Below are 72,089 nucleotides of genomic sequence, written 5' to 3'. Positions count from 1 at the left end.
GCAAAAAACTTCTTCACAAAATGCAAAATGGGCAGCAGCATAAAATCCTCCCATCTAGCCCTTATTCCTAAAGACCCCAATCCTCAAACATTTGATCGATTCCGCCCTATATCCCTGTGAAATGTCTCCTATAAAATCATCACTAAGATCTTAGCAAACAGGCTAAAAAAACTCCTTCCTTCCCTCATCTCCGAGAACCAAGGAGGCTTCATCCCTAGGAGACAAATAACAGATAATGTCATTCTTATTCAGGAGGCAATTCACAGCAGCATATCTAGAAAGGAAAGGGGCATGATCATCAAGCTCGATATGGCAAACGCCTTTGACCGGGTTAACCATTCATTCCTCCAGGCAGTTCTAAAGAAATTTGGCATCTCTGAGTTCTTCATCAGCAGGGTCATGGAATGTATTTCCTACAATTGGACAGCTCCCCTCATTAATGGCAGGCCCAACAATGCTTTCAAAAGTTCAAGAGGCTTGAGGCAAGGATGCCCGCTATCCCCCTTCCTCTACATCATCATGGCTGAAACTCTAAGCTTGCACCTGGAGAATATGCGCAAGTTAAAGGAAATAACAGGGGTAGATATAGTTCGAGGAACCAAGGGGATTAATCACTCCCTTTTCGCCGATGACACACTGTTAATTGGAGGTGCCTCAAGCCTTATGGCCCGGAGGTTCAAGAAAACATTGGATCTATTCCTTCAAGCCTCTGGAGGTAGGCTAAACAACAACAAGTGCATGATCTACACATGGAATGTCCCCAGGCACATAATTCAGAGAATCTCTATAATCATGGAAATCCCTGCTCAAAGGAACTGGACTCATTTTATGTACTTGGGGCTACCCTTAGCCAAGGAATCAATTAAAACTGAGATTTGGGCCAAGCTAATCGAGAAATTGAGAGGGAAGCTACAGAGCTGGGGAGTGTATTGGCTTAACTTAGCGGGCAGAACAATTCTCATCAAGGCCATCCTTTCAACTCTTCCAATATATCAATTTGCCATTACTCTTGCCCCGGCCAGCATCCATAAGCACATGGAGCTGATAATTAGAAGCTTTTTGTGGCAGGGAGGAAAGCAAGACACAAAAAAGTTCAGCTTGGTAAAGTGGGACAAGGTCATTCTTCCCTTAGAGAAAGGAGGGCTCGAAATCAGAATACCAAGATTAGCAAACATGGCTATGGGCTACAAATTGACCTGGAGAATTCTCAATGAGAGAGGAGCCTGGTGGACAGAAGTCATCAAGAAGAAATACCTGAACGGGGTCAACAGCAATATCCTCTCAGAAACCATCATCGACAGGCAGTGTACACCCATTTGGAAGCTTATCAAAAAAACTCTCCCCCAATTCAAATCCTGTATCTCAAGAGTTCCGGGCAATGGCAGAGATATCAGCATCTGGGAGGACAGAATAATGGGATCGGAGGCTAGGGAAGCGCTTCCTAAATTCAGGCCCCTGCAACGGTGGATGTCAGAGGCAAATCTCAAGACTCTTTATGACATCTCTCTTTGGGAACACAACTGTTGGATAGGCTGGAGGTCTATCACTTTTCCTAATGATCTCAAGAACCTCTGGGCTGATCTTAAGACTTCACTCATAGGCTCAGCTCCCACGCACAGAATGTCAGATGATAAATTTGTTTGGGACCCTAATGGTGGTAGCTACACGGTCAAAGAGGGCTATAAAACACTCCAAAATGCCTCAGCAATAAACAACTGGCCTCTTCACAAAGCAGCTTGGAGAACTGAATGCCTGCCAAAGGTAAAACTTTTCAATTGGACCCTTCTCCACGGTAAAATTCTCACTGCGGAAAATCTCAGGAAGAAGGGCATTCATGGGCCCTCAATCTGCTGCATGTGCAGGGCAGCGGAGGAAAGTAGCAACCATCTTTTTATAGAGTGCCCTTTCGCAAGATCCTGTTGGAAACTCATCACCAGCCCTCTAATCACAGGTGATCTTCCCAACCAGATTACTCTCCTTCAGAAAAATTGGGAAAAAAGTTTCCCCCAAAACAAAAAAGGTAAGAACCTAGCTACAAGGTCGTGGAATAGTATACCCCCAAATCTATGCTGGCAGATATGGATCGCCAGGAACAAGTGCATATTCAATAACAAGAAACCAAGCATCTCTAGCACCTTGGCTAAAGCGATCGCACTCATATCAGAGACCATTGAAGCTAATGGAATAACCCAGATAGACTCGGAATCGACAGATGCAAGAGTAAAAGAGTGGGTGAGTAAATTCAATTATGAAACAAGAATTAAAAAAAATGTAAACACAGGAAAAGGAAACTTGGACTGGAAGTTGAGAGGGACCAAGGAAGAAGTCAGAAATTGGATACAAAAACAAAGGAGACCCGCCCTCCAATTTGATGGGGCATCAAAAAATAATCCGGGCCAAGCTGGAGCTGGTGGAATCATCAGAGATCCTCAAGGAAAAACCATAGTGACATATGAATGGGGATTAGGCTCCATGTCAAACAATAAGGCAGAGGCATATAGCCTCCTCCTGGGGACCTCTATCGCTAGAAAACTCGGCCTCCAAAACCTTCTTATTATGGGAGATTCTGCTATTATCATAGCGGCCATGACCTCAGGGAAAGATTTCAAGCAAATGGCCTTGAACAGCATCAAAAGCAGGATAATGGAAAACATCAGGAAATTAAGCGGAGTCACCTTCAAGCATGTGCTAAGAGGAAACAACACGGAGGCTGATGAACAAGCTAACAAAGCTACAAGCAGACAAACAGGCCAGGTTAGAGAGAATGATGCAGTTTATGAAAAAGATATACCCTAAGCAGCCCTTCCCCATCCCCTCATTCCAGAACATCAGTCACCTCAGGCACCATTTCCATCATATCAGGCTCTTCCCCAAATCTCCCTTCCCTTCCCCAAATCTCCTCGACTGCACAAATTGGTACCAAAGAAGACAAAACCGCCCCCATGACTTGGTACTCATCATTATGTTTTATCTCATCATGAATTATCTTTTGTCCAGCGCAGTCATTCTCTGGCTGCGTGATCGAGCCCATCCCCTTCGCACGCTCCTTGACAGTAGCAGAATCATTTCAGAGGATCTCAATCCTCCCAAGATCAGATCCTCTCAGCACTGGATTAAGCTTCTGAGGAGCTTCTCTCCTTCTATATATTGCAGTTTGTACCTCAGAGACTCCACAGTTCGCGGCGCAGCAAGGCATTTTCTATGCGCTCTCACCAAGCGATGGCATCATTCTGAAGCTCCCAACTCTCATTGGGATCTAGAGCTCCGCTCCTTGTTCTTGGTAACTGCTGGTATATGTTCTGTTGTTTTAATTATTGCTGACATTTTGTTTCTTGACCACTGCAGAGCTTCCCGTATTCCATTGCTGCCCATCCACCTCAATCCCCAGCGCTCTACGCTCCTCTCATATCTGATCCACCTGCTCTGTAATACCGCCTCCCCTCCCGCTATCTCCCTTCTCCCCGATTTCCACCTGTTTTCTCATATTACAAACTCTCTCATCCTGTCCAGCAACATGGCGAATCAACAAGAACAGCCAAACACTCAGGAGCCAGCAATCAATCCAATAGACAGGATCTTCAACAAGGAGTGCACTATGTGCAAAACACATACAATCATGATTCATAGATTTGTCAAGAACTTCAACGATCTAAAAGACGATTATGAAGCTGATAGCAGATCGAAGCGGAAGAAGTTGGAGAAGCAAAAAGAAGAAATAGAAAATCTGAAAGGAAGGTGCAGCCATCTGGAGGAAGCCATTGAGCAGATCAGAGCCCTTACCCAGAGCTATCAAGCTGAAGCCTCAACTAAAGCCAGCGCCAGGAAAGATCCCCTCCCCGATGATTCGGTCACCCAGAAACTTCCCCAGAAACTATGGACTGTAAATTCTGTTGGTTAGGTGGTGCTTTTGTTCGGCAATATAGCCGTTTCCTTTTCACTTTCAGTTATCATAGAGGTAGCAATGAGGAAAATGGGTCTGCGCACCCGGTTTTGATCCTCTTCGCCCAAACTTTCAATATCTATGTACTAGAACTATGCTTCTGAGTTTTTATAATACAAAAGTAACCGATTCTGTTAAAAAAAAAAAAAATGATGAGTATTCTCGAGAAAATCTTATGCTTGTGGATGTCTCCTCCCTGGTTGAGAGGGAGTGAGGGTGGACACCATATTATCCATTTGTCATGTACTATGGCTAAGACTAATAGTCATAAGCCTAGTAAAGACACCAGTAGAGAGAATGGTAGATTGGATAAACATATGGGACCAATATTCTTTGAGAATTTTTACTTTGACTAGGAATAACCGCCATAAGTCAAGTACATTAATCCAAGATAAGAATAGTCATGAGGATCATCATTTCATGGTGTCAAATATTATGACAGTGGATTAGGAAATGATCATGTGAGGACATACCTGGTGAACATCCTGGTGGAGTAAGTTCCTAGAGAGGTAGTGGTGTCCAAATTTATGCCTTCCAACATTGTGCTCTGATATAATGGAGAGATAGAACTTGTTAGTCAAGGCCTTGCTATTTTGACAATGTTTTCTATTACGATGTAAATCATCGTTGATGCTTATCAATCTAGAGCCCTTCTTATATGAATATTTCAACTTGAGAGTACTTTTTTGTCTCATTATGAGTACCTCGCTAGTTTAGAGGGAGTGTTGAAAAATGTAACTAGTGTCGATCTTCATATGCAATAAAATGTAATTTTTAACATTAATGCTTATTATTATATTCATTATTATTATTTTTTCATTTTGGTCAAAGAATTTTCTTCATGCTTATAGAGTCAGAAAGTAAATTATTTTGAATCAAGATAAATGTATTTAAGTTAAGTCCCATTTGGAATTTTGAAAGAAAAAGAGAAGGGGATTTTTTTTGAGTCAAAGAATCAACACAAGACCAAGTCGGCCCTCCTTGAACAAGTCGGCCTGAGAGGCATCTATTCGACCCTCTTGGATAGGTATATATATCAGTCAAATCAATCACTTGGAATACCAATCACTTATCATCACAAAACATTGTTTCTTGTGCCAAACAAGAATAAAAGACAATTAGAATTAAAGGATAGATAAACTATGATTTTTCCAGCCTGTTTCTGCACACACGTGTGAATATTTTGTGGCTTCTCTACAAAAATTACAAGTCTGAACTTCATCCTTCACTACAGGTCCAAAAATTCTATTATTTGACCTTATTTTAGAGTGTTTAATCAACGCTGAATTTCGTTGACTTTGACTTGGTTGGAGGAGACTTGGAGTAGGGTTGACTTGGATATTTGTGGCAATATTGGTCTTGGTCTTGGGTCTTGTATATCTCATTTTGATCTAATTTTATAAGAGAAGTATTTTTGGGTTTTCCCCCTTATGGGGTTTTTCCCTAGATCAGAGCCTAATTCTTGGTGTTCTTTGTTTCCTTGTGATCTTTATGTTTTGCATTTTTGTGTAATTACTTGATGAAGAAGACAATCTAAGTAATAAGAAGCCAAAAATCATTCACAAGTAATTATCAAGTTAAGATAAATCAATCATTTTCTTCTAACACTTGGTTTCTCAACATGAAGTAGGGTAATAGGTCCTATTACATCCAACCTGCAATCTATGATGGGAAATCCTCAATAGTCTCTCTGAAGAAAGATGTCCTATTGAGGGGGTCAAGAAGAGGTATGAGGCATCACCAATTTTATAGTTGAAGAAGTTTAAATCTTGGTTTTTTAATTTTGGCCCTATGTAGGAAAGAAAACATGGAAGGAGGTGATCCCCTTGGAAGAGTTGAAAAGGGGAAGGCCACATAAGGCCTTATATAAATATCTAAATCCAAGGACCTCCCTCATAAATAGAGTTAGACATGTATTGAAAGAGAGTAAAAAATGATCCTTCCAAGTATTGATAAAGACAATAAAACATCCCTTGAATCTCATAATAAATGGGGCATCTACAGATGAGGTGACCCTCTAACTCTATCTCATGTATATGGAAAAGATAATAGATATTATTGGGAAGAGGAAAATATCCCAAGGAAGACATAAAATGTAAAAAGTCTGATAGTAATACGTATGCAAAAGATGATCTTGAAACTCGTAAGTTCATTAATCCATGACTGTAAGGTCATTAGCATCATCATAATCATTGTCATCATCTTCATTATCATCATCATCGCCACCATCATTGTCATCATTATTGTCATCATTGCATTATCATCATAATCACCATTCATGTCCTGCTCCTCCTCCTCCTCATCATCATCATGATTATGGACATTGTCGTTAATTATTCATAATTATAGGTTTCGTAAGAAATATCATCAACCCAAAAAATGTTATGATTTCTAGAAAAGGGTTGTTAGGACACATGATATATGCAAGAGAAATAACAACTCTATTTTTGAGAGATGATCGATGATTATCATCATCACTACCATTATCATCGTCATTATAATTTTCATCATCCCCATCATCATAATTAATGTAATTTCTATCATCATTATTGTCATCGCCGTCATGGACATTATCATCATCATTCATGCCATTATTGTTGTTGATGATTACCAAGATGAAAATAATGATAATCATGATCAGATGATGATGACTTGGAAGACGACACCAAAGATAATGATTATGATTATGTCCATGACAACATTTAAAAATTGGGAAGATTGGAAAAGGTCATTAGCATCGTCATCATCATTGTCGTAATTATCATTGTCATTGTAACCCCCATCATCTTTATCATCACTGTCATTATCACCATAATCAAAATTCATGTCATCGCCATCATCATTGTCGTTGTAACCCCCATTGTCTTTATCATGATTGTCATTATCACCATAATCACAATCCATGTCATCGTCATCATCTTCATTATCATCGTCATCATAATTATTGACATTGTCATCAGTTGTTCATAATTGTCATTGTCATAAGAAATATCATCAATGCAAAAAATATGATGAGTGTTGGAAAAGGGATGCAAAAGTGAAGAAAACAAATGGGGCCAACAATAGACGTAAAATTGGATGAAGAGTGGAAACAACATAAGTAGATGCAAAACAAGACAAAGAAACTAACACAAAAGTGGACGAACAAGTAGATGCAATAGTTGATGCAAACTTGGACACAAAATAGGATGCAAACGTGGATGAAAAAGTGGGATAAAACATGGGTGCAGTAGTAGGCATAAAATTTTAACATGAATTGTGGTGAAACAAATGTGGATACAACAACGAATGCAAAAAAGGACACAAACTTGGAGGTAAAAAGGAGGTAAACTTGGATGCAAAAAGGGATGTAAACATGGACCAAACATGGGTGCAACAATGCACACAAAATTAGATGCAAAATTGGACACATCAGAAGTGGATGTAAAAGTAGATGCAAAATGGGATGCAAAAAACATAAACAATATTTGATGCAAACTTGGACACAAAAGAGGATGCAAATTTGGATGCAAAAGTGGAAATAAAATGGGGGTTACAACTATAAGCACAAGATATGGAACAAAAAAAGTGGATGAGAAAGTGGATGTAATAACAGACACAACAAAAGATGCAAACTTAGATGCAAGACAAGATGCAATAAGGGATGTAAAAGTAGATGAAAACATGGGTGCAACAGGAGAAACAAAATTGGATGCAAAATATGGATGCAATGGAAGTAGATGCAAAATAAGATAAAAAAAGAGACGCAAAACCCAACACAAAAGTGGATGCAAAAATAAATGCAATATTTGATGCAAAAGAGGATGCGAAGATGGATGCAAAATTGGAAGAAAACGTGGGTACAATAGTGAGTGCAAAACATGTCACAAATTGTGGAACAACAAAAGTGGATGTAATGATAGATGCAAAAAAAGAAGCAAATGAAGATGCAAAAGAAGATGAAAAAAGGGATGAAAAAGTGGATGTAAACATGGGTGCAACAATGGATGAAAAATAGGATGCAAAAGTTTATGCAACAAAATTCGATGCAAAAGTAGATACAATATGAGACACAAAACTTGATGCAAATCTTGAAACAAAAGTGGATACAAAAAGGGATGCAAAAATAGATATAAAAGTCGATGAAAACCTAGATGTATATGAGGATGTAATCATGGATGAAAAATTAGAAGCAAAAATGGGTGCAAAGGGAGGTGCCAAACTAGGTGCAAATTATGGCACAAGAAAATTGGATGCAATAGTGGACACAATAATAGATGAAAAAGAGGATGTAAATATGGATGAAAAACCAGATGAAAAAGTGGATGCAACAAAAGTATATGCAAAACTAGACACAAACCTTGATGCAAAACTTGGCGCAAAGGGGATGCAAAAAATGATGCAAAAGAGGATGCAAGAGATGATGAAAAATTTGATGCAAGCATAGGCACAAAAAGTGGATGCAAAAGTTGGTGAAATAAAATTAGGTGCCAAACTTGATGCAAAACATGGTGAAAATGATGGCACAAAACTTGGCATAAAACCCGATGTAAAACCTGGTGTAAAACCTGGTGCAAATCCTATTACAATACCTGGTGCTAAACTTGGTGTAAGACTTGGTGCAAAACTTAGTGCAAAATTTGCATCAAGTTTTGCACCATATTTGATAAATGGACACAAATAACACCAAAAATGGGCTCCATAGGCAAAAAAGGAAGCGAAAAGGGATGCTTATCACAGGATTTTGTTGTAGTGTTGATGTGTTCATGAGTAGGTAAGCCTATGGACACTTGATCGACTACATCCCCAAGCATGCTATGATCGGTATCTTCGTATCTGCTCTCTTGGAAACCATTGTACCTGTACTACTGAGAAGCAGATTAACACTTGTGATACCTAGAGACATGGAAACACTCATAGAAAAAAATCTGTCAGTCGAAAACCAAAATGAACATGAGAACTGACTTGCAACATACCTGGGTGAATGATCATGAAGGTTGCAAAATTTCGGCTGGGAGGTCGGGAGACTGACTGCCAAGACTACACAAGGCATAGTCCGAGCTGCTAGGAGACTAACTGTCTGTTGGAACTGCAAAATACGCAATCCAATTGGGCAGTTGGCTGCTGGGATTGTAGAATGCGTGATTCAAGTTGGGAAAGACTACTATCCCAGGGATATATTTGCACAAATTATTGGGCCAAGTAGCCACTGACCTCCAGAAATACGCAATTCAGTCCAGGAGGCCAGTGCTGGGCCATAATGCGCAAATCTGGAGGGGAAGGTGAGCCTTCCTTATCCAGATTGTGCAATGTAGCCTTGATGAAGGCAGAGACCGAATCAAGGTTTGCTCGACTCGCTGACAGGAAACTGAAAGCAAGTAAGTTGATGAAATGCATGGTGACACTCAGTGATAGTAGAAGTGATAAATAGTGCATACAAAACATGAATGGAAGATTGAGCAAATAGATCAACATGCATGTGGGTGAGGCCGTTTGCTGGTTGGGCGAACGTCCATGCAAAACAGTTTCATGCATGTGATAGCAACGAAAATTGAAACATAGCCAGGATAAGCTAGAATATCTATAAACGATAGCAGGCATTCAAAGAAATCAAGAAAACAACACTCACACAAGCAAATACACAAAAAGCGACAAAAATGCTGAAAAAGACAAGTTGAGGCCACTTACTTGTGAATAGCTGAGCCAGATGTGTCGAAGAGTCCTGGATGTGATGTAGGATGTTAGAGCTCTGAGATCAATGTGAATGAATGAGATATGATGCGTCGAATAGATAAGTTTGGTCTTAGGACGCACATGCCACAAATCTAGGAAAAAGAGACACTTGGAGGGAAACTCCTAAAACAACTTTGCATGTAACCCTCGGTTGCTAAAAATAGCTCCCTAAATCATGGGATGCCTTTTGCATGTTGTCTCTTGCTATTCCAAGAATATCAAGTCATGCATGCATGCAAGTCAAGTTTCCTCGGTTGTGGGTGGAGCTAGTCAACTGGATTGTCCAGTGTCCATGCATGTCAGTGCTCAACTGCTTGGGGGAAATGCACATTCCCGACTATAAGCTAGGCTGACTTCTCAAGGGGATTGCGCAATTTCTAGGCCCAACAGCTGAATGTTGCCCAAATTTGCGCAAATCCTAGGCTAAAATGCCTGTTGATGGGAAAAATTGCACAATTCCTGCTGGGAGGGTTGGCTGGCAATATTGCGCAATCCTGAAGCCCAAAAGGCTTTTAGAGGGAATTGCGCAATTCCTAGAGGGAATGACTGGTTTCCCTCTAGAAATGTGCAAATTTCACTACGAAGTTGCTCAACTTGCAGCTGGACCAAGTTCAATTGAGCATCCCATGAAGGGAAAAGATCAAACTATGATCGACATGCTACCTTTGAGCAAGAAAGACACTGAAGCTTGAGGACTTGATGAAGCAAGGCAAGCTACTGTGAAGGTTGGTAGGGAGGCTCCAAAAAATGCTAAGGAAAAATTTTGGAGGGTGGTTGTAGGCGCTACAACACTTGGAGACACACTAGTAGAACTCCAGCTCTCTCAATGGACCTTGTTTGTGAAAAGCAAGTCTAACACCTCCGGAAGTATTGTTCATTTCTTAGCTCATCTTGGTTTCACACTAACTTGATTGTAAGATGTAGAATTTGACAGACTCTTGGTCGATTGACACACATTCCAAGCCAAGGAAACACAGTTGTTTTGATTAGGGTTGAGGGGCATATAGGTGCACAAGCAGTATAGTCGTTAGAGTCTTAGTTTCATCTCTGGTGTTGCTCCATTGCCAACAAGCTTGGACAATACCCCGGCGGAGTCACATAGGAACACAAGAATGGCTCCACTGTCAGCGAGCCTAGTCAGTACCCCAGTAGAGTTACTTGCATCAACTCCCTGTGCAAGAATCCTTTCTCTTCTTTCACCTTATATATTTTGAATTTTGAATTTTTTGACTTCTGAATTTTTCATTTTTACTGTGCATAGCACTTATTCATTTCAAAGGTGGAAGAGGGATCCCGACTTATTGAGAGCATAGGAGGTTGTTCCAACAGAGAAGTATTTTATTATATCTCTGACGTGCCTATTAAAGTTCCCCCCCCCACCTTACTCTACTTGACTGAGTTGACAAGGGTTAACCCAAAAATAATCGATTAGAGAAGGTGACACTAATTAGCGTACAAACGTTGTGTTTACACCAAGGTTCACTTCGAAGAGTACATATTTTCCTTTGATGTATCATGGACTAAGAGTAACAAGTTCATCATACAGAGATAAGATGACAGATAACCAAGTAGTGATAGTTGTACAAACCCTCTTGTACTTTACCCAGCTTGTTTCATGAGTCACACATGGTTTCATGCAAACTAACCTATAAACGAATGAAACAAACAACAAAGCAAAGCAAGAGAAAAATAAAAGTGAAAGCAGAATGAGTAAGCAAACAAGCAAGCAAACAAACAAGCAATCAAAGCATGAAAGAATACAAGCATGCAAGTAAACAACTGAAAGAAAACACTACTCCTACTCCTACACTAACGGTGCATGGGCCTGATAAAGTGAAGTGATATTTCCAATGTAGCCATCGACGCATTGGTAGACCCATGTTGGTGAAGGCTTGGTCCACGAGTAACCTAGTTGTGCAGACCAGCATACAAGATATATATGATAGTGAAGACAACCACACTTCATGTTTCAAAGTGCCCACATGACGTAAGTGAGTGCATGTGCATGACGGACAATCCGGGGATTTATCATGGTGCTGTGTGACACTACGTGCAACTTTGAAGCAAAAACACACTCTTGACTGAGACATGCAAGAAAACAAAAGAAACAAAGATAATTTTCATCGCGCACGAGTGCTTGCAATGTAAGACTCCTCCAATGCATGAGAAATGGGATCGTGCAGTTCGAGTGGAGGAAGTGTGACCTGTATGTGAGATGGATCTTCAATGCATATAGATGAGTGATGAGGAGCCTTGGGTGGTTGAACAATTTCATGATCGGAAGTGAGACTAACCCCAAGAGAACAAGGACCTGACATAACGATAAGCTTAGGCTAAAGTGCCTCGACAGTCTTGGGTGTCTCAATTTCATCATCAGGTAGATCATCATAAACTGGCTTCGAAAGATCAATTGCGATAGACTCATGATCGTGATAAAAAACGGAAGCAAATGAATCACGACCACCACAATCAGAAGGATCAATGAATTCTTCGGCATCCTCATGATCAGATGAATGAAACAGAGGGGTAGACGAAAAGCGAACGAACTCATCCTCTGTTTTTCCGGAAAAGAAAGATGAAGGATCAAGTGGATCTTCAATGAATAACTTATCCTCTCCATTGTCGAATGATGGATTCGCATCCAATGAGTCCTGCATGAAGACACATACAAAATCATGGATGGCAGGTTCACCAAAGAAGCTAGGAAGGAATGGAGGGGGATTGGATGGAAGGGAGTCTTTCTTCACCGAGTGTTGATGCTCAAGCTCCCACTCATACTCTTCATGAATGACAACACATGTTGGTTGTGCAACATCAACTCTGTTAGTGGGTTTTTCCTCATTCACAACAAGTGAAGAGTCTGGAATGGACCAACACAAGACAACAACATCCAGAGGAACACCTGGGTGAGAAGATGGAGGTTGAAGAAAAGAATGCATATGGGATCTCGAAGGACTAACAACCAACTTTGCGCGAAAATTAAGTGGAGTGATGTTGGGAGGGTGTGAAGGATGAACATATGTGCGAACATGATCCTTGTAAGGGCCATTAAAGCAGATTCATGAACCTGTAACTAATTTCTTGAATTTTTTGCAGAATTAACTAATAGAATTAATGAAGGTACTTACCTGTGCACTTGCGGTTGCTGATGTCTCTAGCTACTCTGCTACGGTTACCAAAAGACTGAATCCACCCAGCCAAACCGAGCAGAACCTGGCTACTCAGTCCAGTAAGCTTCTGAGTTGAAGCAGACTATTCCCCCATGCCTAGAACCTCAAAACAATCCTCGCTCTTCCTGTGGATAATTTCAGTTTATGATCTTCTTCCTCCTTCAGTTCTTACATTCTTTACATTCCTCTCGGCTCCCTTCTAAACTTCTGTTCGGTGGTTTTATCTGATTTCTTGGCGGTGGCCGCTCTTCCACCAGCAGACCACCGCTCAGCCTTCTGGTGACACCTCCCATGTCACGTATCACATATATCTGTTATGGTCACATATATGTTTATTTCATTTATAATTTAATTAATTATTTTTCTTTATGATTTATTAAAGTACTTTTTAATATTAAGATTATAACATTATACTAAGTGCCCTTTTAATTAATTTCTTATATATATATATATATATATATATATATATATATATATATATATATATATATATATATATATATATAGATATATATACATATATACATATATACATATATACATATATACATATATATATATATATATATTTCATTTTATTAATTTATTAATATAATTTTTTTATTAATAATCTGAAATATATAATTTATATAGCCCTCTTTTAGTTTTTATCCATTAATCAGTATACATTAAGCAATATGGGTGTTGATGGATAAGTAGAATCTCTATTCGAAGAAGTGTCATGATATTTACTACTTATAGTTAATTTAGTATATAAATACTAGTGCAGGGTACGCGACACATGCATATGTAGCTATCATATGCATGCATCGTATGCCTGCTATTATTCTTGCGTTCTCTATATTTATAGATAGGTAATTACAATCCTCAGCATCACTGGGCGATGGTGGAACTGTTGAATAGGAGGGAGGCAGACAGTCTGTTAAGACAATGCCTGCTCCCACATGGGATTGCGCAGTTCCATCAATGGAGAAGGTTGAGCGAGGTTTGACATCAAGCTTTCTCTTGGGACGGGCAGATTTCTTAAGACAATACTTGAACTGGTCGCAGAGATAAGCGAACTTCATGTAGATCTTTGGAGCTTGAAACGGTAAGTCACGAAAGCGCTGCCAAAAATAATTCAACGGATTCATGCGGATCCCTCCATTGCTGTAATAGTTTCCGGTCAAGATGGTATGGATCAAAATGATGGAACGTGTCTTCAATAAGATCACATAAGTGCTCACATGAGTGCATGGTGTCAGCCAGTAGGCTAAGTACCCAACAAAATGGGGATTCGTGAAGTGTGAATGCAAGCAACAGACTAACTTGTTCGTCAATAAACTCATCTTCCTCATAAATCATGGAAAGGAAGTTATGTAAGTGCTCAAGCCAGGCCACTTCGCCTTCACCATCGTACGTGTGAGTGGACAAGAGATTGAAAAGCTTCCCCGAGATGGAGACATCTTCACAATTCGAAAAACACCTCGGGGGAAGAAGAATGCAAGATTCCATGAAAGATATGCAAAGGTTCAAAACTGGATGAGAGGACACTGCTTGTCATCAGGCCCTCCTTCTAGTGCTAGAAATGTTGACGGTGCTGGACTCGCCAACATGTCAAGGGGATCTCCCCGGTAAGAATTCCTAATTAGACCTTAGATCGTTTGGTGTAGGAGTCTGAGCAGTGGGTCGTAAGGTAATGCCTTGCCCACGATGTTGCATAGAGGCAAGTAAGATAACTCTATCAGTAGTAAGGGTGTGACTGATGCAGTGAGTCAAGGAATGAGTAGGAGAGGTTCCAACACTTCAAAGGGAGGGAAGGTGAAGGTGAGTTCCAGGTTGAAAGGGATCAGTCCCAACTCAACTAGGAACAAACAATACAAAGGACATCCACAACTTCCGGCAGAGTAGTCGACACAGATGTGGCAGTACCAACATATAGAGTAATATAACACGAACAACACTCACAAATCAGTTCGAGACGAGTGTGATGATTGATATAACAAGGTTCAGAGAAGGGTCTGTCTGATGTCCAACAGAGCAGTCGACACGGAAGATGACAACATTAATAACATATGCAACACATTAACAACAAGATTCATATAATTGCATACAAATAAGTTCATATACAAGTATGTAAGTTAAAAAACATATATCATTAAGGTAACCGGAGTAGTCTAACTATAATAACAACATATGCATGAAAATGTGCTGGTTTTTATTATATAAAGAAGTGTAAGTCACAATCATACAATACACCATGTAAACCTGCTAGCCCTATCAGTAGAACATTACAACCACATCCGTCTGCTCCTCTAAAGAGATGTACTAGCTTTGTGTAGTGGAGAAGCCAAGGCGTGTTACAATACTGTCCAAGCCTTCTTCAAGATAGTCTTAGTAGAAGCTTTGCTAACCAAAAGCCTATACAATGATTTATGAGGGACTATTTATAGCAAAGGGTGGGGTGACCCTTGACATTCCCCTTTGTGACAACTCAACTACCCTCATGACTCTTCACCTACTCTATGGCTATTACATCCAACTGTTGACACTTGACTTACACTTGACATGACTCAACATTACAATGCACATGTACTCATGTGAGACAACATGGCTTGAGTAAGCCTTGCAAGACATCACTGACACTCGGTCCGTTATGATGAGACCAACTCTTTAACATGCTTGTGATGGTGAAGGTGGTGAGATGATGCCAAGCTTGGTCATCCCTGATGATGTGCATGCACCTCATGGTGACATCTTGCTAAAGTGAACTCTTGCCTCTGTTGCAACGGTGCATTGGTTTGGCCCCTTCATCCAACTTGTCTGCTAACATGCACATGGTCTTCTTGGGTATGGTTGAACCGACAACACACTGACGCATAGTGTCCGTGCTGATCTCAAAGTGCGTGCTGGTGGTCATGTGCATCAAATTTTCAAAGTACATGTTCAACCCCAGTTGGACTTGCTTCTTGTCTTCGCCTTGGTGAGTGTGTTGAATGGGTTGGATTGCCTGCATGTATGCTGTTGGATCCTTTGCATGCAATCAACAACATTGCTCACCATGTTTGCTCTATGTTAGCTATTGGGATGGACCCTTAACTTGTAGTGGCTCAGTTTCATCCGTGAGTGCATGTTGCGCCTGTTGTTGTTCCTGACCCTGCGACAACTCATGCAACTTCATGTTCTTCCAGAGTTGTTTCTTCAACACATGCAACTCCTTCTTTGTTCCATCTTCTGCCTTCACGTGATCTTCATGTCACGCCGTCACTTCATAGCATGAGTCTCCAAAGTTGCTTTCATTATTAGTGGATCCGCTTGATCTTGAAACTTTGCTCCACCTCTATGTTGTTAACAACCTTCCTCTTGCATTCACTGCATTCGCTTTATTTGCTGCCTTCAGCTGCTGCTCATGATGCTGCTCGCTATGATGCTACTGCTTGATTTCCTTGTCAATGAAAAAATTGATGTTTTCATGAGTAGGTAAGCCCATGGACACTTGATCGACTACATCCTCAAGCGTGCTCTGAATGGTGTCTTCATCTCTACTCTCTTGGAAACCACTGTACCTGTACTGCTGAGAGGAAAATGAACACCTGTGATAACTGGAGACATGGGAACACTCATAGCAAGAAATCTATTAGTGGAAAACCAAAATGAACATGGGAAATGACTTGCAACATCCTGGGTGAATGATCATGAAGTTTGTGCAATTTCGGCCGGGAGGTCGGGAGACCGACTGTCAAGACTGTACAAGCCACAATTCGGGCTGCTGGGAGACTAACTGACTACTGGAACTGCAAAATGCACAATCCAGTTGGGCAGTTGGCTGTTGGGATTGCAGAATGTGTGATTCCAGTTGGGAAAGACTGTTGGCCCAGGGACAGATTTACGAAAATTTTTGGGCCAAGCAGCCACTGACCTCCAGAAATAAGCAATTCAATCCAGGAGGTCACTGCTGGGCCAGAATGCGCAAATTTGGAGGGGAATGTGATCCTTCCATATCCAGATTGTGCAATGCAGCCTTGGTGAAGGCAGAGACTGGGCCAAGGTTGGCCTAAATTGCCAACGAGCAACTGAAAGCAAGTAAGTCGATGAAATGCATGGCGACACTAAGTGATAGCAGAAGTGATAAACAATGCATACAAGACATGAATGGAAGATTAAGAAAACATATCAACATGCATGTGGGTGAGGTCGTTCGCCGATTGGGCAAACATTCGTGAAAAACAGTTTCATGCATGCGACACTAGTGAGATAGCAACGAAAATTGAAACAGAGCTAGGATAAGCTAGAATATATGTAAGCAAAAAAAGGCGTTCAAATAAATCAAGAAAACAACACTCACACAAGCGAATACACAAAAAGCGACAGAAATGCTAAAAAAGACAAGTTGAGGCCACTTACCCGTGAATAGCTGAGCCAGATGTGTCGAAGAGTCCTGGATGTGCCATGGGATGTCAGTGCTCCAAGATCGATGTGAATGAATGAGCTCTGATGCATCGAATAGATAATTTTGGTTTAAGGAAGCACATGCCACAAATCTAGGAAAAAGAGACACTTGGAGGGAAACTCCTAAAACAACTTTGCATGTAACCCCTGCTAAAAATAGCTCCCTGAATCATGGGATTCCTTTTGCATGTTATCTCTTGCTATTCTAGAAAGATCAAGTCATGCATGCATGCAAGTCAAGTTTCCTCGGTCCGAAGTGGAACTAGTCAACCAGACTGTCCATGCATGCCAGTGCTCAACTACTTGGGGAAAATGCGCATTCCTGACTATAATTTGGGCTGACTACCCAAAGGGATTATGCAATTTCAGGGCCCAATAGCTGACTGCTACCCAAATTTGCACAAATCTTGGGCAGAACTGCCTGTTGATGGGAAAAATTGCACAATTCCTGCTGGGAGGGTTGGTTGGCAGGATTGCACAATCCTGGATCCCAGTAGGCTGTCAGAGGGAATTGTGCAATTTTTGGATGGAATGACTGGTTTCCCTCTAGAAATGCGCAAATTTCACTGGGAAGCTACTCAGCCTGCAGCTGGACCTAGTCCGGGTGAGCATCCCGTGAAGGGTAAAGATCAAACTGTGATCGACAGGCTGCCTTTGAGCAAGAAAGACACTGAAGCTTGAGGACTTGATGAAGCAAGGCAAGCTACTGTGAAGGTTGGTAGGGAGGCTCCAAAACAGGTTAAGGCAAAACTATGGAGGGTGGTTGTAGCCACTACAACATGTGGAAAGGAAAAAATAATAACAGAAATAAACTTTTTAAGGGAAAATAAATTCCTAATTCTTATTTGTTCAATTTAGAAATATGCTACATGTTTAACAAATTGTTAAAGGTTAAGGTTAACTAAAACATCTTGTTTGCTAGATTTTTATTCCTTAAAAGTAAATTGTAATCAATTTTTCATCAAAATGCCCATTTTAATTATTATTATTATTAATTTGAATTTCTAATTTTTGATTGGTGGATGACTAATTTTACGTGATTTAAAATAAAATTAAAATCAATTTTTCCAGAATTAAAATTTGTTATAAAAAATGTTATCATAAATTAATTATCCAGTATTATTATTATTATTATTTACAAATTTATAGATTTTTTCATAATTAATGTTTTCTTTTCCAAAAAAGTTGCCATTACATTTCGGGCATCACCATGGAACTTCCGTTTCAAAGAACAAAATACATTGATTTTTCCCTTCTTATTTTTGCTTTGCTGATTTTTATTATTGAATGGACTAGTTCAATCATTTTTCTCAATAAACCTTACCTATATTATATATTTCACAATTTATTTTTAAATCATGATGCACAAGGACTACATAGTAGCTACTACTTTCATCTAAGCTTAAATATAGCTTAATTAAACTAAAAAACAATTAAGACAAAAAATAATCACAAAAATAAAATAAATAATAAAATATTGTATTATTGAATGTCATCACCAAAAGTTATGAAATATGATTAACTAATATTGTTTATATTAAAAACACACACACATATATAATTAATTTATTAAAATATATTCTTAATACAAAGGTTATATAGTAGTTAGTACGTGAGTTTAAATATAGCTTTAATTAATATAAAGGTTATATAGTAGTTAGTACCTGTCCCTGAGTTTAAATATAGCTTAATTAAACTAAAAAAAATAAAGCAAAGATTTCATCACAAAAATAAAACAAATAATAAAATATTGTATTGTTGAATTCCATTACCAAAAACTAAGAAATATGATTAACTAATATAATATTATTTATATTAACACACACATTTTTTTTTTAAATATATATATAGTTTTTTTTAATTAAATTTTTTAAAATAAGTTTTTAATATAATAATAAGTTATCTTAAATTGAAAATATGGACAAAAAGAACTATAATTAAATAAAAAAGAAATAAAACAAAAAATTAGTAACTAATATAAATGGAAGTTACGAAACAACTACTTCAACCAATCAACTTATAAATAAATAAATTTAAATAATAATAAAAATAAAAATAAATGAATTCCCAATGTTAAACTATGAATAAGCAGTATAAATTTTTGGTCAAAGACAAACTAATACAAATTCAATGCATAATATAATATATTTTTCTCCTTTGTCTCCACAATTTTAATCATAACTTAAAAAAAATAAATAAAAAAAATAAAATAAAATTTAAGGAATCTTTTGCACTTACACTTAAGCCTTTGTGTAAGTAAATTTTTATTTTAAATTAGTAGACATTGCAATTTTTTATATTAGATATTTATTGCATATGATTTTTTTTTTCTGCACCATACTTCAAATTTAATTTGATTTTTTCTACATAGAAATTCTACATAGATTATTTATTTGCCCTTGAATTATGATGAATATAAATTTAAAGTTAAATAAATAGTTTGTTACAACACATTTTTTTTTAAAATTATTTATTTTACTTATGTCGTATATATACATTATTTAATATAAAGATACTAGACATTGTAATTTTTCTTTCATATTTGATCCATACTAAAGATGGAATAAAATGTGCAAAATCACATTACAATAAACTCTTAACTTTTGTAACAAACTATGATGTTGGGGCTAATGTTTCATCCAAAATTATCTATGCACCTATCTTTATTTTGTTCCAAGGTTATCTAGTCCATTAATTACTTCCAGTACTTCCCTTGGTCTTATTCAAATATGTTTCATTATTAAGTTTATGAATTTGTTAAGTCTTCAATAATTTCTATCGATTACTTTTTGCATAAGAAGTAGGTACTAAACAACAACACTGCGTATTATATTTGTTCTTGAAATGAATTGAACAATATCTAAAAATGCTAAAAAAATTCCTATTATATTCTTAGAGAGTTTCTAAAATGCTAAAAAAATGCCTATCATATTCGTAGAGAATTTCTATATTTTATTTTTGAGATTTAAATCAAATGATCATTTTTTCACCTTGGTATTCTAAGATAAAATAATATTATATATATATATATATATATATATATATATATAAATGTATTATTCAATAATAATAATAATAATAATATCTTTATATTAAAATAAATATGAATTAAATTAAAGTAAACCTATTCGATAAGGGATGAAGTGCACTTAAATGTAATTTGTTCGAAGAATATCGCCATTATACAAAGGATTGCTTTGAGAAAAATCTAATAAAATGACTAGATAGTGAAATCAAGAACAATAAAACAACAAAGTTCCTAACATTAAAGAAAAGTCAACCAAGCTAACGGATTAGATGCAAATAAGTTCAAAACCTAACTTCTACCTTGGATTAGTGAGAACCCAACAATCAAGAAGTAAATAAGTTCAAAGCCCCAATCTCTTCCTTGAGTTATTATGAGGTGTGAAACACCAAATAGGAAAAAGAAATACTAAATAAATTTGAATTTATAATATTTAAATAGATATTAGAACTTCTACCTTGGATTAGTGAGAACCCAACAATCAAGAAGTAAATAAGTTCAAAGCCCCAATCTCTTCCTTGAGTTATTATGAGGTGTGAAACACCAAATAGGAAAAAGAAATACTAAATAAATTTGAATTTATAATATTTAAATAGATATTAGAAGTTTAGGAATTAATAAAGTTATTAGGTTTTAGGTTATTTTATTTTCTTAGGTTTTATTTCAATTTATTGTGTGGTTTTTATTTATTTATTATTATAATGTATTTCACTTTTATAAAGTGGATTTACTTGATTTGCGTGTAATTTTATATGAGAAATTTTATATTTTCTTATTATGGAATATAATAAAAATAATTTTTTCAAATTGTTTTGGTTTTTATATATTAATAAAATAAAATTTTCAAATTGTCTTGGTTTCTATATGTTAATATACAATTTTTAAATTTTCTTTTGTAGAAATCATATGGAATTCAATAGCACCAATTACTCTTTCATTTCGAGGACTTCACATATAATAAAATTGTTTGACAATTTCTTTTCAAAAAATAATTTTCCATTAGAATTATAGGCCTATGATTGATATACAAATGCATTATGATATTTTCATATTAAGCGGACATAAACATAAAGAAATATATATATAAATATAAACTTGTCAACAAAACATAAAAAAGACATGAAATTAATATTCATAAATCCAAGCAAGCAGAACAAGTAGTAAATACAAGCATACCAAATAGACAAAGAATACCAGCAAGTGGAGTAGGAAATAAAAAGATATTCAGGTAGAACCATGGAAAATTAATAAGTACCATTTGTAAGTCTAAATAGCAATGAGACCATGAATTGACTTGTAATGAAATTGTTCTTCTTTGTGAATAACAAAAAAAATTCATCACAACTAAAACTTTTAATCTTCCTGAGATATAATTTCAATAATTAAATAATATTACCTGAGCTCTAGTAACTTCTTTCTTTTTCCTTTTTTTTTGGTTTAATGGTTATGTTATATAAAAAATGATTAACTTTGAAAATAACATTTTTTTTCTTTTTAATTGTTCTGTTATATTAAAAAATGCTTAACTTTAATGATAAATAATAATAAATAAAATATATTATGGAAAAAAATCATTAAAAAGATACTAAATAATGTAATATTTTATTTTAATTTTCACTTATAAAAAAAATAATTTTATTTCCTCCTATTAAAAAAATCAGGAAACTCTTGAAAAACCATAAGACTTCAATTTTGGCCCTGCTTAGTTACTCAAATATATCAGTCATTTGGGATGACATTTTACTCCAGCTAAATCTGAGGTACATGGACTACGAGGAACGTCACACCACACTAAAACAAAAAGCATGCTAATTTTTACGAATGTTGTTAAGTCTTTCATGCTTGAGATAATGTATGACATATAACACTTTCATGCTTGTTTGATAAGTCATATATATATATATATATATATATATATATATATATATTTGTGTGTGGGGAAGGGGTTGGTGGTTGTTTTATATTATAAACTTTTAATTACAATTCCTTTCGATCATAGATGTATTGAACGTTTCGTAGTTTCTACTATTTATATAAATTTACAGTAAATAAAAAAATATACATACTATTTTTATAAAATATACATGTGTTGATTTTAAAGGATTATAAAAAATATTTTATATCATATATATATATATATAAATTAAATTTGAGTAAAAATAATAATAAAATGTTTTTCAATAACCATCAATAAATCTAATTTCCAAACTAACCGTTAGGCTAGGTCGCTGTTGAAGGCTTCACTCAGACTATTTAACTTGATGAGCTGGATCTGTTTCTTCAACTTCACCTGACGATGAATCACACTAGTTGGTTCGAAACGCGTCGACACATGGTATTCCATGTGATTTTCGCTGAAGAATTTTTCTCTAACTTGATATGGATCACAGAAGCCTGAACTCTATTAAATAAAATATAAATAAATTATTATTAAAAATTAGGTAAGTTATTTATTATATATATATTTTGGCGAATTGGTAATTTATTAGAGTAATTTTGCAAAGCTTAAGATTAAATTTAGTTGTTGCCACTATAACACCAAGAGTGTATCTAACATCTAGTAAGTCAAATATACTATGAATGCTAAGACTACAAGAAGGTAGGGGAGTTAGAGTAATATTGCAAAGCTTAAGATCAAATATAGATGTTGCCACTATAACACCAAGACTGTATCCAACATCTAATAAGTCAAATATACTATGAATGCTAAGACTACAAAAAGGTAGGGTAGCTTACTCGTTGAGCTAGCCAAATATGTCCCTCATTTGAAACAAAAGAATAGCATCTAACCACTAGATCCTCTCATAAAAAAAACAATATTTACATTAAAATATTATTACAAAGATATTATTAGATTCTAGCGACATTGTTTTTAGGTTAAAAATACCATAATATTGCACCCAAATAACCATACCTTCAAAACCTCCCAGAGTGATTTTATAAACATTACACACAAATATACACAATAATGTTCAATTTATAGAGGAAAAAGTAATATATTCATATTCATATTAATAGATATTCAAAATGTTATTGCAGGGATATTATTAGATTTTAGGGATATTGTGTTTCTTGGTTATCCCACTCTGCCTTTAAAACCTAGTTGGCTAGTTTTATACACAATTAAATTGTAATTTTCGATTATTTATTTATCAATTTTTATTTTTCCAAGTATATATATATTAATGATACACTTACAATCATATTCAATTTACTAGGAAAATGCAGCATATTTATATTAACATTAATAGGTATTCACTACAAGTGTAAGTATAATGTTCACATGTGAAAATAACAATGCACCACCGTGGTAGACTAGTTTTACACACATTGTTAAGTTGTATTTTAGATTTTTTTTTTTTCATATATATATATATATATATATGAATTATATACCTACAACGATATTCAATTTACAAAGGAAAATGTAATATATTTATATTAACATTAATAGGTATTAGCTATAAGTGTAAGTATAATGTTGACATGTTGCATATTTTATAAGAGGAATATATATGTTTGGGTCCTTGAGGGATTATTTATTCCCATTGAAGAGGCTCTAAATCATTATATATAAGTTCATCATGTCACTTCGAGGGAATTTAATTAGAGTAGGGAGGATGCCAATCATTCCTCCCACCCACCCTAGATGAATCCAATTGACTTCAATCTCATATATATATTGATATGAATCTTAGTCGTGAGGATATGGTCCAATGGTTAGGTGGTGAAATTTGGTCCCCACAAGTCTTGTGGTCCAATCGTGAGCATGAATTTGTATGTGTGGGAATTACTCCATGCATGATTTCAATATATATATATATATATATATATATGGAAATTTTAGCCTAAAAGTGCCCATTAAATTTTCACGTATTTTCCATATCATAATATGTAAGCCAATCAAAATCCTTTAAATTTAAAAAGAGGTACATGTGAATATTTTGGAGGGAAAAGAAGAAAAACTGCTTTTTTTTAATTGTATTTTTTGCTTATCTCCTAATAGGTATAATTAAATTTCAAGTGTAGACATTTGTTGGATGCGTAATTAAATTTTGCATCCAACGAGTACCCATCATGCATACTTTTGCGAAGACCCACATTGATAAAAACTGAAGATACATTAAAAAAAATGTGTTCAACACATTATTTTAATATATGTTTACTTGTTGTCAATGTGAGTCTTCTCAAAAGTATGCATGATGGGTACTCGATGGATGTGAAATTTAATTATGCATCCAACGAGTGTCTACACTTGAAATTTGAGTAAAATTTTAAGGAGATAAGCTAAAAATACAATTTAAAAAGAAGATTTATCTATTTAATTTTTTTCCTCCTCCAAAATTCATCTCTTATTTTATTATTTTAACTATTATTTTATTTTTTTCCTTAGCAGGTCACTTTTAGGCTGAAATTTCCTCTTTTATAAGAATGATAGTTAATTGACATGTTTGTAATTGGTTGAATTAACTTATAGTTTATAAAATTTTGATGAAAAATATTTAAAACATCAAAATTATTTGAAAATTACATTATGTAACTTAAAATTTGAAATAAGATTATTTAAGTGATCAAAATCATCTGAAATCACATTCTATATTTACTTGCTTCAAATCCACTCTGAAAACTAAGCAACATATCTACATATAATAAGTATTGAAAACCTCTAAGTGAGTTTTGAGACTGTTAATTAAGTAACTCAAACGTATGCCTCCTTTTTCGATCTGGATCTTGTCTCCCTCGATTGTTGTAATACCAAAAACACCTGTTTGTTCACTACACCTGAAATAAAGCTACATCAGGGGAAAGAAAGACTGTACCTTCGCTATTTTTGGAAAAACATAATTCATATTGATGAATCTCAATTTAAATTATAATTACACCAAAGGTGTTCCTCTACGGGCTCTAGCTGAGTAGATTCGACCAATCAAATCTTTAAATTTTCGTAGTACTCAATACAATTATTTTTTATCATGTGGCTCGTGTCGTCCACGAAAAATCAGAGTAAAAAAGCTAGAGAATATAATTATGTTTGATTAGGTAGAACATATACCTTCTACCCGCAACATTTAAATATTTTCTAACATCATTATTGTTAAACATTGAAGTGTCCAGTACTCACAAGGAAAATTTGGATGGATTAATTAGAGCAGAACAAGCGATGGAGCATATCAGTATCCATACTGTTGCGATAGACATAATCCTTCTCCGCAACCAATTTTTTTGATTAAACTGATTTATATGATGAGCCAACCTTAACATCTTGTCTTAAAAAACAGACACTCAATTCGGTCGGTAGAAACATGTTCAAATCACTCCAAAATATCCACAACCATAAGAAGAGGTTTAATACGCACAACCCAAACATCGTTCGTTCCTTTTGACAAGAATTTATTTAACCTACAAAAGATTCTTGAAGTTGGCCAAGTCTCCTTTGGTCGTGACCACTTTATCCCCTCCTATTAGGAAAAAAAAACATATAATCATTATATTAATTAAAAATAATATGATTCAAAAATTCAGGATAGATACTACCCAAGAAAGTGATCAACCTTATATGTCAAAAGTTTACAAAGTTGCACTTCCAAAAATTCAGATATTCCATCAAAATCGACATCCACATTTTCTTGCTCTATTGTTGTTGATGTTGTTTGCACGTTCTTAGTAAGGTTGTTAGAGACGCCTTGTTCAATCAACCTCCACACATGTTCCAATGTAAGGATGCCCACATAGGTTGGTTTGGATCATTTAGGGTCCTTTGAAATCTGATGTTGATATGATTTTTTTATGGATTCTGAAAATACTACTTGTAACTGTGGACACCAAGGGACAATTTTGTTTTGTTTGTTTGTTTTTGTTTTTTTTTATCTCTTCAGAAGAAAAAAAACAAACTTTTCATCAATTAAAATTTGCAATTACATATGGTTTTTTCAATGTTATTTCCCACCAAGCGCCCATCTTTAGAATATAAAAATAAGAGAAACAATATAATATAAAACCTCCATCTATGGATTTTCAACAATGACTGCTAAACTATCTAAAAATGCATCATGATAGATCCAAACACTGAAACCCAAAAACAGAGTATTGATTTTTGTACAATCAAAATACAAAACAAGTTCGAGCTCCCTACAACAAATAAATGACAAAAAAAGAGGTGACCACTCTCATATCTCTAATTGTCAATATGATCTTCCCAAATATTCTATCACTTCAATATACCTTTACACCTTTAGAAGCAGTTGTTAGTTTTAAATTATAGCCAATTTCACATTTGAATAACGATTTTAGATAATTTATCACAATTTTAATAGTTTGTAATTTTGATAATTGTTTATTTTGCATATATATATATATATATATAAAATTATAATTTTTAAAATAGTTACTTTGAAAATAATTGTCTTTCCTATTTTTTTTCCGGGGAAAATAGAGTTCGTAATTTCTATTAAGAGGTATAATAGATATTACATGCTGTAGATGCCAAGGCATATGCCATAGAGTGGTATTCCACTGATCTGAAAGTTACATATATCTGTCCTGTTGGTGTCTCTATGGATATGATGGGGCTGTATCCATTACAAAAAATAAACAATATTACATAGAAGTTCAAAAATTATGCATAATATAGAGGTGTACCTATGTTCAAGTACTAAACAAAATAGCGTCTATCAGAGCCATGTCGTTATATACAATAAAAGACAAGTGTATCAAAAATTCATAAGGGGAGAATGTCCCCTTGATGTAGGCCATCGATGTAGGGGCGGTGGTAGAACCTGTGCACCCCATCTGGACTGTATTCTTCGATCATCCAATCGCCTAGAGGCCGATCCGCTGCTTCTTTCGAGAGCCGGTCAGCAGTTGTATTTCTTTCCCTGTAGATATGAGAAACAGTGATCCGGTCAAAATGTGTTTTGAAAAAAACAATTTCTTCCAAGATATGTTTCAAAGAATAAGTATGACAAATGGATTTATTGTTTGCCCAATCAATCACAATCTTAGAGTCCCCAAAAATTTGAATTTGTCGGCAATTTTTAGATAGTGCAAAGTAAAGTAGGTGTCTCAGAGTGATAAGCTCGACATGATTGTTGGTACCCAGACCAAGACCCAGTCTCAGGTGGAAAAAATGTGTATCTGTCAAGTGAAATAGTATACCCCCTCCACATCCCTGAGCCGAAGCAGCACCATCGAAATAGGCCCATGGCAAATCCCTGTTTATATTTTCGGGTATAATGTGCCTGGGTGTATTGGTTTTGTCTTCGAATGGGATTTCTGTGTAGGCTGCACAGATGGAAGGCGGTAGAATCTGCCAGTTGCGCCTGCCAGCTTCAAAGATGATGTCGTTGCGTTTGAACCATATGTACGCGGACACCACTAACGGTAGATTTCTTGCTTTTGCCGAAGACACAACAGTCCACCAATGTGCCCAGGCTGTGGGGATATCTTCAGCGTGCCAGTCGGTGGTGATGTTAAGGGAGTGTTTGACCTGCTGCCAGATCCCGATGGTGATTTCGCAGGTGAGGAAAAGATGAGATGAAGTTTCCTCCGCCTTGTTGCAGAGTACACACCAGGTGGGTCCTGCAAATGATCTTCTTTTAAGTTTTTTCCCTGTTGGAATTTTATTTGCCAAAATGTTCCACATAAGGAGTCTGGTCCTTGGCTGAGCTTGTAGCTGCCAGATGTCCGACCACCAATTTTTAAGTATATCAGGCTTCTTGTCCTCTATGAGCTTTAAGTAGCCCAGCTTTGGTGTATATATGCCTGTTTTAGCTGGAGCCCAAATGAGTTCATCTTCCTGCTCATGTAGCTTAATATGGGTTTCAGTGAGTGCCTGAATGTATCGATGCCAATGATCCGCCCATTCATCTGTCAACTGCCACTGTTGATCCGTTATCCAAGCCTGAGTGAAAATGGTGGATCGTTGTGGGTCACCAACCTGTGCTAGATGTTTGATGCCCTTATTGTTGAGGTGTCGAATCATGTCTTCTGGCAAAAGATGAGCATTCCCTGACCCAGGCCAAGGGTCCAGCCCGATGCGAACTTGTATTCCATTACCTATTTTCCATAATAGGTTATCCTTGATGAGAGGCAGAGCTTTAAGAGTAGCTCTCCAGATCACAGAAACGCCCTGATGGTTCCATGAAGGTCTGCGAAGCCAGTCTGTGATATTGGAAGGCCAAATGTATTTTTTATGTATAACTTCGGCCCATAAACTATCCATCTTGAGTAGAGACCAGCCCTGCTTTGCTGTTAAGGCTTGTGCGAATTCTGAGATGGATTTTAATCCCCACCCACCCCAATTTTTAGGCATGGAGACAAGGGACCATCTTGTCCATGCAAAAATCTTTCCCTTTTTGTTTCCATTCCACAGGAATCTGTTGCAGATTTGTTGAATTTTTTGTAAAATGCCCTTCGGAATCCATGTGAGGGACATCCAATAAACTGGTGTGGCCTCTAGAACAGATTTGATCAGCTGTAATCTGCCAGCTTTTGATAGTAAGCGGTGGTGCCAGCAGTTGATCCTTTTTTCAATTTTGTTAATGAGCCACAACCAGTGTTCAGATTTGTATCCATCCGGCCTTAATCTGAATCCTAGATACTTAATACCTTCCAGTAGATTAATTTCCAGAAAGGGAAAGAAATGAACCGCCAACTGAGTTTCTTGCTGCGTACATCTCGTCAATGATCTGGTGGATTTGTCCCTATTGATTTCCATACCCGTAGCTTTACAGAAGAGGAGGAGGATATTATGTAATGCAGTGCTATCTCTGACACTACCATTGAGGAAGATGAGTATGTCGTCAACAAACAAAAGGTGGGTAATGGAAATTTGATCAGTAATTTTGAGACCACTCAGCTCCCCATTCCTTTTTGCATCCGCAATAAGCCTACTCAGACCTTCCATGACAATGAGAAAGAGTAGTGGGGAGAGAGGGCAGCCTTGCCTGATACCCCTGTTGATGTTAAAACGATCCGAAGCTGCGCCATTGATGAGGATGGCAAAGGAGACAGAAGAAACACATCCCATAATCCAATTAATTAATTGATGAGGAAACCCCAGGTGGATAAGGATCATTTTGAGATATAGCCAGTTCACCTTGTCAAATGCCTTAGCAAGGTCTATTTTTAAGGATACCCCTTTCAGGTTCTTCAACTTGATAGAATGTAAAGTTTCCTGGGCAGTGCCAATAGCTTCTTGGATATGGCGATTACGGAGGAATGCAAATTGTTCAGCAGTAATATGGGAGGAAAGAATTGGCTTAATACGATTGGCTATAATCTTGGCAATGATTTTGTAGAGACAATTACAAAGGGAGATAGGACGAAAATCATTAAAAGATGAGGGTTCATCGGATTTGGGGATCAGGGCAATATAGGACTGATTCATAGGAGGGTGGATGTGTCCCGAGATCCGGCTTTCCTCCACAACAGCTAGCAGATCCTCTCCCAGCAGATCATAAAAGGCCAGATAGAATTCCACAGGCCATCCATCTGGTCCCGGGCTCTTGTCTTTCTTGAACCATTTAAGTGTACTTTCAAGCTCCTGAGTAGTGACAGGGGTTGTAAGGTCTTCAATATCATCCTGGGCAACAAACCGGGGAAACTTTTCTGCAACTCTAATGATATCAGGAAGGTTAACATCAGGTGGAGCTGTGAAGAGACCCTTGAAATGGGATACCCCTAGACAAGCCAGTTGCTGGTGTGTAGTAGCCCATCCGTCTGGCTCCCTAGGTAGCCGCCATATAGTGTTCGATGCCTTCCTGCCGTTGGCTAGGTTATGAAAGAATTTAGTATTACAGTCCCCCGCTTTGAGCCAAATGGCTCTACTTTTAAGCCTCCACTGCTCCTCCTTTTCTTGTAGAATTTTTGCTTGTTGCCCAAGCAGTTGGTTGAGAAGAGCTTTGGAATCGTCATTAAGATAGCTAGTCCCTTTGTCATCAGTCAATGAAGCTATCTGAGCTTCAGTATCTTTCAGAATCTGTTCATCTCTGTTCCGCTTGGTAGTCGCCCAATTCTCGGTTAATACTTTGAGATTTTTGAGTCTCTCACAGAAATCCAATGCTTTCCTCTGCTCCTGCAATGGGGGCTGTGATGCCCAAAAAGCCGTAACCATCTTGATATAATCCGGATCCTGGAGAAAACCAGCAAAGAATTTGAAGGGGGACCGCGGCTTAGGATTGTTATCACTAATTTGAAGAAAAATCGGTTGATGATCTGATAGTCCCCCTGTACCAACCCACTGTCTGTATAATGGGCATATCTGAATTAGTTCCTGATGCATCATAAACCTGTCCAGTCGCCTCCCCAAAGCAGCCTCCCCAGTGCGCTGATTGTGCCAAGTAGGTAGCTTCTTGTTCATAGGGATATCCACAAGGTGATGTGAGTCTAGGAGCAATTTCATTTGGTCCGTAATGGGATCCCACTGTGCATTATGTCCCCAGGATTCACCAGCACCCAATGAAAAATTGAAATCCCCCCCAATCACAGTATTCTGGGTGATATGGTCACCAGAGAGAAAATCTTGCCAGAAGGGGAGACGGTTCAGGTTAGGTCCGTATATATTGATAAATCTGATCGGTATACCTAGGTCACCTACAATAATATCCATACCGAGGAACCCTCTGCCCCACCAGGCGGAGAGAGACCTACAATTCCTTGGGTTGATACCAATGAGTAATCCACCTGATCGACCACAAGCATCCAGACCATGCAGAATCCATCCCGGAAGCAAAGCATGAAGACATCTCATCGCCACTTCAGAAGTGCATAAGGTTTCTTGAAGAAAAATTATATCACATCTAGATACATGAAGGAGTCTTTTCAGATCCAGACGCTTTTTGGGGTTGGCTAATCCCCTGTAGTTGAAGGAGAGCCAGATCATGGGTCACCACAGGACATGGGCTCAATAGCTCTAAGTGCCCGTTCAATAGTAGCTTGTCTCCCCATGGCGACATCAGCGACCGCATTTAACTTAGCCGAGGAAATATGAGAGGGTCTGCCGCGCTTCTGTTTACGGTGGCGCCCGGGGGAAGAGCCCAGCCCTAAAATACGAGGCCGAGCTCGAGGTCTCAGGTGATAAGGATGTGAACCAGAATCATCCGGCGAAGATGGGATGTCAGGACCTCCCAGAATCAGATTGTGCGAGGGAGGGGTGGTAGATATGGTGGGCGGAGGGGGGGCGATGGTGCAGAGTATGGAAGGGATGGGCACATATTCAGATTGGGGTGCTTGTATAGTAGTATGAACAATAGATTGCAAATCAATAGAGTAAGATTGAGTGAGAGGGGAAATGGAGTCATTACCCGTTCGAGTAGGTGCAGTCTCGGCCGGTTTAGTTGCCTTCACAGCGGTCTTCGAGCGGGTTCGCGGCGGTCCAGGTGCAGCCGAGTCCTTACTGCGAGCAATTTTTGTAGCGCTGACTCCCTTCTTCATGGAAGGGTTCTCCTGTAGATTCTGAGCTCCTTCCGTAGGAATGTTCTCACCAACATTTTGATTCACCGTGGCCTGTTGACGGGGTCCCTTGGCGTCCTCAGAAATCACCCTTGAAATCAGTGGGCAATCCTTGTAGAGGTGCCCAACTTTGTGGCACCTCCGGCAGCGGTATGGAACGCCCTCATAATCCAGAGGCTGCTTGCGGGAGACATGATTATGGTGCAGGGTGATCTTTTCCACCAGTCCGGGCCTGATATCCATATGGACTAGAATTCGCGCCATAGTCCTAATACCTGACTTCTCATATGACCTGTCGTGTTCCAAGTAAGTGCCAAGTGTGTCCCCAATTCTTTTGAAAGTATACTGATTCCAGAATTGCCATGGTAGCCCAGGAAGGCGAACCCAAATGGGTCCTTCCCCCAGTTGTTCTCGTTCTGGGTCGAACAGGGGATCCCACCTCTTGAGTAAGACCGGGGCGAGCTCAATGTGCCAATATTGGGTAAGGACCCACTGTGTGTATTCGGGCCGCTGAAAATGCAGGGCAAACCAGCCTCTTGTAAGCACCATAATCTCAGGTAGTTCTTTGAAGAAAGACCCCCAAATCTCATCCACCCAAAGCTTAAGTCGTTCCGCTGTGTAAGTTCGGCCCCTGACTCGTCCCACCAGAACTTTCTTAGCGGCGTCCATAACATCCGGGAGCGGAGCTTCAGGCCCCAAATTGATGTTGTAGTCAGGATCAATGGACCGGAGGCAGCGGCCTTTGGTCACCTTCTCAGAGCGTTTTCCAAAAGGGATGCCCTTCAGCAAATTGCGACACGGGTCAGAGGTACTGTGCTGTGCGGAAGCAGCTGAGCGCACCGGAAGAGGCGGGGTAGTGAAACAGCCTGAATGTATCGGAGTGCAGGGTGTTGTAGAGCTGGTGCCGGGGAAGTAGGATGCAGAGGGGTGGATGTATGGCAGATGTGCTTGCGGCATAAAGGATACAGAAGGAGAATGGGAGCTCGATGGGGGCGGGGGCGGAGGTAAACCAGGGCGGGCGTGAAACTGAAGCGGGGCGTCGGGAAATGGAGAGCTGAGGAAGCAGGTGCCCAAGAGCTGTGCCGTCGCTGGGGAGAGAGGAGGGCAGTCAAGGGGCGAGGCGTCCGCGGGCGAATGAACCGGCTCTTTGTTTTTACCTGATGAAGACAAATGTGGATGCTGAGACTGAGCACCTGTCGCAATACCCAGCGCAACGCTTCTTGGAATCATTTGTGGCCGCCTTGTATGTGCCCATATATCCTGATGCGGCATGGGGTCCGCCTCGTAATCAACCAACTCCTCGTCACCCATATTGAACTGTCGGTAGAAGGCGTAGAGGGATTCGAACGGGGGCCCGTCTGCGAGGTGTAAGGGAAAGACAGTGCGGCAGAGAGTTCACCGGGGGGACCGCAGAAAGTGACAAAATACGCCGCGAGATACGATAACAATGCCTCAATCAAACCGACATTACACCCAAAAACCGGAAGCTATGCCTGTAAACCGCCATGGGAAGTAGATCTGTAGCAAACCCTAGCTAGGGTTCAACCATTTTCGCACCAGCCGCTCCTCTGTCCTACTATTCAAGTGCAAAAATCCTTGTCTTTCCTATTAATAAAGAATAATAATGGATATTATTTGATTGGTTTTATATATTGTTTCTCATTTAAATCATATAAATTATTATAATAATATTAATTTATATTGAATTTTTTTATAAATTCATTTTGTATATATATTTATGAAGGGAAAATCATCCTCTCGATTACATATAAATCTATAATTTTATTATAAGAAATTCAAGTTAATTTAATCCAACGAAATTATTTACTTATTTATTATAATTAATTTTAAAATTTAAATAATGAAATTAAATATTAAATCTATATATATAATGATTGTCTAAATACTTCTTCAAGGACTATATATATATACACACACTGGTTTTTTGGTAATCTTAGGTGGGTAGTTGGTTTTGGCTCGACTCCTACAATATGCCTTGACTCGCTCTCAGGGTCTCATATCCTATCACCTAATCTCATCATTTGCTTAAATAACATGGGTTTATTTGTGATCAAAGATTTAGCAAATGCGGCCCTATCAACTCCTTTCTATACTCATTGGAAAGAGGATCTATAGTGTGAACTTCTGGAGGTGTTGTTACCAGAATGGAAGAATTACATAACCAATTTAAAGTTTTCTAGGATAATCCTCCTTCCAAAAGTAGACAGGTTGATCTGGTTTGGTGGCTCACAACAGGGGAGGGTTATTGTCAAGGAAGCATACAATTTAATCTCCAGGCCCACGAGACAAATGCAAGTTTACCCTTGGTTGGTGAGGGCTTTGAAACAGAATTTTCCCTTAAAATTGAAATGCTTCTCTTGGCTTGTTGTCCATAACCGCATTCTCACATGGGAAATTTTATGAAAGAAGGGTTTCCAAGGTCCAGGTCGATGCAGTCACTGCCTCTCATCTAGAAAGGAAAATTTTCACCTCTCCATCCTCTGACCCTTTGTCTCTTCTGTTTGGAATGGGGTCCTCCACATGAAGAGATACCCTTCTACTTAGGAAGGTCCGTACATTATCACTTGTCTTGGTCAGTGGTCTCTGGAACACAAATCACATCATTCACTGGCCTTCATCATCATTTGGGGCATCTGGAAGTATAGAAACACCTTCATCTTCGACCATGTTCTGCCAAACATTTGGAGAACCTGCTATAGTATCTTCTCATATTACTTTGAATTTTTGGTTCCCTTGCCCTCCATTGACTCTCTTCGCCCCCCTCCTAGAGACCTCTGGTCCTCTTATCCAGTAGGCTTTTTCGATGGTGCATCCTCTTTTAACTCTTGCGGATGTGGAATGACCATTCATATCAACCTTGACCTCTTTTATAGGTTTTATTGGCACTATGACCTAAGATCTAATACTCGAGTTGAACTTCTTGCACTATGGGGGGTCCTCCATTGTGCCCATTGGCTTGACATCTGGTCTCTCTCTGTCTTTGGTGACTCTAAATCTATTATTGACTGGGCTAACCACAAGGGTTCCCTAAATTCTCCTTCTCTGGAGACTTGGAAATATCGAATTAGAGATCTTTCAGTGGGTTTTCTTCATCTTCCCATTTTGCACATCCACCGATCTCAAAATAGTGAAGTAGATCGATTATCAAAATTGGGTTGCTGCTCTGTTTCTGATCGCATCATCTATGCTCTGGGTTTTTGAGAGAGGAAGGTTCCATCCCATTATAACATGGGTCTTCCACTGCAGGGTTCTTTGTCAAGGCTCTTTGTCTGGAGCGAATTCTGTTTTTAAATTGTGTTGGACTTAGAGCTGTTTTCTGACTATGTCCTTTGATTCACAAATGTCATGGTCTCACTAAATATATTTTCTCAATTTATCTATATGGAACAACAAGCCAAGAGAAGCATTTCAATTTTAAGGGAAAATCCTGTCCTGTCGAGGGCACTAGGCTGGCGGGCAGCATTAACCAAAAACTCACTTCTACATACATTGCTCTTATTCCTAAGAAGAGGGATGCTTTAAATTTTCAGGATTTTAGACCTATCTCATTATGTAATATTTCATATAAGATACTCTCGAAGATTATAGCTGAAAGGATCAAAGGAGTGTTATCAGAATTTTTAACAAAGGATCAACATCGTTTTCTGAAAGGTAGAAACATTCATGATGCTGTGGCTAGTACTTAGGAGGGTTTGTTTGCTATTCATAAGAAGAAATGTGATGCAGCTATTCTTAAAATTGACCTTTGGAAGGCATACGATTGCCTGGAATGGGGCTTCATAAGATGCATGCTGGCTAGGATCAGTCTGAACTCCAACATGATCAACTGGATCATGGCATGTGTTGAGCCAGTGGACTATGCAATTATCATCAACGGGATCCCATCCCCTTTCCTCCGGGCGGAAAGGGGTCTGTGTCAGGGGTGTTCACTCTCCCCGCTGTTATTTATTCTGGCTATGAATTCCCTCATCCTGCACATCAATAAAGTTGTCAATGAAAACTTGTGCCGCCCTCTGAAAATATGCAGGAATATTTCTATATCTCACAACTTATTTGTTGATGATATCATACTATTTGGCTTGCTGTGTAGGATTACTTGGACATGTTTCTACGAAATTATACAAAATTTCCAGAAGGCCACGGGCCTGATAGTTAACAAAGAGAAATATGCAATTTTCCATGATGAAAATAATCAAGAATTTATAGAATGGTTATCAGAACTATTTGGTATTAAAGCGCAACCTATCAGCTGCGGCATGAAGTATTTGGGGTTCCAAATCAAAGCAAATGGCTACACAAAATCAGATTGGAGTTGGATCCTTGAAAGATTCCACAAAAGGATATCAGCATGGGAATTCAGGTGTTTAAATCTCGCAGGTAGAGTTGTCCTTGTTCAATCAGTTTTGAACCAAATCTCTGTCTACTGGGCTCATTTATTTGCTATTCCAGTCAGCATCATTAAAAGCTTAAATAGAATGTCTGCCAATTTCATCTGGGGAGGACAAGCAGACAAGAAGAAATTTCATCTCACATCAATAGCCAGCATATCATTGCCAAAGTTCATGGGCGGTTGGGGCTTACTGGATATGCAATCATTTGGAAGGGCCCTGTTATGCAAATCTCTGTGGAGGGCTGTTCACGGGGAAGGTCCATGGTGCAATATGATTCAGGCGAAATATTTAAAAAAGAAGGATTTCATTTTCTGGTACAGAAAAGGAAAGATCGGGGTGCCATACGGCTCTTTCATTTGGAATAGTCTTCGCAAAAATGAATCTTATTTTCTGAAGAATCATGTCTGGCACTTTCAGAATGGAAGCAAGATTCTTATCGGCAGAGATCAATTTAAGGGAAGCAGTGGGGTACCTAAAATTCCAGAACTTCTATTGAGCTTCTTCCACAGAAGGGGACATTTCTATTGGGATAGTCTGATTGAAAAATGGCAGGGGCCTATCCCAATATGGAAAAGCGCAGACTCTCTTAAGATGCCTCACCCGATTGCATATCAATGGTATCTCATTAAGGCGAGTCTAAGATGTTGTGGAATTTTTCGAAGTATGGAATCTGACATTTTAACATGGTGCCACTCAAAGGAGATGAATAATATCAGGGTCAAAGAAGTTTATCAGCATATCATGCATACAGACCGATCTCTGCCCAAATCTATCTTTCCCCACATTTTCTGGAAGGATGGCTGTCAATCGAAAATGATTCACTTCGCATGGCTCAACTTTCACAACAAGATTCTGACCTGGGAGAATTTGAGGAAGCGCGGGTGGATCGGTCCAGGTATATGTCCCCTGTGTAGATCTGATGGGGAGAATAATGACCACCTGTTCATTAGATGCCAACGCTCTCAACAAATCTGGCAGTCGCTGGAGATAAGTTATGGATTGAAACTCAAGTCTTACACCACAATTGTAGATATGCTCCTCTGGTGCAGTGCACAGAAATTAAATTGGCGCAGGTGATGAGCCCCAAATTTGGTAACATTTTGGGCTCATTTGGCCTAACTACCCTTGCTCAACCCTTCATTTTTCATAACTTTTTCATCATTTTTTAGTATATTTATGTCATTTGTATGAATGAGGGCAGTCACTATTCCTAGGTGGCTAACACATGTTTATTTCAGGTTTTTTGACATTTAATGGAGCAAAACCACGCAGATGAGGGATAGGAGACAACGAAGATGGGATTGAGGTTTTGTAGGAAGGTTGTCCACAGCATTGAATGGCCTTCCTCGTGATCTCCACCCCAACTCCGAGCTCCAACAGCCACCACCACCGAGCTAGAAGGTAGCCAAACAGATTGTGAGGAAACATCAGATTACTCTTAGTTTGGACAGCGAAACCCCACTAATTTAGGAGGCCAACTTGGCCCTTGTAATGTATAAATGATGAGGCTCTAGCCTTCGATGGGGGACTTTTGAAACTTTGTTGCATATTCTGGATTACGAGCTGATAGCTCTATTTTGCTCTTTGTAAGCCATTTTTGGCATGTTATTTGACTTATGACTATTATATTTTAATGAAAATCAGGTAGATTTGAGTTCAGTTCTGAGTTCTTAGAGGAGCCATAGCTCTCGGGGTTGGGCCCAACCTGAGAGCAATAGGCCTCCTTTCTTTGTATTGTTACTTTTCTTTCAACATTGTATTTCTTTTCCTTTACATGCATTTGGAAACACAGTTTGCTGAGTTGAATTTCTTGGTATGGTTAAGTAGGTTGGTTTTATGAAAAAAGTTGCTTTCAGTAGTTTAGATTAGAGTAAGGAGATTAGAGTTAATCAGAGTCCCAAAAAGGGTTGACTGCACGCTCACTTCCACCTCTGTTTAGAGACTGGAATTGCAGACCATGCCACCCACCAAAAACACTGTTTTACATGTTCATGCAAGCTTTGATGCAATGTTCTCAGTTGTAGCAGCATCCATGTGTTCAGATCTTGTGGAATGAATCGTTGCTTCAATTCCATGCAAGAGTTTCCTTACAAAATCATGTTGCTGTTCTATGGTTTTATAAAAACAGTTACAATAGGTTGATGAAATCTCGGTTTTGTGCAAGACACGAAGGATTTGTTTCATTTACACTGTGCAGTACTGCTCCCTCACTCCCCTATCCTTCTAAGCCGTGCCTAGGCCATCCACTCATCCCTCAGTTAGACCACTTACCTCCTAACTCTTCTACCACCCACGTGACTTTACCTTTTCGGCCTTCCATTTCCTCTAACCTCCTCTAGGCCAACCAGCTTTGCACACCTCTTCTTCATCTCATCTCTCTCTCCATAAGCCATCACAAGCTCCCCTCCTACCTCCTTGACCATCCCTATAGCCTCTTCCACTCATCCATCACCCAAAAATCCTATTGCAGAACATCCTGTAGGAATTAGTGAACTTCCTGTAGAAATCTTGAACATCCTGTAGAACCTCGGCAGACTTCCTGTAGAAGCTTGTAAACACGGTTGCCAAGCATCTGAACTTTATGAACTTCTCTGAAAGGATGCTAGGGATCCCTTAGACCCTCTCTGAGCCTTCCTGACCTTTTCCAAGCATTTCCCTCCTTGATCTATCCCTGCACAGTCAAGACCCAGTTAGAAGCACACACATAATAATCCCAACAACTTGAACAAAAATACAAAAATATGCTTTCTTTAGATCAAAGTAGTCTAGACACATGCATCTCACCTTCCTAGAAGTAATGGCACCTCTTTCAGTATTTTTCATTCCCACCTTTGCATCAGTAGGACTAGCTGGTAGAATTAGGGTTTTCTAGGGTTTTCATTTCTTGTTGGGTTTCAGTTCCTCCCTACAGTAGGTTAATTTCCTTTGAGATAGCTTTCGTTCATTGGTTAAAAAGCTTCTTCTGAGAACTCATAGAAGTTGGCTTTAGCCCTAGCGAACTTGTGCCAGCTGACCAAGTGACAGCTGCGACAAGAGCTAGTACTTGTGCATACAACACCGTCGCTTCCAAGTTTGTTACGAACTACCGGGTTGATAAAATTAGAGAAGGAAGCTCCAGGAGTTGTAGCATTATTGCTACAATACTGGAGCCCACCATCTTTTTGGCGCCGTTGCCGGGGAAGCGTCAGAGTATTAGTAATTGTTGCCTTTCTTCTATTTTCCTACTCTCGCCTTCTGCCAAGTAGTTTATTTCATTTCCATTCTGCAAAAGTAGCATAGACATTTCCTGCTTTCATAGATTAACATTTCAATTCCGCAATTTCATTTTTGCAAGCGTAGATTAGCATTTCAATTCTCCAAGCGTAGACTAGCATTTCCATTCCTGCAATTTCATTTGAGAAAAGTAGATTAGTTCTTTCTTGCTTTCATTTCAATTCTGCATTTTCATTTCAGCAAGATAGTTAGTTGTAGATCAATCTGTTTCAGTTTTTGCAGGTACCAGAGAAAAAAAAAACAAAAGCAATCAAAATTCTTTCCATTTCATGCCTCGTAGGAATCGATATAAAACAGGCAAATTCTTACCCAACACCCCCACTACATCATTGAGTCACCCTTCTCTCTTCTTCGGTGACAGTGATCCAGAAGAACCTATAGGTGAACCTCCTGAGATATACGAAGATCCTATAACAGAAGAAGAGTTAGAGACCATTCCATCTGAAGCTATGACTGACAATAGGGGAGAAGATGAGAGAATAGAAGGTGCCTTCCCCATCCGAGAGACCAATGGAGACATGAAAATGAAGAACATTAGCCCCTCCGCCTTACCTCACTTCCATGGACTGACTACTGAAGATCCTGATACCTTCCTGTTTGAGTTTGCTGTCCTTTGTCGAACCTATGACTATACTGAAGATGAACAGAAGCTGAAACTCTTCCCCTCAACCCTTAAGGATGCAGCATTACGCTGGTTCATGGGCTTACCTGGGAACAGTATCACCACTTGGGCTCAAATGCAGCAAGCTTTCAATACCAAGTACCGGGACTACTTGTCTAGTCAATTTAACGTCTTAAATTGCTCTACATAAATTATCAATCCGGGTATCGTAAACTTATGAAGTGTGGTGCACTATATGTGCTTAGTTAACCTCTTTCTTACTTCGTTGTTTTATAAAGTTATAATGTTCAACTCTTCCTAACCCTCTGCTTCCAACATATAGTACTATGTTAAGCACAATTAAGAAGTAGTCAGAAATAAGTCCAAAAAGTAATCAAGCTCTAAGGTGACAAGTAAGAAAAACCACTTTAAAGACCAGTTATAATGTTCAACTCTTCCTAACTCTCTGCTTCCAACATATAGTACTATGTGAAACACGATTAAGAAGTAGTTAGAAATAAGTCTAAAAAGTAATCAAACTTTAAATTTGCAAAGAAAGAGCTTGAAAGAAATAACTTGAAATGAAACTGAAAGCAAAGCATAAAAACCACTTTCTAATGGCACTAGACACCATTCATGCTGCTGCAAATAAAAAGGTAAGAAAATCACTTTAAAAACCAATGATAATGTTTATCTCTTCCTAACTCTCTGCTTCCAACATATGGTACTATGTAAAACATGATTAGGAAGTAGCTAGAGATGAGTTTAAAAAGTAATCAAAAATGAGAAAAATCCACTTTAAAGACTAGTTATAATATTCAGCTCTTTCTAACTCTCTGCTTCTAACATATGGTACTATGTAAAGCACGATTAGAAAGTAGTTAAAGATTAGTCTAAAAAGTACTCAAAGCCAGCTGTAATTTATTAGTATTCTGATCTCTAAAAGATAAACAATTTATGATAAAGAGACCATCAATATGTTAACATACAACTTTGAGAAACTAAACTAGAAGTAAGCTAGAAAATCAAAGTAAAGGCAACAAATTTGAATCTGTCAACTGAAAATACCATCAGATATAAAGCAAATACAACAAAGACACACAATCCCGTGAGAAAATAAAATGCAGTAACTCAAACTGTACAAGGCAGGGGCCCCCTACTACCTATGAAATCAAAGCAAAATTAAACACACTTGCATAAATTAAAATTGCATGAATGAAAATCTAATCTACCTTACATTCTACAAAGCAATATTTACAAAATGAAATCTAATCTACTTACATCCTAATATGCTCCATGACATCTACTTCACATCTCCTTCCATGTTGAGAACATCAAAGCTTTATTCAATTTCTTCAAAAGTGCAAAGTACAACAAAGCTCTCCAAAGCTTTCAAAAGCCATGGGACTAACAAACTAAAAGGACTAAGAAAAGACTAAAGGAAAGACTAGCAAATGAAGGAGAGAGATCTGCTATTTATACAAAAAGATGAGAGCCATCTCATTAATCATAGTCCATGAATCTCTCCCTCTACCTCTAGAGTCCTAATCAAAATAGGAACTGATAAGACACATGTCTTTTTAGAGTTACAATACAATTAGGAGATGTGACACATATCCTCATGATCCCATGATTCTTTTCAACCAAATTCGAATTTGGCCTTAGAGTGCCACATAAGGGTCTTCTAGAAGTCTCCTTTCAACCTACACATGTCAACAATCTCAACCCATTTGTTAGGTATAAGCATATGCACATTATTTTCTAATGTTTAACCACAAATTCACTTAAAAGGCTTAAAAATAATAAATATTGGAAAAACATAAAGGTAGCCCAATAATAATGAAAGTGGGATGAATGTGGTGACATAGTAGTGAAATGGAGGTGATATAATGGACATAATAGTGAAAGTATAATGCAAATGAATGACATTTTCAAGACTCAACATACCCCCCAACTGAAGCTATTGCATGTCCTCATGCAATATATATTACATTAACTCTTTTGATCCTTGAGCTTTGGCTTAACTTTGCATGATATCATTTGATAACTTCATATTTTTGCAAAGTGTTTCACTTGAATTGCAACATGGTTGGTTCTTGTGTTACAACCATTTTTTTTTATTGTTGCCTTCTATTTTGATCTTTGAACTTTGCATAATGATATTTTGATTATTGTTGCAAAGTATATCTTTATTGGATTGCATGATGGTTGGTTCTTGTGTGACAACCATGATTTTGTTTGTATCCAATTTATCCTTTAAGCACTTTTTCAAAAGCCATTGTATGCTCATAATAGCAATGTAATATTTAATATATGTTGGAAGTATGTGAGCTCTTGAATATGATATGGACATGGCAAGATATGAATATGAATGTATTCCCCCCCCCAACTGATGGTATTGGAAATTTTATGAAATGAGGAAGAGAAATGTTTTTCCAACAATTATCATTCTAGCATTTTATGGAATTCTATGGTTAAAAGTTAGAAAATTCCGTACCTTCACTTACCCTTTGGAATGGATGAGTTGTATGTGTGGTGGCTGAAAACTTCTGATCATTTTCTTCTTCAAGTGGCTGATCAAGAGGAGTCATGGATAGAGAGATAAGATGACTTTTTATTGCTTCTACTAAAACTTGCTGAATCTGCTCCAAAATGCTGAAAATAATAGTCTTTATGTCTTCAAAACTCATTGGCACAATTCCTACTATGTGAAAAGATGTTCTGATGTCGAACATAGTAGGAAATTGTTGGCTTAGTGGCCATTAATGGATGCCACTAGTCAACACGAGCACTCTCACCATTGACGTCAATGAGAGTCAAGATGCCTAAACACATCTTGCTAGGTACGAATGAATTTGCTGATGTCGAGTCACCTAGAAGATCTAACGAACAAGGGACATTAATGTATTCCCATTGTTTGTCAGCATGAGGACTTGCCATTAAGGCATGCAAGCCTCAAGGTGTTTTTACAAAGAAATTAGACTCAAAGGACTATGGACTCAATAATTTGCATTGAAGCAGGGCTTATTTGCGGAATGAAAATGACAAGGAATGGAAAATGAAAATGGAAAATGGCAATGGAGAACAGAAATGACAATGGAAATAAGCATGTGAATGAGCCTCTTGCTTTTATTTGTGGGTTATGAATGGACAAAAAGAGATGGAAAGTGTATGTGAATGAAAATGGAAGATATGGAAGAAAGTGAGATGAATGGTTTATTATGAAGTATGGATGTGATGGATGGATGTGATGGAGACAATAGTATCTGAAAGTTTTTCAAGTGTTTGGATCTGATTTTACATCAACATATTTCGTCTTTGTTGCTGATCATCCTCTTATGAAACAAATTGGTCTCTTAGAGAGACACCATTCCCTTGTAGTCATTCATCCTTCCTCCTGGAACCTGCAAAAAAACTAATACTTCTTCTGCAATGAAATGTAAGGTTATCAAAGGAGAGAGGTGGCCAATCTCTCTAGTTATGATATTTACACACAAAACTGAGAATTTGTATTAATGAAACAAGTTCTCAAAGGAAAAATCAAAAGAATTTATACCTGCTTTGGAATTAGTACCTCAAGTTGATGTTGCTTCTTTTCAGCAATTTATTTTATTATTTGCCATTTCAAACTCTAATGATATATTTCTCATTGTATAGATCTTGTTGAGATCTTTCCAATGGTACTTAAATCATCAAAATCTGTTTTTGTATGAGAAAGATAGGCTGATTTGAACAATGAGGTTTTTCTGGCTGCGGAATTGGGGAACAACTCTGTAGCTAAAAATCTTGAATAAAAAGTTAGCCATTCATCTTTCATTATCAGTCCAAAATTAATCAATACCTTCATAAAAGTGAGAAAATAACTTGTTCATTTCATTGATTCAAAATTATTATTTTTTTCTTGACATGCAGCGACTCAGTGTGGCGACTTTGTGATAACACCCAATTTGACTTCCCTTTGACCAGGGTCTTTTTTCATCAAATTTGACCGAATGAATAGGACACCATCCATGTACTGACATTTCCCTAGCTACCCATGTGTCCTATTTTTCCTGATGACACCTGCAACCTAGAGTTTAACAAAACAGCTGCGGAATCTGGGATTGGCTACAGAATCAGAGAACAGCTGCGGAATTGGACTTTAGCTGCGGAATGTGCAGAGTGTAGAAAATGCTGTGAAATGGAGTGACTGTGTGCGTGGAAGAGAAAAAAATGTGCAGGAGTGAAGGCTGTAACAAGTTGATCTTCCATATAGCCTTTTCCATTCTCGTTGCCTATATCAGTTCATACACCTATGTTGTAAGGTCCATGATCATACTAACAATATCTCCACTAACAGCTTTTTAGAGGTTTAATTGCCTTAATTCTCGATACTCCAGCTTGGGTCATTACCAGTTTAATGTCTTTGGGCTCTACTCCAGCATCATCTACTTCCTCATCTTCCTCCTTTGCAGCTGTAGATGTTCCTTTAGCATTACATGACTCATATCAGGCGCCTTGAACTTCTCAGCTACTTTTGTTGGAACCATAACCTTGGTTCTGGATGCCTTTCACCATCAATCAAGCAAGCTAAACATGTACACCGATATCGGGCTTTATAATATGTTTGTAGATGAAAACCCTGCAACAATGGTTAAAACTATAATAGGTATCGGGAGTTATGCGGTGGCAGTGAGAGAGAGTCGTGTTCAATTGAAACTGTTGTTTTAATAGGGAGTCGTGTTCAATTGAAACTGTTGTTTAGCGGTCTTAAATGAATTGCAATCGGTGGCATCTGGTCAAAGAGAGGTGGCAGCATAGAACCGAATTTGAATTCCCTTTCTTCAGGTACGCCGAACACATCAAACTATCAGTTAACTCACGTTTTTCTTCACGCGGCGGCAAAAAAGAGTCTCCAAAGAACCGGAAATTTCTCCCAGACCGCCACGAATTTCTTCAAACGGTTTCTGGGTTATCTAATTAACCCACCTAGAAAAAAAACCCATGTTTTATTTTTTCTAAATTCGTCTCTGTTTGGGAGAATCGAAGGTGTGAAGTTTGACGTTTTTCAGGTTTTGCGTTTTTCTGAGTTAACTGTTTTCTCTGTTATGAATTTGCATTCGGCCTTTGAAATGGTGGTTTTATTAGAACCTCACGCCATGCAGGAGCATCCACAATCACGCCTTCAAGGATATCTCACAGGCTTCATTATTTGAATTACGTGGAATATTCTGTACAGAACCATTCCGAATTCCATTTGCTGGGAAGGTGGATATATGTTGCTTTGACAAAACTGGCATTCTTACAACAGATGACATGGAATCTCGAGGAATTGTTGGTCTTGATGACAGTTTGAATTTAGAAACAGACATGAATAATGTGCCAGAGCGTACTTTGGAAGTTTTGTCTGTGTGCCATGCTCTGGTGTTTGTGAATAACAAACTGGTTGGTGACCCTCTAGAAAAGGCAGTACTCAATGGAATTGATTGGATATATTCTTCTGATGAAAAAGTAATGCCTCGGAAGGGTAATGGACAACCTGTGCAAATATTGCAAAGGCATCATTTTGCAACTCACTTGAAACGAATGGCTGTTGTAGCACGAATTCAAGAAGAATTATTTTTTCTTTTGTAATAATCATTTTCTGCTAATTTTTTTTTTTTTTTGTCTACACAACAAACAAACCAAAAAACACATGTATAGGGATAAACAATATGCAATGTTGTTGCATACTGCTGCTCTCTCTCTAATTTTAGAGCCCACACAGAGATGAAATTGATTTGATGTTGCTGTTTGCAAAAGACATGAAAAAAACTAAAGGGGACGTAATGCTTTTGCAGGTTCGTTTTAAGGCCAAAGCTTGATCAGGGAGACAGATTTTTATTGAAGCCACAGTGAAAACTAGAAATGGAGATAGCCATAGATTGCTTTTCTCTTTTTTTTTTCCTCTCTGAAATTGTAAAATTTTATAAAAAAGGATTAATGATTTTCAATTTCAGGCAGCAAATACTTCAAGAAAAACATGCTAAAAACAAGACTTTGACTGAGGTCCTAGGCTGATTTTTCACCGATCTGAGATGGGTGACTAGGATAGGATCCATGTCGGGACAATTCTGGAGATGCCCATGTGGTCGGTTTTTTCATTAGATGCCTGTAACCTGCTAAACCTTGAAACAACTGCGGAATTGTCAGCTAGCTGCGGAATTGTCAGATAGCTGCGGAATCAGGGCAGTTTCTGCAGCTAAGTTGCAAAACCTTATTTGAACAAGATACAGTGTTTTGAAGACCACTACAAAGCATAACCAGGCAATTTCGGACAATTTGAACCTATCAAAGAAGTTGAGTTTCATTTTTTCATTTTTTTTTTTTTTTATTGAATCAATTGAAATGTTTGAAGTTTATTTTGTCTCCTATTTTTTTTTTTAACAATTCTTTTTCTGATCCTCCAGATCACACAGAGTGCAGGAGGAGAGCATACTCAAGAATTATTATTTTGTCTTTTTTTACTTAACAACCCTTTTTCTGATCCTCCAGATCACACAAAGTGCAAGAGGAGAGCATACTCAAGGATTATTAATTGTTTTTTTTTTTTTTTTCAGATGTAAGAAATAAGGTCTCTTAATTACACTTCCCCGGCAACGGCGCCAAAATGTCTAGTCAATTTAACGTCTTAAATTGCTCTACATAAATTATCAATCCGGGTATCGTAAACTGATGAAGTGTGGTGCACTATATGTGCTTAGTTAACCTCTTTCTTACTTCGTTGTTTTATAAAGTTATAATGTTTAACTCTTCCTAACCCTCTGCTTCCAACATATAGTACTATGTTAAGCACGATTAAGAAGTAGTCAGAAATAAGTCCAAAAAGTAATCAAGCTCTAAGGTGACAAGTAAGAAAAACCACTTTAAAGACCAGTTATAATGTTCAACTCTTCCTAACTCTCTGCTTCCAACATATAGTACTATGTGAAACACGATTAAGAAGTAGTGAGAAATAAGTCTAAAAAGTAATCAAACTTTAAACTTGCAAAGAAAGAGCTTGAAAGAAATAACTTGAAATGAAACTGAAAGCAAAGAATAAAAACCACTTTCTAATGGCACTAGACACCATTCATGCTGCTGCAAATAAAAAAGTAAGAAAATCACTTTAAAAACCAATGATAATGTTTATCTCTTCCTAACTCTCTGCTTCCAACATATGGTACTATGTAAAACACGATTAGGAAGTAGCTAGAGATGAGTTTAAAAAGTGATCAAAAATGAGAAAAATCCACTTTAAAGACTAGTTATAATATTCAACTCTTTCTAACTCTCTGCTTCTAACATATGGTACTATGTAAAGCACGATTAGAAAGTAGTTAAAGATTAGTCTAAAAAGTACTCAAAGCCAACTGTAATTTATTAGTATTCTGATCTCTAAAAGATAAACAATTTATGATAAAGAGACCATCAATATGTTAACATACAACTTTGAGAAACTAAACTAGAAGTAAGCTAGAAAATCAAAGTAAAGGCAGCAACTTTGAATCTGTCAACTGAAAATACCATCAGATATAAAGCAAATACAACAAAGACACACAATCCCGGGAGAAAATAAAATGCAGTAATTCAAACTGTACAAGGCAGGGGCCCCCTACTACCTATGAAATCAAAGCAAAATTAAACACACTTGCATAAATTAAAATTGCATGAATGAAAATCTAATCTACCTTACATTCTACAAAGCAATATTTACAAAATGAAATCTAATCTACTTACATCCTAATATGCTCCATGACATCTACTTCACATCTCCTTCCATGTTGAGAACATCAAAGCTTTATTCAATTTCTTCAAAAGTGCAAAGTACAACAAAGCTCTCCAAAGCTTTCAAAAGCCATGGGACTAACAAACTAAAAGGACTAAGAAAAGACTAAAGGAAAGACTAGCAAATGAAGGAGAGAGATCTCCTATTTATACAAAAAGATGAGAGCCATCTCATTAATGATAGTCCATGAATCTCTCCCTCTACCTCTAGAGTCCTAATCAAAATAGGAACTGATAAGAAACATGTCTTTTTAGAGTTACAATACAATTAGGAGATGTGACACATATCCTCATGATCCCATGATTCTTTTCAACCAAATTCGAATTTGGCCTTAGAGTGCCACATAAAGGTCTTCTAGAAGTCTCCTTTCAACCTACACATGTCAACAATCTCAACCCATTTGTTAGGTATAAGCATATGCACATTATTTTCTAATGTTTAACCACAAATTCACTTAAAAGGCTTAGAAATAATAAATATTGGAAAAACATAAAAGTAGCCCAATAATAATGAAAGTGGGATGAATGTGGTGACATAGTAGTGAAATGGAGGTGATATAATGGACATAATAGTGAAAGTATAATGCAAATGAATGACATTTTCAAGACTCAACACTACTATAGGTCCAAGGAAACCAAGGGAGAAATCTTTCAGATTACCATGGGAAATGATGAGTCCTTAGAGGATTACGAGGAAAGGTTCCAACTTAGCTATAAACGGGTCAGGTGCACAATTGACCCTGAATCCCTCAAGTTGGTCCTGCTCCGAGGAGTCCCTGAAGACCTCTTAGATACCCTTCACATGTTAGCTAGAGGATATATTTACCAACTGCCTTATGAGGACATAAAGACTGTGTTTAGAAACCACTCTAGGGCAGCCCGAAAACGAGGTAGAGGAAACCTCCTCTCAGCTGGTATTCTTTTCTCCAAACATGAGTTTGCAAATCAATTAGAGGATCTCAAGAGTGAGGTGAGACAGACCATTGCCATGCAACTTGATACATTCAAGATCCAGCAGAAGAAGGAAGAAGCTGAGAGGGCCTTGGCTATCTTCTGCCCTAGGTGTACAAGGAAACACCCTAAGAACGAATGCCCATTACATTCGGTTGAAGTATGTTTTGTTTGTGAGGAGGATCACCCCACAAACCAATGTCCAACCTTACCTGGGCTTAAAGCCATGTATCAAGGGACAGAAGCCCCCACCGAACCTCTCTATTTCCTCAACCAAAGGAGGCCACAAGGACCTAGACCTTACCAGCAGGGGATGCAAGGGGCACCCAAAGCTTATTACAGCCCTAACCAAGCTACTCCTATGCCTTCCTGGGGTCCCCCTGCTCATCCTTTCTGGTCTATGCCTCCTCCATGGTCTTACCCACCTCAGTACAATAATCAACCCACTAATCAGTCGTATCACTCACATGCCCAGCCACAGCCTCAGTGGAATGCACCTCAATCGGGGTGGAGGCCCCAGTACAACACTCCTCCCGCCATTTTGCCTCCACCACCAGTTCAACCTCAACCATTACCTCCTGCTCCTCCAAGGCAACCTCAAATGCCTGCTCAACCGAACCCGAACCCCAACAACAGACAGGCCCAGCAAGTATATGCTGGGGAAACATCATGCCCTACCTATGTTGTGGAGATCCAGGAGATCAATCTGCGATCTGGAAAGACTCTTCCGGATCGCCAACCTCCTCCCCCAGAGGACGAGGAAGACAAACAGGAAAGTGAACCAAAGGCTATTCCACCATTTCCTGAGAGACTAACAGCCACCACACAACCCAACCCAGAGGAGGATGAGCTTCTGGGAGAGCTCAAACAGTTGTGTGTGAAAATACCACTTCTCCAAGCCATCAAGGATGTACCAATATACAACAAACTGGCTAAGGAAAAGTGTTTCAGACACCCAGGCAGGCGAAAGAGGGATGCTTCAACCATCAATGTCATAGGACAACTGTCTGACCTTATGTTGGGACAAGTCATCTGCCCAAAGTATCTAGATCCTGGGAGTCCTGTAGTAGATGTCCACATCAATGGCACCATCATACCTCACACCTTGATTGATCTGGGGACTGCCATTAATGTGATGACTAGGGATACCATGCTCAAACTCAACCTTCAGGGTTCCTTGAGGAAGACCTCGACAGTCCTACAACTAGCAGATCGCTCCACCGTGACCCTCGAAGGGATTGTGGAGGATGTCTTGGTCTCTGTTGACTCTTGGGAATACCCTACAGATTTCTTGGTGCTGCAACCAAAGGAAAAGCTCACTGGATACCCTCTTATTTTGGGAAGGCCTTGGTTGGCCACCGCAGACGCTTACATAAGCTGCCGTGCAGGAAACATGACCATAAAAAATGGTCCTATGTCCAAGCAGCTAGTCCTATACCCTCCTACCCAACCCTCATTAGAGCATGACTTACCACTCTGGTTGGAGGAAGGAGAAGAGGATGAGGTGTACTCATCACCTTTGTGCACCCTAGACACCGCTAGGGGAGATCCCCCAACCGAGGATGATTTGATTGAGACCTTGATCCAAAATCCACCTCCAAGTGCACTGTCCTTAGAAAAATTGGTGGAGGATGCCCAAGCCAGCACCTTAGTGGACCTTTGTGCGACCAACCCTGTCACTCCCAGAGTCAAGAATGTGGAGTTCGGCCCTGAGAGAACGTTAAAGATCAGCTCCTCCCTATCTCCTTCCCAGGAAAAGGAGCTGTGTAGTCTGTTGGCCAGTCATCTAGATGCTTTTGCTTGGAGCTATAAGGAGATGAAAGGAGTCCATCCTTCGGTCTGTACCCATCACGTCTACATCAAAGAGGATTGTAAACCGGTTAGGAAACCCCAGAGGAGAATGAATCCAGTCCTTAAGGACATCTTCAAGGACGAATTGCAAAAACTGTTGGATGCCGGATTCATTTACCCCATCTCAGATAGCGAATGGGTGTCCCCTCTGGTGTTGGTTTCCAAGAAAAATGGGAAGTGGAGAATCTGTGTGGACTACCGAGAATTGAACAAAGCTACCAAGAAAGACCATTTCCCTCTACCTTTCATAGATCAAGTGTTGGATGGACTGGCAGGAAAGAAGTTTTTCTCTTTCCTAGATGGGTTTAGCGGGTACAACCAAATCCAAATCAGCCCGGAAGACCAAGATAAGACCACCTTCACTTGTCCTTGGGGTACCTTTGCCTACCGAGTTCTTCCCTTTGGACTATCAATGCTCCTGCCACCTTCCAGAGAGCCGTCTTGAGCATTTTTTCTGAGCTGGTCCATGATGCGGTGGAAATCTATATGGATGACTTCACTTCTTATGGGTCCAACTTCCAAGAAGCATTGTCCAATCTGGGAAAAGTTCTAACCAAATGCATTGAGATGAATCTGTCCCTTAGTCCTGAAAAATGTGAATTCTTGATGACTGAAGGGACCGTGCTAGGCCATACCATTTCTTGCCAAGGGTTACAGGTGGATCCTAACAAAATTGCTCTCATCAAGAAGGTTCCACCTCCTCAAAAGGTAAGGGATGTTCGGAGTTTCTTAGGATTAGCCGGGTATTACAGGAGATTCATTAAAGACTTCAGCAAGCTAGCCTCGCCGTTGTTTGGCCCGTTGGCAAAAGATGTGGAGTTTAAATGGACTGACGATTGTCAGAGGGTTCTGAATGAATTAAAGGACAAGTTGGTGTCTGCCCCAATCTTGAGAGGTCCAAACTGGGCCCTACCTTTCCACATCCACACTGATGCCTCGAACAAAGCCATAGGGGCAGCCTTAGGACAAGTTGAACAAAAACTTCCGTATGCCATTTACTTTGTTAGCAAAAACTTATCCAAAGCAGAACTGAATTACACTGTAACTGAGAAAGAATTCTTGGCTGTGGTCCATGCACTGAACAAGTTCCGACATTATATCACTGGCTATCAAACATTTGTACATACTGATCATGTTGCAATTAGATATTTAATGAATAAACCAAATGTGAATGCTCGTATTATTAGATGGTTACTTTTGTTGCAGCAGCTTGATTTGACTATCGTTGAAAAACCAGGTAAAGAAAATGTTGTTGCTGACTTTTTATCTAGATTGGATTTATCTGCAGATGAGGATGGAACAGTAGATGACCAGATGCCCGATGAATATCTATTTGCTATTTCAGTACTCTCTCCATGGTTTGCTGATATAGCAAACTACCTTGTTTCAGCACAGTTCCCTCCGCACCTATCCTCCAGAGAGAAGAGCAGAATCATCAGAAAAAGTGCCTCATTCACTTGGATCGGGGGCAACTTGTTCAAGCTTGGCCCTGATCAGATCTTAAGGCGTTGTGTAAGGGAGGAGGAAGTCTTTGATATCCTCCTCACTTGTCATGATGGGCCTTGTGGAGGACATTTCGCAGCAAAGAGGATTGCCTTCAAAATCCTGTAGGCAGGTTACTATTGGCCCACACTTCATCAAGATGTCAGAAGGTATATCAGCCAATGTGACCGATGCCAGAGAATGGGGAAACCGACTCAAAGGGATGAGATGCCTCTCCAACCTCAAGTGACTCTTGAGCCATTTGAGAAGTGGGGTATGGATTTTGTGGGTCCAATCAACCCTCCTTCGAGGCAAAGGTCTTACATCATTGTGTGCACCGACTACCTGACAAAGTGGGCAGAAACTAAAGTAATCAAAGCAGCGACAGAAGAAAAGGTGGCTGAGTTCTTAAGAGAAAACATCTTCTACAAATTTGGCTACCCAAGAGAGCTAGTCACCGATCAAGGAAGCCAGTTCACATCCAACTTGATTGAAGACCTACTAGCTCATCACAAAATCAAGCATAGGACTTCCACCCCCTATCATCCTCAGGCAAATGGGCAAGTGGAAGTCACCAATAGAGCATTGGAAGGGATTTTGACTAAGGTGGTGAGCAGCAGTAGGAAAGATTGGGCAGAACGTCTGGTTGAGGCCACATGGGCTTGCAACACCACTTGGAAGACCACAACCGGCTTCACACCTTATGAGCTGGTCTATGGAAAGAGAGCTTTGCTATCAATTGAATTTGAATACAACACTTTGAGGATGACAGCTCAGCTGGACCTAGATCTCAGCCATGCCCAACAAGAAAGGTTATTGCAGCTGAATGGATTGGATGAGCACAAAATGCAGGCCCTCCTTCACTCATAAGTGGTTCAACTTCAGAGAAAGGTGTGGCATGACCAACACCTCAATGACAAGCAGTTTCAACCAGGAGATTGGGCGTTGTTGTATGATTCCAGGGATAAAGATTTCAAGGGGAAGCTGAGAACCAGATGGCTGGGACCATATGCAGTGGAAAAATGTCATGAAAATGGATCTGTTCTTATTCGTACCATTGATGAGGAGGCCATCCCCATGCTTGTCAATGGGCATCGACTAAAGATCTACAGGAAACCTCTCTCAAGACAAGAGTTCATCAAAACTGTGGAGAAATCAATGTTGGTCATAGAGAAGGGTTCTGCCTCTGTTTTGGGCATACCCTGAAAGATCTAGAAAAAAAAAGAAAAAAAAAAGAAGATCCTTGGGTGAAAACCTTTCTGAGGCTCTCAAGGCAGATGGTAGGGGTGAAAACCTCGTTGAGGCGCCCCTGCTGTCTTTCAAAAAAAAGGAAAAAAGAAAAAATAAAGATCCTTGAGTGAAAACCTCTCTGAGGCGCTTAAGGCAGATGGAAAGGGTGAAAACCTTATTAAGGCGCCCCTACTGTCTTTCAAAAAAAAAAAAAACAATGAACAAAAAAAAAATAACATGGACAACAAGTTCACAATGTGGCAATGCATGCAGGTTGCAGGTATTCTATGATGGAGGGGAGGTCTCTCAACTCAAAGTCAAGGGTCCTTATCATGCTACCAGGAGACCTCACCAGCACCTCCTCCAAAAACACTCATCTTCTCCGAGGTATGGGCACGATTTCATCACAGCCTAGTCTTCTACAGGAAGCTGCAGACTTTCTATAGGAAGTTCTGTATTTCTACAGGAAACTTTCTGTAGAGGTTCTGGACGACCCAAAATTCATTGTGTGGGGAGATCTAACGACCAAGGTTCGACATGGAGGCATGCAAGCTACTATTTCCTCCATCACACACTGCTGTCACCTCCTTCTACCACCCCAGTCGACATGCAACAAAAGTACCTGCACAATCAAAACAGATCATTGAGTTATCAAGAAAATGCGATTCTTAAATGAAAGAATGCTGAGATGCCATGCAATACCCATCACAGCTATCCGAGGGCCCTGTGAGCGTGATCGTGATGCCACTGTCTTCATCGTTCAACATGCACCCGAGGAGGAAAAACTGCTACAGGACATCCTGCAGGAGTCTCGTAGCAGTTAAGCCAACTAGAGTGTACACCATTCAATCGCCTGCAACATACAATAATAACGCGGGCACATGCAGCCGAGTCATAAGCTTCATCGTCAGCAGCCTGCGGAGAGGAACCCCCGGGCCTGTGCAATTAAGCAACATCAAGCAAATATAGTCATCGTCGTCCTGAAGCCTGAGAAATCGTGTCGTGGCCGCACAGGTAAGTGCCTCGCCCTTTCTTTCGTCGAATTACATGAATATTACTTTGAAATGTTTGCAAGTATGAAATGAATGGGTTGAGCGGTCGTATGGCCATTCGACTGGCCACGTCGACCGGTCAGATGGTCTAGTCGGATGTGTAAAAGGTGGTCGTGGCAAGAAGAACGGGTAGTGGACACGTGAGAGCCATCCAGTTGGGGAAAAGCGCGTTTTAACAGAAATGATGGCGACGGATCTGTGGAGAATGATGCGACAGTCAGGGAACTTGCAGTAGAATGATTAAGTGACGTCGTCCAACGGTCCGGCAGGGACAACTCACCCCCGCGCCACGGATTCCGCCGGATTCAAATCTATCGGCTAGATTGCCACCCCACGCATTTATCATCAACCGTTTAGAAGTCGAGTGAGCATCCGGATTCCTCTAAAGCTCGACACTCCAAGTCTTCGGCCGTTCGAACGTCTGATAGCAGCACAGAGAGCGCAGAACCACTGCAGTGTTCTCCAGACCCCGTGCGTTGTTTCTACAGGAAAGCTGCTTCTACAGGAAGCTCACTGCCACGAGGAAAATTAGGCTCTTCATGTCAAAGGTGGCGAATTAAAGGTAAGCTTGAACCTTGCCTCCCGTGCAATTGGTTTCGAGGGTGGCGGAGTCGACGTTCTACAGTTTGCTCATAAAAGAATTGCAAGTGTTGTTTGCCATTTGCATGAATTGTCGTCGAGGTGTATGTAAAGTCTGCTACAGGATATAATTTGTAATTAAGCTCTGTTAAATCTCATCTGGAGATAGTCTTCGTGAATTTTATGCGTGGCAGAGGTGTAATTCTACGCTCTGTCCCAAAAGGCTAGTTTTTTGCATCCGCCACCTCCAGCCAACGTAGCAGTTTGTCACCATGCCGGGTGGGTTCATCAGAAAGGAACCAACCGACTCCAAGAAACTAAGAGAGAACCCTGAGGTGGTGGAGCTGTTCACTCGCGCGCAATGGATGTCGTTCTGCGACAAATTGCAAGGGTATGATGATGAGGTGGCAGAGGAGTTCTTGCGGGCTCTGAAGCCAAAATCCAAGACATTAGCCACTGTCAATTTCAGGGGTTTGAGTCTCAGACTCACCCCACAATTCATCAGCCGAGTTACTGAGCTCCCAATGGGGGTACCATGGGACAAAGAAGAGAGGAAATTAGGCCAGCAGGCTAAGAAGGAATTCTTCCCGCCAGAGGAGTAGTTCTCAGAGGATAAGAACGGGGTTCGTAGGACTAGCTTACTGCCACTTTGGAGCGAAGTCAGCCTCCAAATTATGAAATACATCACCTGCGAAGGTCGGTTTAGCATTGTGTATGGGTACCATTTTCGGCTACTTACAGAATTAAGGCATCAGATGGACCTACCTGCGGAGAACAAATTAAGTATTCCCTACTTTCTACTGCAGTCTATGACCGAATGTGCCACCAAGTTGAGAGAAGGCACACCAGACCAGGTAGCTCATCACGGGCTTATTAAGCTCCTCGTGGAGGATGCACTCCACACATACAAAGTCCCTCTCTCATGGGAAGCCTTCCGAAATTTGACCAAGGATGGCGATATAAAAATGTTGACTGAAGAGCTTGGTTCCTCCAGCAGCGAGGAGAAGGAGTCAGTACCCGCAGGGAAGAAAGAAAAAGGCCAGAGACCCACGGCCAAAGCACCGAAGACAGAGAAAAAGGAGAAACAAGAGAAAAAGGGTGCCAAAGAGAAGGAGGACACACCCATATTAACGCCCAGAGAGAAAAGATTGCAAAGCAGGGTGGACAAGACGGAGCAGGTCCACGTCAGCAAAGGCACCTCGACAGCAGCCTCGACCAAGTCAAAAAGCAAAACACCCTCAGCAAAGCAAACTAAAGTGGTGCCACCTGTTTCTACAGGAAAACCAAAACCGGCTTCTACAGGAAGCCAGAAATCAGCTGAAAAAGGGCCTTCTACAGGAAGCCCTGAGAAAAGAAAACCCAAGGAAAAAAAAGCCGACGTTCTTGCAAGGGAGGTAGCAGCCGTGTTGGCCGCCCTCAGTACACCTCCTAAGCCAAAGGAAAAGAGAAAGAAGGAGGCCCCTCTATATTTTAAAGCTAGGAGAAGTGTGAGAATAAAAACGGGCAAGCCACAGCCTCCATCCAGCATCCCAATCACTATAGAGGATGCCCCTACTTCACCCAAGGAGAGGTCCCCCTCAAAGATATCAGTCACCTATGAGAGGGGGAGCCCGAAAACAACTACTTGGAAAGAAAGATTAGACCAATTGGCTTCAAAAGCCCAGCTACAGGATGCTGAGGTTGCTCTATAGGAAACCTTAGCCCGACTTAAGGAGACAAAGAGAATGGAAGGAGAAGCACCCTCATCACCACCGAGGGAGGGCGAAGTAGAGCCACCAAGAGAAGAAGAAAAATAGCATATTCCGGAGCCTAGCCCTCAGCCAAGTCTGAGCTCGTACTATAACTTCTTAGAAGCTGGAAAAATTATACCACAGAAATTCACTGTGCCACTGTTCTTTGCATTGGAGGAAGAGAGAGTACGTACACACACGTGGATGAAAATAGCCAAATCAAAAGGTGTGGCGGACATAGGCCCCTTGGAGGAGCAACTCAAGGAGGCCAGAAGGGAATTAGCTATGGCTAAACACGTGGCAAATTGCCAATGGGTGTTCCTACAGGAAGAAAACGAAAAACTTAGGCTGCAGCTACAAGAGCTGAGGAGAGGAACAGGCACATCCTCCGGGGACATCACAGCAGAACAGCAAGGCAAAAAGGAACTGCACATCGGTCTTGGGGAGCCAACCACGCATCTACAGGAAACAGAGCTGCAAGCACAAATTGAGGTGCAAGCTCTCAAACAACAGCTGCAGCAGAAGGAGGCACAATTGGCCTGCATGGCCAGTTGGGCCATGGATGCTATACAATGCAGACAGCCGGCCAAATCCTATGGCCTGTACCTGAGAGACCAATGGCTACAATTTCAAATCAATACCTTGGCGCAAAGGGGTATCTCTCAGCTCCAAGACCCGCAGCAGTTCACTGAATTATGCAATACCAGTTCATCAGAGGATAAGGCCAAATTATCGGAGTTCTACCTCCATAATTTGGCCCTTCCTAATGTGACTTCATGGGATCCCAACACGGTCTTAGGGGACATGCAGTTAATGGCACTTGCCTCATGGTTGAACCATGAAGACAAAAGAGCAACAGAAGCCAAAGTGGTCATGAACCGAGAGCTGAATGAGCCATTACTAATTAGAGCAGAACCAGGGGATCCAACTGCATTAATATCAGCACACCAACACTTATCCACCGACCCTCAAGCTTTATTGAAATATATGGATCAACAAGCCCAGACCATAGCGCATTTTGAGGATATGGAGAGACTGCTAGGGGACAACTGTGTTCACGCTTGTCCCGCCGATGGAATACATTGGCCCACAGTATAAAAATCAGAGAGTATCATACTCCAACTCGAATGAGGGAAGCTCTAGTACGGGTGCCCCTTTATAAGAAATCTATGCAGAACCTCCAAGCCAGCTGGATTGGCCTCAAGCTAAGCCCACCTCTGCTGTTAGGATTGATGGAAGGCAGCATAGAGAAAGATGAGCATGAATAGTGGGAAGAGGTGGAAAGAAAGGCTGGGTTCCATGTCAGTAAGGAGGACACTACTGCAGAAGCTTGGGATGTGAGGGTGGCAGTAAAGGCAATGAAGGACGAGGAGCTCGATTAGTTGCTCAAGGATGAGCAATCATTTTAGCTGGGGGGTGATGATAAGCCCAAAATTTGGTAACATTTTGGGCTAATTTGGCCTAACTACCCTTGCTCAACCCTTCATTTTTCATAACTTATGCATCATTTTTTAGTATATTTATGTCATTTGTACGAATGAGGGTAGTCACTATTCCTAGGTGGCTAACACATGTTTATTTCAGGTTTTTTGACATTTAATGGAGCAAAACCACGCAGATGAGGGCTAGGAGACAGCCAAGATGGGATTGAGGTTTTGTAGGAAGGTTGTCCACAGCATTGAATGGCCTTCCTCGTGATCTCCACCCCAACTCCGAGCTCCAACAGCCACCATCACCGAGCTAGAAGGTAGCCAAACAGATTGTGAGGAAACAACAGATTACTCTTAGTTTGGACAGCGAAACCCCACTAATTTAGGAGGCCAGCTTGGCCCTTGTAATGTATAAATGATGAGGCTCTAGCCTTCGATGGGGGACTTTTGAAACTTTGTTGCATATTCTGGATTACGAGCTGATAGCTCCGTTTTGCTCTTTGTAAGCCATTTTTGGCATGTTATTTGACTTATGACTATTATATTTTAATGAAAATCAGGCAGATTTGAGTTTAGTTCTGAGTTCTTAGAGGAGCCATAGCTCTCGGGGTTGGGCCCAACCTGAGAGCAATAGGCCTCCTTTATTTGTATTGTTACTTTTCTTTCAGCATTGTATTTCTTTTCCTTTACATGCATTTGGAAACACAGTTTGCTGAGTTGAATTCTTGGTATGGTTAAGTAGGCTGGTTTTATGAACAAAGTTGCTTTCAGTAGTTTAGATTAGAGTAAGGAGATTAGAGTTAATCAGAGTCCCAAAAAGGGTTGACTGCACGCTCACTTCCAGCTCTGTTTAGAGACTGGAATTGCAGACCGTGCCACCCACCAAAAACACTGTTTTACATGTTCATGCAAGATTTGATGCAATTTTCTCGGTTGTAGCAGCATCCATGTGTTCAGATCTTGTGGAATGAATCGTTGCTTCAATGCCATGCAAGAGTTTCCTTACAAAATCACGTTGCTGTTCTATGGTTTTATAAAAATAGTTAGAATAGGTTGATGAAATCTCGGTTTTGTGCAAGACACGGAGGATTTGTTTCATTTACACTGTGCAGTACTGCTCCCTCACTCCCCTATCCTTCTAAGCCGTGCCTAGGCCATCCACTCATCCCTCAGTTAGACCACTTACCTATTAACTCTTCTACCACCCACGTGACTTTACCTTTTCGGCCTTCCATTTACTCTAACCTCCTCTAGGCCAACCAGCTTTGCACACCTCCTCTTCATCTCATCTCTCTCTCCATAAGCCATCACAAGCTCCCCTCCTACCTCCTTGACCATCCATATAGCCTCTTCCACTCATCCATCACCCAAAAATCCTATTGCAGAACATCCTGTAGGAATTAGTGAACTTCCTGTAGAAATCCTGAACATCCTGTAGAACCCCGACAGACTTCCTGTAGAAGCTTGTAAACACGGTTGCCAAGCATCTGAACTTTATGAACTTCTCTGAAAGGATGCTAGGGATCCCTTAGACCCTCTCTGAGCCTTCCTGACCTTTTCCAAGCATTTCCCTCCTTGATCTATCCCTGCACAGTCAAGACCCAGTTAGAAGCACACACATAATAATCCCAACAACTTGAACAAAAATACAAAAATATGCTTTCTTTAGATCAAAGTAGTCTAGACACATGCATCTCACCTTCCTAGAAGTAATGGCACCTCTTTCAGTATTTTGCATTCCCACCTTTGCATCAGTAGGACTAGCTGGTAGAATTAGGGTTTGCTAGGGTTTTCATTTCTTGTTGGTTTTCAGTTCCTTCCTACAGTAGGTTAATTTCCTTTGAGATAGCTTTCGTTCATCGGTTAAAAAGCTTCTTCTGAGAACTCATAGAAGTTGGCTTGAGCCCTAGCGAATTTGTGCCAGCTGATCAAGTGACAGCGGCGACAAGAGCTAGTACTTGTGCATACAACACCGTCGCTTCCAAGTTTGTTACGAACTACCGGGTTGATAAAATTAGAGAAGGAAGCTCCAGGAATTGTAGCATTATTGCTACAATACAGGAGCCCACCAGCAGGTTATTGATTTCCTCCATGTGGCACATCTGGAAATGGCGAAACTCTGTAATTTTTAACGATTCTAAATTGGACAGCACAGATATCCTTGTTAAAATTGTTGCTTCTTATGAAGCCCTTCCACTGAAAGCCAATTTCCAAAGAAGAGGTGTTCCCTCTGACTAATCTTTTGATAACTTTCCCTACCCAAAGGCATTTTTCGACGGTGCAGAACAACAAGGCGTATGTGGATGTGGCGTCCTAATCATGGTAGATGACAACACTCAGTTCTCCTTTCACTGGAACGGGGGTAGTGGTTCTAATAGTAAAGCGGAGGCCATGGCTCTCGCAGGATTATTATTCTTTTGCATCTTCCTCAATCTACAACATGTTTCGATATATGGGGATTCGAAAGTTATGGTTGACTGCATCTCTGGTAAGATCCATATCACTACATCTCACTTGAATGGCTGGATCGGCAGGATTAGATACTACTGGGATTCCATGGATGGAAGCTCTATTCACCACATTCGCAGAGACAAAAATTATCTGGCTGATTCTTTGTCTAAAGCAGGGTTACAGGAGGCCACTGGTTCTTGTTTTTTGCAGGTCCTTTCTGAGGGAATTAGCTATCATATCCAGGAGTTTAATATGCCGGACTTCTAGTATCATTTCTCTTCTCATAACAGGTTTTCCTTGACGGGTCTATGATCTTTATGTGGATGTCTTTCTTGATTTTTGGATGGGATTCAAGATGTATTCTGTACAACATATGTTTCCTGATTCTCATATGCTTGAGTTATGTTTCGGTAAAGTAACAGACATTGTCTACCTACTTTGTCAATGGATACTCCCACGTCTCATAATTGGGAGTACACATGATGTAAATTTTGAACATTATATCTCTCATATAAATATATTTTGCTTTTTCTTTCTGAAAAAATATCTATAACGATTGAAATTTATTCTCACTGAAGTACGTACTTTCTTTTCCATAATAGAAAAAAGTTTTTCCCTCTGGAAAAAAACTCGGCTCCCTGCCCTGGACTAGCCGTACCGAATTTTGGCGTTTTCTGGAGTACCAGTGAAGGCTTCAATATTTGCTGGGGGTGGTGGTTTGGTGGGACGATATTCACTCGTATATTGGAATTAATGGCCGGTGGGAAGCTGCAAGTAGAACCCAAGGGCACCATTGCGAGATTATTACAATTACAAATTTCGATCTCATGAATCAAGAATCTATCCAGTACGCTCCCCCTTCGTTTTATTAAGCCTGCGGATTGGTTTTTTTTTTTTTCCAATACGAAATCCTGTGGATTGTTATTGTGTCGTTTTTATTAAAAAATATAATGATTTGGTTTCCAAATGAGTAGTGAGGTTAGTGGGTAGCTGCTAGATAGTTAACATGTTTCTTTATTTCGTAAGAAAATTAAAATAAATCTTAAACTCATTTTTTTAAGATTATCATATCATTTTATTTTACTTACTAATTTATCTTTGAAATCTGAAATAAGTTTTTTGAAAAATCCATTCGCAACATTCCCTATAAATTAAAAGGTGTCCATTATGAATCAAAGTGTGTTTTAATTCCTGAAAATAAACAATCGAATAAATTAGAAAGTTCCAATCATGAATCAAAATGTATTTTTAATTCTTAAAAATAAACAATTGAATTTGATAATGGTTAAGTGTTTCTAATGGTTTTAAATGTTTTTTTAGTTTTTATTTAATGTTATAAACGAATAAATTAGAAAGTTTCAATCATGAATCAAAATGTATTTTTAATTCTTAAAAATAAACAATTGAATTTGATAATGGTTAAGTGTCTCTAATGGTTTTGAATGTTTTTTTAGTTTTTATTTAATGTTATAATTAGTTTATAGTTAACAGTTTAATTTGCAATAATTATGTTATGAAATATTATATAATTTGTGAGATTCAAGGTTATTACAATTTTTATTAACTCTATAGGTGTATTAATTTTGGTTTCCAAAATATAAATTATCAATAATTACTAGTGCAATCATATAAATTAAATGACTAGTAAATATTTATAGGCAATTAAATATTTATTTCATAATATCTCATTGGCAAGATTTAAAAATAATAATAATTTTTTTTTTTGAAAAATTACGAGTTTATTATAAATTATTATTATTATTGAAATGAATTAATAGATGAGTTAGACATATTTACATTTAAAAAACCATGTAACAAGACTATTAAACATAAACGTTATAAATTTGCAAATAAAATGTGTTACAATACTTGACAGATCTCTATTTGTATTCCTTTTTCCAAAAAATTTTATCAACCATTTGTTCCAGGTAGCTTACCTGCCCGAAGGAAACCAGATAGCCACCCGTCAGCATTAAACCCTATCCAAAACTTAAAGAGCTTTATTACTATCCATCTAATATCACAATTTTGACTGTCTATATTGTTGTTCCTCGAACGTAATTTAAACTTAAACATGTCGCTGCATGTCATCAAAAAAGAAAAAATACTTTGCTATCACACTGGTTCTCTGTTTCAATACTCATTTGAGGATATTATTAGGGCTGACGCCTTAGTGCTTGATCCTGGCATCTCACTCCTTTACTCTATCCTCCACTTCAGGTCTTTGAGAGTCTGTTCAATTCTACCCAGGGCCAGATTGTTTCGGTAGGTTTGGATCTGAATTGTCGCTATCTCCCTGAGTAGTTCCGCCCTGACTGGGTCCTTTTCATTGTTCTTCTCCTGCTCCTCTGCTCTTTCGTCTGCCATTTGCTCTCGATGCAGTGTCATAGCCTGTGCCACCACATTTTTCATTACCCAGTACTGTTGGATAGTCTGCCTGAATAGGGAATGTCTTCCCCGAGTGTTCCCTGGGTCTGGCACCATACTTTCCCATTCTTCCATGGGGATATCCCGGTGCTTGATACTGTCGTTTAATTCTCTCTCCCAACTCGCTATCTGGGCTCTAATGTCTGGTGGATTCCCAACCATGTAGGCATCGATGATTTTCTTCATTTGTTCTCCACCTGGTTTCCTGCCTCTTTTCTTCATCGGTCCACTTGTGCCTTCCTCCATTTTAGTTACTCTCTGTCCTTTCCTAGGGGCCATTTTGTTCTCTGTCTGAAAGTAGTTGTCTTTTTCCTAGTGTTCTCTGTTCTGGTCACTGTCCTTTTCCGAGTATGTTACTATACCTATCACACAATCAAAGCATATATCAAAGTTATAATAATGAATCCTTGCAATTTCCCAATTGCTCAGTTTCCTTCCCTTTCCTGGGTTTACTACTCCCATCGGGTTTTTGGTCTGCTGAGGTTTAGAGCCGGTCCTTTTTATAGCCAGGGTTGGGAATTTTCGTGGGTTTCTTCCCTTTCGGCACCCCTGGCTTCTATCTGTACCCTGCCCTTCCAACTTAGGCAGCCACATGGGTTCCTTCTTGGCTGCAGATTGGTTTTGTTTCCCTCTTCCCCTGAATCTCTCAGTCTTATCTACATGTTTCCTAAATACAAAGCGATCTCAGGATTGCTTGGATCCCTCTAACCCTTAGGATTTTTCTCTCCCAGGTTTCTTCCCATTTTTCTTCTGGATCGCTCCCCGTCATTCCTACATTCCTGACCAAGGTCAAGTTATTCCTGGGAAAGCTACAGGCTTCTAACCCCGGGTGGACCTCTGCCTTCCTGGGATCAAGACCCTTCCTCCCACTCTCCCTCCCCAGGGAATTCAGGTGTTCTGCGGGGATGATTTTGCCCATGTCACGGGAAGTTCTGATACTCTTTGATACAGTCGTATGCATTTTCCAACTCAGTCTTCCTAGATTCCTACTGAGAATACTTTTGAATTTAACAAGAGTATGGAACGAGAGGGCAACATACCAACTTGCTGATCTGTTTTGCCTTCCTTCGACCACCTGCGTCTTCTCTCTTCTGCCACCTTCCTTCTCGTCAGCTTTCCTCGTCTTTGTTTGCATGCACTTTGTTGTTTTCTTATTTTCGTTGATTTTTATCCCTCTCTTCCTCCTGTCCCTTGTCTTAACCGCCACCTGTCGGGCTTTGTTACCGGCATGGATCCCTTCACCTTCATCTCGGGATGCTGCCCTTCCGTCCTTTCTACCGTTGCCTCTCATTAATCCCCACTTTCTCCCGGCTGCTCTTGCTGTGTTACGACTGTCCTTGTTCTGCCACTTGGTGTCATACTTCTGCCCGCCCGCCTGCTCTCTGCCCTGCCCTCCTCACTGTCATTCTCAACCGTCACCTCCCCCATACTCTCGGGAGGTGTACCTTCTCTGCCCTGCTCCGTCATCTGCCAAATTGCCTGTCTACTCACTTTATTACCCACTTTTGTCCTTTCCCTCGTCTGTCCTCCTCCTTCCCTTTCTTGGCCACTCCTCCCCGATCGCGCTAGATTTTCTATGGTATTTGTATCTCTTGCTTTATCTTTTTCGAGAAGTTGCTTCAGGTTTGCCATCTCCTCCGTCTGCATTAGCTCAACCGCATTTGTATCCAACGTCCTTCCTCTATTCCTGCAACCCCAATTCGCCATACTATCAGCTGGTTCATTTCCCTTCCTTCTCACATGGGTGGGAAGGATGTAGGCTAGCTGTTTTAGTAGTTTGCTTATCTCCTTCACCAACCAGGTGGTTCTCCAGCTACTACTAATTTTTTCCGCTGGTGTTCCTTGCTGAAGCTGCTTAACTATGTCCACTACCAGTTTCACGTCTCCTTCTACTTGAAGCTTGTGGTATTCCTCTCGTATGGAAATTTCTAGCCCTCTTTTCAAAGCATGAAGCTCTGCTTTGTTATTTGTTGCGTGTCCGTAGTCCATCGCATAGATCCTGCGTGTCGTTCCCCTGTCGTCTCTGAATACTCCACCAATCCCTGCTTCTCCTGGGTTTCCTTTCACAGCCCTATCAAAATTCAACTTGATGAACCCCTGTTGAGGATTTTTGTAGTGATTAACCTCTTCCACCTCGTTATTGTGGTGTTTCCTTGCTATCATGTTTGTCATACTAGGCTTTAGTTGCAGTCGTGTCATTATTCTTGTCTCTGTTTGATCCATTTTCCAATCCTCCTCGTACCACCTCTCTGTGAGGATGGTCTCTCTTATATTTTGGATGATTTGGTTCCATATCCCGTTCTTTGCTCTGCCATCCTCCTTGAAGATCAAGTGGTTCCTCTCTTTCTAGATGTTCCACAGGACGAATCCTAAAGATAGGTTCCACGCTTTGTTCAGGATTGGGTTCTGGTAAGGTTTGTTTCTCCAATTTTCAATCGTTATTTTCATGTTGTTTATGTCTCTGTCACTGATTTCAAAGAGCTATTGATGTTGTCTCCACAGGTTGCTACTGACCATGCATTCGTTGGTTAGATGTTCCATGGTTTCTTCCTATTCTCGATAGAGGGCGCATCACGATGGGCCATGCGTTCCTTTTTTCCTCAGCTGGTCCCATGTTAGCGTTCTCCCGTGGCTCAATATCCAGGTAAAGAATGTCACCTTCGGCCATGTTTTCATTTTCCATATGTTCTCCAATTTTTCATTTCTGTTTGCTTGTTGTATCCTGCTTTTAAATGGTATCCCTCTGCTATAGTGAACATACCTTTGATTCTGTTTCCCCACCTTAGTGCGTTTGTCCCTTCTTTAACCGCTACTTTCCTTTATTCCATTTCATTTTTATATATTTCCCAGTTAGGTTCTACAGGTGCTTCTTGCTAGTTTTCCTTTTGTTTTCACTTCCTCCAATAGCCGTCTGACCCTGGGCTCCAATAATTACATATTGTGTCACCCTCTGTTTGGATGGTGAACTGATATATCTCTTGGAGTAGGGGCTGTTGGTTAAGTTTTCCTCTCTGTTGCCACGCCTCTTCCCAGAATTTCACTTTGTCCCCTTCTCTTACTTCCCAGAAGCTATGCTCTCTGATAAATTCCTTGTTGGCTCTTGCCAAGTTCCAGATTGTCGAACCCTTCCTCTCAGTTTGGCTTCTCAATTTACCTTCTGGGGACCTGGGCATCTCGTATTTTTTCTCCCACAATTTTTTCCATAGGTCGTCGCCTCCCTGTATCCAACGCCACCACAATTTTGCCCCCATTACCTAGTTTAGGATGTATGGGTCTCTCAGGCCTAATCCTCCTCATTTTGTTGATTTAATTAACCAATTCCAAGATAGAAGTGCCCATTTTTTAATCTTACTCAACCCTTGCCAAAGGAAATTTTTAAACAAATCTACCATTTTCTGGCAGATTGTTTTGGGTGTAGCTTGGCTGGTTAGTTGATAAATCGATATGGATTGGAGCACTGATTTGAGCAGGATTATGCGCTCAGGATGTTCAGTGCCCTGAATGTCTAGTTTTGCATTCTCTTTTGCATCTTGCCTATCAATATTCCCCAATTAGCCACTTTGTTCTGTTGGTCGTTTAACAAGATACCTAAGTACTTTGTAGGAAATTTCCCAACTCTGAAACCCATGGTTCTTGCCAGGAAAGCTTGGGAGGAAGCTTGTGTATTGAAGAAATAGATTTCCAATTTTTCTTTACTTATTTCTATCCCCGAGGCCTTAGTAAATTCTGTGAGAATTCCCATTATTTGTTTTGCTTCTTTGAGTGTTGCCTGACCATATAACATAACATCATCAACAAATTGTTGGTGGGTTAGAGGTAGGTCATTTCCCCATAGTCGTAATCCCTACAGTTGTCCGCTATGCACTTTATCTTTTATCAGTCTTCCTAGTCCGTCTGCTGCAAGAATGAACAGGAACGGGGATAATGGGTCTCCCTGCCTGAGTCCTCTGCTTGGATTGAAGGCTTCTGTTGGTGACCAATTTAGTAGTATTGACATAACTGGCGGGTTGATCATTGACATTACCCAGTTTACCCACCTGTCCTCAAAGCCGTATGCCTTTAGGATTTGTTGGAGGTATCCCCAATTAAGTCTATTATTTTTTTTTCCCAAGGAAAAAATCCGTAATTTATATTCATATATGAAATAAATTACATGTTGTAGATGCTTAGAGCATATGCAGATAGCTGTCCATGAGTAGGACAAAAACAAAAATAAAAGGAAAAAATAAATAAAATTACAGCAAGCCTATACTTTTCTGCCCTTCTTCTTCTCCACCCTACGCCAACCCTGAGAGTCAGGAGGGGGAACAATGATGGCCTGCAGGAACTCCTGTGTGTTCACTGGAGGTTCTTTGTCAGATTCCGATCCTTCAGATCCATGAGATCTTTTGATGCCACTAACTTCCAGCTGAGGAATTTGCTGCTGATGTAGATGGTCCACCATGTGAGGGACTGGCGCATTTTCATCCTATGTACCATTCTGTTCCATATTTATATCAGGTTCCTCTTGGTTCACTGTATGTTTTGACTGTATGTCCTCTTCTTCCAGCGGATCTGTATGCTGCCACCCATTAGGCTTTTTTCACTGTTTCTTGTTTCCTTTTGGATTCTTTCTAGCCAGTGGGCAAGAATATTGGAGGTGTCCTATTTGCCGGCATCTGAATGCAGTGTTTTCATAGTCTAGGGGCTGAGTCCGCTGAGAGTTGTTATAGTTCAATGAAATATGATCAGGCAGCCCCTGACTCAGGTCCACTTCAACGCAAATTCTGGCAAAAGTGAAGATTCCTCTGCTAACTCTGTCTTCATCAATTTTTAGGAATTTCCCCAAGGAATTCCCAATGGCAGATAATACTATATGATGCCAGAAGTGTAATGGGAGGTTGTGAAGCCTCACCCAAACAGGCATTGTTGAGATTTTCATAGTGTTTGCGTCAAAATCAGCGAACCAAGGGGTAACAAAGAGGCCAGCATTACCCCAAAACCAAGGCCCCTCATTGATGATACTATCCCTTTCTTCTTCTGTATGGAAGCTAACAATGAAAAAACCTTTTGAACATAGGTGTATATCACAGTCTGGTGTCTAGTAGGAGTAAATCCATTGATGTAAAGCATCGGATTTTGGCCAGAAACCATTAAATCTACATATGACAACATTTTTAGAGAGGTTAGTGTGTAGTGCAGTTACCTCTGGCATAGTAACTTGGAGCGTTGGGGTTTCCAGTTTTTGTTCTACTATATATGGACCTGGTTGCTCTGGTGGTGACACTGGTTTGTTCTGCATTTTTTCTTTCCCCTTGACTGCATCACGAAAGGAGCCTGGAGTCTTTGAGCCAGATCCGTTGCATCCTCCGCGCAGTCTTAGATTAAGAAAAATGGTTGTATCCTGACAGATCCCATATTCCTGTAGAGTAAGATGGTCCTGTAGACTACGACCTGCACAAATCAGGTTCTGGTGTTTTGTGGGTATTCCAAGTTGGTTTTGTATTTCGTTTTTTAACTCTTGTATGTTTAACCCCATGCTGAGTCGCATGCAACGGTGGCTGCCCCCTGTTAATTTGATGAAGATTTGGATCCAATCTTTACCCTGGCAGTATGATTCAGCCACTTTGTGGCAAAGCTTCGGTGGTTTGGTTGTTTTCTGTAGAAAACCCATCGCTCCCCTGTTATTTTTATTTTGTCCGCCCCATGGGGTCTCCAGATCTGGTTTATACAAGTCATTTTTGGAGTACTCTGTCACTGCTCCCAGATTTAAGGGGTCCTCTGTGGTCAGCCCCCTTACTTTTATACTGGGCTTCCTCTGTCCAGTTGATAACCAGGATGCCGCGCGTCCCCCATCTCTTTTCCACTCGCACTCCGACTTGAGTGAGGTAGCTCCTGTGCCAGGCCAAGTCTCAGACCATATAGTCCGTATTGTCGATTTTGTTCTAGGCGGGCAGAAAACCCCAGCAGCCGCCTCTCGGCACCGCATCTGTGGGTTCTTTCGAATTTCACGCCCAGGCAGAGGGTTCCGGAGGATATTGATCCGGCCGAGAAAACCAGGATCTTGCTGGTAAGAATGTGGCAGAAAAAACCCAAAATGTGGAAACGAATATTGTAAACGTACCTCTGCCGGGCGTGGATTAATGTTCAGCAAATGGGGATCATCTACCGGCCAGCACAAATTCTCTATCAAACAGTCGAGGGTCATGGGGAGGGCCTCTGCGAACAGGGGGGAGAAAGGCGCCATCGTTGCAGAGCACCGGAGTTCCCTCTCGTTAAGCTCCTAAAGTCCCAATTAAGTCTATCATATGCTTTAGCTAGATCTGATTTTATCAACATCCCTTTGGTTCTTGAATTCTTCAATGAGTGGATTGCTTCTTGTGCTACTACTATGCCATCAATTATCTGTCTACCTTTGACAAACCCCGTCTGTTCCTGGGATATCAATTCTGGTAGTATTGGTTTTAGTCTATTCACCATTATAGTGGCTAGGATCTTATATATGACGTTGCAGAGCGCTATCGGCTGGAACCCTTGTGGTTCTTCTGAGTTCTCTGTCTTTGGTATCAGAGCTAGGAAGGTAGCATTTAAGGCTGGGTGCATTCTTTTGGTGTGATGGGACTCTTCTATTGCATTCACTATATCCTGACTCATGAAGTTCCACGTGGCTTGATAGAATTCTGCAGTGAAGCCATCCGGCCCTAGTGCTTTATTCTTTGCCATCTTCTTTATTACCTCTTCCACCTCTTCTTTCATTATTACCCTTAGGAGTGCCAAGTTCTGGTCTCTATTCACCAATTTAGGGATATGTTGACTGATTCTTTCAATGTCTGCCTCCCTTCTGATATTGGGTTCTGTCAGGATCTCTTTGAAATGTTGTACCATCAAATTTTCCATTTCTGCTTTCTGTATTATCCTATTGCCCTGGTTGTCTTTTAGGGAGAATATTCTGTTTTGCTGTCGGTGTTGCAACATTGCCTTATGGAAGAATTTTGTGTTTCTCTCCCCTTCTTTTAGCCATTGGATTCTCGATTTTTGTTTCCATAAGATCTCCTCTTGTTTTCTTCTTTCCTCCAGTTTATTTAGCACCAGTCCTTCTTCTTCTGCCAATTCGTCACTTCTCCCTTCATCTATGATTTTCTGTTGGATTCTTTTCATCGTTATCTGGAGCGTTTCTTGTTCCTTTTGGATATTTCCAAATTCTTCTCTGTTCCACTTCTTTATCTTTCCTTTTAGATCTTTTAATCTGAGTTGGAGAGTATGCATTTTATTTCTTCCTTCCATCCCAGTCTCCGTCTCCTCCCACTAGTTCTTCATTTTTTCTATGAAGTTGGGATCTCTCAACCAGAATGCCTCGAACCTGAAAGGTCTATTTTGGTTCTGCTGGTTCATGGAAATTTCTAATTTGATGGGCCAATGATTCGACCCTAGACATGGGAGAATTGATGCTTCATAGAAGATATCTTTTCCTATGAAGTGTTCTGATGCTAGGAATCTGTCTAGCCTTGATGCGATTTGTCTACTCCCTCCTCGTCGATTGTTCCATGTGTATTTTCCATTTATTGTTGGTATATCGACCATCTTCAGTTCTACCTGAAGGTCCCTGAATCTCTCCATTTTTGGCTCTTCTCTTTGCAGTCCTCCTTTCTTCTCATCTTTTGATGTTGTCATGTTAAAGTCTCCTGCTATCAACCACAACTTTTCTTTATGCAGGTTTCCTAACTGTTGTAGTTGGATGAGGAAGCTTCCTCTTTCCGTTGGTGTATGTGGCCCATACATTGTCGATACTAGGAACCACTCTCTATTTCCTATTAACCTGAACTTCCTTGTGAGTATTCTTTTCATGCCTATCCAATACTCTGCTAATATTTTTACGGGGTTCCATAATATTGCAATGCCTCCTGCGCTACCTCTCGCATCTATGGTCATACATTCATATTTCGGTTTGATTTTGTTCAAGATTTCCTCCATTTTCCTTCCTGAGATTTTTGTTTCCTGTACCAACATTAGTTGGGGTTTTTCTTTTCTTAGCCTATCCGCTAAGTGTCTCTGCTTGCCTTTACTATTCAGGCCTCTTATATTCCAGGATGTGATTATCATTGGGGTACTTGATTTAGCTGATGGAATACCGCCGAGAGCGGCACTACTCTTCCAGTGTTCACTAGCATTTCTCCCATGATCTGAATCGATTCCTGTATATTCCTCCTGCCTCTTTTTTTCCCGCCTTTTGTTTTACTTTGTTGGTCTTGAGTATTATCCTGTTGGAGGCCTAGTTGTTCTACCATTTCCAATTTTCCCTATCCCTGTTTCGCTTGGTACTGTTGGAACGTTTCTCTATAGATTATTTTTTGCTCTTCTGGAATGAATCTTTCATCCAGGTGTCTCCATTCATCTAGAAGTTTCCACAGTACTTCTTCTTCTGTGCTTAGTTCTTCTCCTCTGCTTGTGTCAATTTCCATCCCTGCGTTTTCCATTTTCTCCCCCACTTCCTTTTCCTCCTTTTCTATTGGTTCACTTTGTGCCTTTCTCTTAGTCTGTGATTTGCCTTGACTTGTGCTGCTTTCCTTTCCCTTTTCTCCCTGATAATCCATTGTTTGGGCCTCATTGTCTTCTTCTTCTTCTTGTAGGATTTCAAAGCTATTTGTGTTGCTTGGCTAGGTTTTTTTTTCCTTTCCTTCCTTCACTGGGATTCTCTCTTGTATATCTTCTTTTTCTTTTTACTTCCTGGAACCCTTCCTGATCTTCTTGATTTTTCCTCTGATGTTTGTTTCTCCGCTCCTCTTCTTCTATTGTGAGTGGGAATTCCTTGAACAGGTGTCCATACTCATGACATCTTCTGCATCGGAAGGGTATGTGCTCATAGTCTAGGGTTTGTTGCCATACTTCCTCATGATACTCTAACTCGACTGTATCTGGAATAGGGTCAGCTATATTCATATAGACACAAATTCTAGCATATGAGGTGTATCTTCCCTTTTTTGTAGTTTCAGCTATTTTAACAAAGCTTCCTATTGTATTTCCTATTCCCTCTAAGATTTCAGGATCCCAGAAGTCCATTGGTAATCCGAACAGTCTTACCCATACTGGGGCTGCTAGGAATTTTTCTTTATCTGGGTTATAACATTCCTCC

The sequence above is a fragment of the Pinus tabuliformis genome, chromosome 3_1, assembly GCF_031772625.1.
Source record: "Pinus tabuliformis cultivar Carrire ecotype Pingquan chromosome 3_1, CPIR1, whole genome shotgun sequence".
Lineage (NCBI taxonomy): Eukaryota > Viridiplantae > Streptophyta > Pinopsida > Pinales > Pinaceae > Pinus > Pinus tabuliformis.
The sequence above is the reverse complement of the archived record's forward strand: the minus strand, read 5'-3'. Positions refer to the sequence as shown.